The sequence below is a fragment of the Pituophis catenifer genome, unplaced genomic scaffold (genome assembly GCF_029215685.1).
Source record: "Pituophis catenifer annectens isolate HBS135680 unplaced genomic scaffold, rPitCat1.0.hap2 SCAF_5, whole genome shotgun sequence".
Classification (NCBI taxonomy): Eukaryota; Metazoa; Chordata; class Lepidosauria; order Squamata; family Colubridae; genus Pituophis; species Pituophis catenifer.
The window spans coordinates 92,279,905-92,351,993 of NW_027256885.1; the positions used below are offsets into that span (position 1 = coordinate 92,279,905).

At 46.0% G+C, this 72,089-nt stretch overlaps 1 protein-coding gene and 1 long non-coding RNA gene across 3 annotated transcripts; one reads left to right on the plus strand and one right to left on the minus strand.

Moving 5' to 3' along the window:
- Window positions 1–21,673: 21,673 nt before the first annotated feature.
- On the minus strand, window positions 21,674–30,363 carry YPEL3 (yippee like 3). 2 transcript variants are annotated; one of them, XM_070944413.1, is made up of 5 exons: window positions 30,261–30,363; window positions 25,982–26,193; window positions 24,511–24,554; window positions 22,410–22,518; window positions 21,674–22,178 (listed from the first exon to the last, which is right to left on the minus strand). In XM_070944413.1, exons 2-5 carry the CDS (start codon window positions 26,096–26,098, stop codon window positions 22,089–22,091), a joined length of 360 nt encoding a protein of 119 aa, XP_070800514.1. In that variant the 5' UTR covers window positions 26,099–26,193; window positions 30,261–30,363; the 3' UTR covers window positions 21,674–22,088. The 2 variants fall into 2 exon arrangements, with proteins under 2 accessions (XP_070800514.1, XP_070800513.1); XM_070944412.1 differs by lacking the exon at window positions 30,261–30,363 and having other exon boundaries at window positions 21,674–22,172; window positions 25,982–26,182.
- Window positions 30,364–30,679: 316 nt separating this feature from the next.
- On the plus strand, window positions 30,680–44,445 carry LOC139317505 (uncharacterized). Its single transcript, XR_011600460.1, has 3 exons — window positions 30,680–30,748; window positions 31,037–31,100; window positions 44,002–44,445. It is a non-coding gene; the product is annotated as an uncharacterized lncRNA (long non-coding RNA).
- The last annotated feature ends 27,644 nt before the right edge of the window (window positions 44,446–72,089 follow it).

Below are 72,089 nucleotides of genomic sequence, written 5' to 3' on the forward strand. Positions count from 1 at the left end.
GAACCCCCGGGGAGTGACTACTTCCAGACCCCGTAAGAAAGAGGCAGTGTGGATGCAGGAGCAAAAGGAACGTCTCATGATGGAACAAGCCTTGCAGCTTATCCGTGATGTGGAAGAAAGCAGAAAAAACCATGAGTCTTTTGGGATTCCTGTGGAAAAGGGGGGAGAAGGCCCCAGGGGGGAGCCAGAAGAGACAGCCTGTGGGGGAGAGGAAGGTTTTGAGGAAGAAACATCTCAGGCTTCGGCAGCTCAAGGGAGAGATGCAGCCGGCCAGAGAACCCCAGCCTTGCAGCCCCCCCCCTCGCAGACGTAAAAAGCCAAAAATCCCCCCCCCTTCCTGGGAAGTATGATGGAAATCCGAAAACCTTGGGATTTTTCCTGATCCAAGTGTGGAACCACATGCAGGATTGGGGGGAGGACTACGTATCAGATGCTGCCAGAGTGAGAAGTGTCATGAACGCCTTAGAGGGAGTAGCCGCTGAGTGGATGGTGGTTCTCCACAATAACAACTCCCTCTTGCTGAGAAATTACAACCAGTTCATGGGGGCCCATAGGAGGCGTTTTGAAGACCACTTAGCTGAACAAAAGGCGAGACTCAGGATGAAGAGCATCCAGCAGGGCCGGAGACCGGTGGCAGAGTATATCCAAGAGTTTCGTGAGCTGGCACCCTATATGACAGGCTGGTCAGAAATGGCTCTTTTGGAGAGTTTCAAGGATGGGTTGAATGAAGAGATATATCGAGACTGTAGAAGTATGGGGGTCCCCGAAGATTTGCAGAGATGGTACATAGTAGCTAAGGATGTGGAGATCGAACTGAGACGGAGCCAACTCCGAGGAGGGCGTATGGGGGACCAGTCATCTTCCTTCCACCGTAAGGGGGCACCAAAGATGGCTGGGGGGAAGGCCGAATTCAAACCCAAGTCAAAGCCCTTCACCTGTTTCAAATGTGGGAAGGAAGGACACCGGGCTGCCGAATGCTTCTCCAAGCCACTGCCAAAAGCTGCCGGGGCCGGGCCGAAGAAAGGCGACAAAATACCCGCCAAAACCCGCGGCACCGCCCTGAAAGGAGAAGTCGTTGAGTTCGCTCCCCGACACCAGGGTGAGTTGGGAACTCCGACCCACGATGAAGACAGCGAGACAGACTCCGACTCCGACACCGACGATCGGGTGAGTCACACGGAAGAACCCTTGCTCATCCCCGTAGAAGTAAGGGTGCCATCCACGGGGGCCCATGCGCAAATGTTAGCCCTACTGGACTCGGGGTGCACTAGGTGCATAATTAGCTCCAAGGTGGTGGAGGAAATGGGTCTAAGACTAAAAACCTTAAAAAGACCCATTGCATTCTGTTAATTAGACGGGTCGATTGCAGGAGGGGGCCCAGCTAGTTTTATGACCGAACCCCTTGAATTGCAGTTGGTGAATCATGTAGAGAATCTCAGATTTATTGTGGCCCCTGGTATGGAGAGACCCCTCATTCTAGGACTGCCCTGGCTTCGAAAATGGAACCCACGGGTGAATTGGAAGACGGGGGTCCTGCGCATCCGCACGGCAGAACCGAATCCGGGGAAGGAAGGCCCCCCCTTGAGGGACGACATAAAACCAGAAAGGGCGGCAGTAGCCATTGACTATATTGAGGGAGAAGAGAAGATTCCAAAGGAATATTGGGATCTCAAGGAAGTCTTTAGCGAAAAGGCATTGGATGCTCTGCCTCCCCACAGGGCTACCGACTGCACCATTGAAATACTCCCTGGGGTGAAGCTTCCCAAACCAAAAATTTACCCCATGACGCCTCGAGAATTGGGGGAATTGTGAAATTTTATTGACAAGAACCTAGAACGGGGATTCATCGAACGAGCCAAACCCAAGGTGGCGGCGCCAGTAATGTTCCGCGAAAAGAAAGATGGATCCTTTTGTTTGGTGGTCGATTATAGAAATATCAACGCGATTCGCGTAGAAAATGTCTACCCCCTCCCACTTATGAAGGACATGTTAGCCCATTTAGGGAAGGGGAAAATTTTCACCAAACTTGATTTAAGAGAGGCATACTACCGAGTGAGAATAAAAGAGGGGGATGAATGGAAAACAGCATTTAATTGCCCACTGGGATGCTTCCAGTTCAGAGTGCTCCCTTTTGGACTACAGGGAGCCCCTGCGGTATTCATGCAGTTGATCAACGAAGTGTTGCATGAGCACCTGTATAAGGGGGTGTTGGTCTACTTGGATGACATTCTGATCTATTCTGACAACATGGCCGACCATGTAAAATTGGTGCAGACGGTCTTGAAGAAACTCAGAGCGGCTGAACTCTATGCCAAACTTTCTAAATGTGAATTCCACCAAGACAAAATTGACTATCTTGGATATCGTATATCGCATGAGGGAATAGAGATGGACCCTGAAAAGGTTCGGGCAGTGTTGGAATGGGCCGCACCACGCACCCGTAAACAATTACAGAGCTTCTTGGGGTTTGCTAACTTTTATAGACAATTTATCCCCTCGTTCACGAAAATCGCACTACCAATTACAGACTTGCTAAAAACGAAAGGGGAAGTAAAGCCCAAACCCTCGAAACCACTAGAATGGACTATGGACTGTCAAGCCACTTTCGAAAAATTGAAACGGCTGTTTGCGGCTGAACCAGTGCTCAAACACCCAGACATGGAACAACCTTTTGTAGTACAAGCTGACGCCAGTGACGTAGCTGTAGGAGCAATACTCTTGCAAAAGAATGAAAACGGGGTATTACAACCCTGTGCCTACACGTCCCGTAAACTGTCAGAAACGGAAAGGAGATGGGCCATATGGGAGAAGGAGGCTTTTGCAGTTAGATGGGCTCTGTTAACATGGAGACAATTTTTAGAAGGAGCGAAGCACCCTTTCGAAGTTTGGACTGATCACAAGAATTTAGAGGCGTTAAAAACACCACGCAAACTGTCACCAAAACAGGCACGTTGGGCCCAACATTTCAATCCTTTCAATTTCACCCTACGTTACCTTCCTGGTGGAAAGAACTTCATGGCGGACGCACTTTCCAGATTGCCTCAGTACAACAGCATCAAGAAGGAGGTGGTTCAACCTATGATCCCCTCGACACAATTGGCAACACCTACTACTACCAGAGCGCAGGCAAAAACCGAGCCAGAACTCTCGGGGGATTTACTCAAAAAATTGCGAGAAGCGCTAGAAACTGACGAGTGGTTTAAGAACCACTTGAATGAATGCACACTTCGTGACGGACTATCTTGGATTGGATCGAAATTGTATGTTCCGACCACATTAAGAATAACTGTATTGAAATATGCCCATGATGCCAAGGCCGCAGGACACTTTGCATTTGTTAAGACTCTACATCTTGTTAAGAGGCAATTTTGGTGGACTGCACTCAAAAAGGACATAGAGGCATATGTGGCTAGCTGTCCAGTATGTGCCTCGGCTAAAAGACCTCCAGGAAAACCCCCTGGATTACTGCAAGGTGTGGCTAGACCAAATGCCCCATGGAAAGAAATATCTATGGATTTTATTGTGGACTTACCAAAGAGTGAAGGCTGCACTGTCATTTGGGTAGTAACAGATTTGTTTTCCAAACAAGTACATTTCATCCCTTGCTCAAAGATCCCTTCAGCAAAAACCCTTGCAAAACTATTTATTCGGCAGATTTACCGACTACATGGAGCTCCAAAAAGAATAATTTCTGACAGGGGTGTGCAGTTTACTTCCAGTTTCTGGAGGGAGTTTTTGAAGTTGATAGGCTCCGCCCAGGGGCTGAGTTCCAGTCACCACCCTCAAACAAATGGGGCCTGTGAAAGAACCAATGGGGTTCTAGAACAATACCTGAGGTGTTACGTAAATTACCAGCAAGACAATTGGGTAGACTTGTTGCCATTTGCAGAAGTGGCATATAATAATTCCATACACAGTAGCACCGGGTTCACTCCTTTTAAGGTCGCATCGGGCCAAGATTTCGTACCCATTCCCGAGCTACCACAAGATGATCCCCAGAATCCCTCTTTGATGGATTGAACAATTAAAGAGCACATGGGCAGTAACTCGGAAGGCATTAGATGAGGCACACCGGGCCCATAAGGCGCAAGCCGATAAGAAAAGGTCCCCAGCTCACATTTATAAAGTGGGTGATAAAGTCTATTTGTCTACTAAATACTTACAGACTACCCAGAAGTCAAAAAAGCTGGGCCCTAAGTATTTGGGACCATTTTGTGTGATTAGACTGATTAATCCAGTAACAGTTGAGTTGGATTTACCAAAAACGTATACATCCTGTATTTCATGTTAGTTTATTAAAACCTGAACACTCGTCTCCCCTAAGGGCTGACCAAAGCACCCCTCCAGTTCCCATTCTCATAGAGGGGGAGCAACATTTTGAAGTTAAGGAAATCTTGGACTCTAGGAAACACCATGGTAAAGTCCAATATCTGATAGCCTGGAAACATTTCCCTTTGTCTCAGGCTGAATGGGTAAATAAACGGGATGTCCGAGCTCCCAAGAAAGTACAGCAATTCTATACCAAATACCCAGATAAACCATAATTCTTGTATATATTCTGTTTCTCTCTCTTTTCCATCCTCTTATCTAGGAATAATGTCTCTTCTGCAAGAGGGGCCGAATGTCAGCCTCAGCTTTGCCTGCTTCAGCTGCCATAAGAAACGGGGGGAGGGACCAGTTAAGGGGGCGAAGGGGGGGAAGATTGCAGGAGGTGTCTTTCCAATGCAGGAGGTGTCTTTCCAAGAAACGAAACTGAATCTCCAAAGGGGCCGGCTGACCAACTGCCCTACATTCCTGATGAATGACGTTGCCAGACGTGATGCCACCTGACCTTTGGGAGACCTTTGGATTGGATGATGGCCAATGGACATGGGGGGGGGGAGAAGCTTACTAGATGCTATTTCGTGCGTTTTGCTCACTTCCAGCTTTACCTGGGTTGCGATCATTTCATATTCAGTAAAAGTACTAATCTCTTTTAAAATATTGAGTTTGGGTTTTTCTTTCCTGGATATTGAAGGAAGCACACCTGACAGTTCCTTTCATTATATTAAACTTTTCTGTCATATCTCCGTTCATCATTACCTTTGCTGACTGTTTATTATAAATTGTTTTTATCATATTTATAAATCTCCCCCAAAGTCCATAATTTGTAATTGTTTTATCATAAATTGCCAATTCACATTGTCAAACGCTTTTTGCGCATCCAAGAATATCATTGCCATTTGCTTTTCTGAATGCACTTCGTAATATTCCAGAGTATTCAAAATTGTTCTCATATTATCTCTAATCTGTCTTTTAGGTAAAAAACCATTTTGATCCATGTGTATAAATTTGTTTAACAACTTTTTAAATCTGTTTGCCATTATTGATGCAAATATTTTATAGTCAGCGTTCAACAATGAAATTGGTCTGTAGTTTTTAATTTGTTGTAAATCTGTATCTTCTTTAGGTATAAGAATAATGTATGCCTCCATCCATGACTTTGGTATCTTTGCATTTACTAAGAGTTCATTAAATACTTCCAACATTACATTGCTTAGTACATCTTGCAGTGTCTTGTATAGTTCTGCTGGTAATCCATCCGGGCCCGGTGTTTTCCCATTCTTTTGTGTTTTGATTGCTTCAGTTAATTCCATCATCGTTATTCTTTCTTCTAGTGCTGTTTTATGATTTTCAGGTATTTTAGGTAGGTCAGATTTTCTTAAATATTGTTCTATCTTTTCTCCAATTATTATCTCTTGTTTATATAGTCTCTCGTAATACTTTTGAACTATTTTTTTCTTTTCTTCGTTTCTATAACATACCATTCCTTTTTCATCAGTTAGTTGGTTGATTAGTTTTTTGTCCTTCTCTTTTTTTTCAGTTTATATGCCAACCATCTACCTGGCTTATTTGCATTTTCAAAAAAAATTTGTTTAGAAGCTCTTAATATATTTGCCAAATCCTCTTGTTCAATTAAGTTCATTTCATGTTTTTTTCAAGTCCATTTGTTTTTTAATTTTCTTATTTTGTGTATCTTTTTGCAATTCCTTCTCCAACTTTTTATATTCCTCTTCTAACTTTTTCTGTTTTTGTCTTTTCTTTTTGTTCTTTTTTCCCCAAGTATGTCATTGCCAGTCCTCTAATATATGCTTTCACTGTATCCCATACATTTTGGAGTGATGTATCCTCTTTTTTGTTTATTTTAAAGAAAAAAAAAGCTCTTTTTCCAGAAATTGTTGAAATTCAGTTTCCTGTAAAATTATTGAATTCAAAGTCCATATCGGCCTTTTCTTCTAGCCTTTCCATATAATTATAATCAGATTATGATCTGCCCATGTACTTGTTTCAATATTCACTTCTTGTATATTAACTAGTAAATCTGTTGACATCCACATCATGTCTATTCTAGACCATGACATATGCCTGTTTGAATAAAAAATACAGTGTTTTTCTTTCAAATGTCTTTTTCTCCATACATTTTGTATACTTAATTCCTCAACCATTGTAAAAAAAAAGTCTTTGGAAGTATTTTCCTAGGTTTCTTTTTTATCTTTGTTGTTTTATAGTCCAAATCTGCGTCTACCACCGCATTAAAATCACCCATTATGCAAATATTTTCATACTCAAATTCTAATATTTTTCTGTGTAGTTTCTCATAAAATTCTTCTTGGTTCTCATTTGGTGCATATATCGCTATCAACAGCATTTGTTTATTGTTCAATGTTACCTCAACCATAAGTATCCTCCCTTCTTCATCCGCAAAAAATTGCTTAGGTTCTAGTTTTTCCCTTATATATAACACTACACCTCTCTTACTTTGGTCTATCAATGAAATAAATAATATTCCCAATTTTGAATGTTCTAGTAGTTTTTTATGTTGTTTCCTGATGTGAACTTCTTGCAAGCATATAATACCCGTCTTTAGTCTGTTTAATTTATTTAGAGTTCTATTTCTTTTTGTCGCTGAATTTAGTCCATTTACATTTATTGATATTGCTTTTATTTCTTCTTCCATGTTTACTTATTGGTAGTCTTTGTCAATCTTGTCTCTCTTGTCTCTCTCTGTTCTTTTGCCTCTTTTGCCCTCACTCCTTCTCTTATTGCTCTCTCTTCCTGCTCTTATGTTCTTTCTCATGTTATCTCTTCTTTCTCCTTTACAGTTTCTTCTTGGTCTTTAGTCTCTCTTGCTTTTTCCAGTTTTCCATCTTCAAGTGGTCCCCAAAACTGCTCATAGAATGTTTCTGCTTTGACTATAGAATCTAATCTATGTCTTTGTTCTTGCCAGGTCACCAATATTCCTTCTGGGATTAACCACTGAAAACTCACTCCTTTTTGGATTAGCAACTTTGTCAGAAAATGATATTCTTTTCTCAGGTCTCTCACTCTTCTGGGTATTTGTCTCAGCACTACTATCTCTTTATCCTTGTATTTTATTGGAGTGTTTCTTGCTATTTGTAGTATTTCTGTTTTTATCACTTTCTTTGTAAATCTTATGTGAACTTCTCTTGGTAGTTTATTTCTCATTGCATATCTTGTATGTACCCTAAATATTTCGTCAATCCCATTTAATATCTTCTCTTTAGGTTCTTCCATCATTTCTGCCAGCATCTCTGCCATAACTTCTGCCAAATTTTCCCCCTTCTCTTCCTCTACGCTTTGAAATCTTAGATAATAATCAGATCTGTCCATTTCTAATGTAATAATTGTTCTTTCGTGATTTTTGTCCACTGATGTCATTCTTTCCTCAAATTCTCCCACTTTTTTCTCTGTCTAATCTGCTTTTTCCTCTATTTTTTGAATTCTTTCTTCAGTTTTCCCCATCATCTCCTTGACCTCTTTTAAGTCTTCTTTCAGGTCTTCATGAAACATCTGCATCATATTTTTAAGCTCCATAATTTCTGATGTTTTCTGTGACTCTGCAGAGGAAGGACTTGCTGTTGAATGCAGATGTGCAGTAAATTTCTTCATTTCTTAAATTTGATAGCCACTCGATTTGTAATCCACAAATGGTTCAATTTGTAATCCAGATATCTAATCCCACCCCCATTGGATGGATTAGAAAAAATATAGGTAAAAATAAGACCACCACAACCACCTCAAAAAGAAGGGGGGGGGAATTAAACATAAAAAAATAAAGAGCATTTATTTAAGAAGAAAACTGAGATTAATTGCCTTAATCCCAGTTCTCTGTAGTGAAACCCAGTCAAAATGCCTCTTTCTGAAGTTGCCCCCCCCCAAAAAAAAACCAGAGGGAAAAAAAAGGCAAACAAAAATAAAAGAGAAACAAAAAATCCCAGGTCCAAAAGTCTTCTATTCCCACCAATATATAGTAAATGATAAAGTCAAATCAAAAGTTCCAAAAAAGTACTTCAAAGATAGCGTATACACAAGAAAGTTGGAAAGTAAAAAAACAACAATGTAAAATAAAAATCCAAAAAGTAAAACAAAATCAACCAGCCAGTTGGTTGTTTCTATCTTTCAAAAGGTTCACTATTTACCTTGCATTAAAAACATCACTCCCAGTGTCTCTCTTTTTCTTTAACATGTTTTTTATCAGTCTAACTGTCAGCGTTCCAAATTAAGCTCTCTTCCAGCGCTGACATAACAAGATGAACTTTTACCTAGTTTTGTATGTACAGACAGTGTTTCCTGGGAGACGAGGGTGGGGGCTACATTCCTGTGAAAAGAACATGCCGGGAGGTAGAGATGGATCTTCATGATGGCCAATGGGACATTGGGGTTGGAGAGCGGAAGAGGAGGGGGTTGGAAGGAGGGGCCAGTTTGGCTGCAAAAATGAAATCAGGAATGTCGGCTTTTTATGTTCTTAAATAAAAATGATTCATTAGAGAGATTGCGCTTGAAAATGAAACTTATTTAAGATAGCACCGAAACCTGACAGACAGCCAAACTCTCCTCCAAATCCAGGCTGGCTGAGTTTAAATCATCCCGTTCCCTCCCAGACATCTGGTCGGACGGACTATGGCTGAAGCCAAGCTCTCGGAGGAAAGCCTGCTTCAAGAAACGGGAGGAGCAGAAGCGGTTGTGATTCCAGCCAACTTGGAAAATGTTAAGAGGGTGCTGGCAAAGGCGGCTCAATCTTATAAGGACCAAGCAGACAAGCACCGAACTCCCCAAAGACCATTTCAGCTGGGAGAGAAAGTTTACCTCTCCACCAAGTACTTGAGACTTAGACTCCCGAGCAGGAAATTGGGCCCAAAATTTATAGGACCATTTCCTATAATAAAAATAATCAACCCCGTTACAGTGCAATTGCAGTTGCCACGGCTTTTGGGGAAAATTCACCCCGTTTTTCACAGTAGCCTTCTAAAACCTGTAGTGGGGTCTACTTTAAGGCCAACTCCACGTGAACCCCCTGGGCCCCTGGTTGTTGGGGGCCAAACGCACTACGAGGTGCAGCGGATTCTTGATTCAAGATGGCACAGGGAGCGCCTCCAGTACTTAATTAAATGGAAGGGTTACCCATTGTCAGAGGCTTCTTGGGTGAAGAGCGCAAACATCCAAGCTGATCGCCTTATAGCAAAATTCCATGCAGACCACCCGGGAAAGCCGTGAGGGGGGGGGTGCACAGCCGGGGAGGGGCTGATGAGACTAATCTTGTTGTGTTTTCCCTATGGGATAGGTGATGTCGCAGAAGTGAAGGGAGAGGGGCCGGATGTCAGCGTTCCAAATTAGGCTCTCTTCCAGCGCTGACATAACAAGATGAACTTTTACCTAGTTTTGTATGTACAGATAGTGTTTCCTGGGAGACGAGGGTGGGGGCTACATTCCTGTGAAAAGAACGTGCCGGGAGGTAGAGATGGATCTGCATGATGGCCAATGGGACATTGGGGTTGGAGAGCGGAAGAGGAGGGGGTTGGAAGGAGGGGCCAGTTTGGCTGCAAAAATGAAATCAGGAATGTCGGCTTTTTATGTTCTTAAATAAAAATGATTCATTAGAGAGATTGCGCTTGAAAATGAAACTTATTTAAGATAGCACCGAAACCTGACACTAACACTGTCAAGGTCAGCTGTTGTGGCCCCGCCCTCTGAGCCTGTCCCATCGGAGGAAGAAAGCTCCGAGCATGAGGAAGAGGAGTCAGCCAGGCCTCCCTCTCCAGGCCCCTCCCCTCTGGCATTGTCTCAAGTGCCGGCCGAGGGAGAGGAGACAGCTGATTCGAGTCAAAGTGATAATGACACATCATTCCTGGACGCACGCCTCCGAAGGCGTGATAAACGTTTGCAGCAGCTTGGGAGGCGTGCTAGGGATTAGAACTGAGTCACTGGACCACACCCCAGAGACCACACCCCAGAGACTATATAATAGAGAGTGGTGGTCAAGGATCTTTTGTGACGAACAAAGCAAAACCTTGGACAGTCACTAAAGCCTCGTCCGGAACTGCTGGGAGGAATATTATTTCTGTTTGGACTTTCTTGAACGTTCGTATCTTATCTGTCTGTTTGTGAAAATAAAGTAACTTGGCAGACGGTGTGTCTATCGCTGCCAAGTCGGAGATAAGAACTGGGTGCGTTCCAAAGTGTTTCCTTAACCCTCGACTGGCTGTGTGTGTGTGTGTGGGGACGGGGACAGATCATCTTGTTCGTCACCCCATACTCCATCGTTAACCCACGATGGACCAACAGCTGCAGCAGCAGATACAGCAGATGCTGGAGGCCAATCAGCTTCTGCAACAGCAAGTAGCACAGCTAACTGCCCAACTTGCTTTGGGAAATGCTCCTGCAGCTCCACCTCCTCCCCCTCCCCGTCCGAGATGCCCAGTGAACGTGCCAGATAGGTTTTCTGGGCAGCAGGAGATGTTTCCGGCCTTCTTGGGACAATGCCAACTGTTTATGGCAATGAGGCCGGAGGATTTTCCGGATGACCGGGCTCGGGTGGCATTTGTTATCAGCTCCCTCTCGGGCACTGCCGCCCGATGGGCCACGCCCCTGTTGTTGCAAGATAGCCCCTTGCTCCTGGACTTTCAGGGCTTTTTACAACACCTGCGCACCATGTTTGAGGACCCCCTCCGGGTGCAGACGGCAGCGAGGCGCATCAAGGACCTCCGCCAAGGCAAGCGCCCCCTGCAGGACTATATTGCAGAGTTCCGACTGCTAGGCCAGGATTCGGCTTGGAATGAGGTGGCGCTGATGGACGCCTTCCAGGACGGCCTTTCCGACGAGATGCAGGACGAGCTGGTTCGTGTGGAGGCGCCACCGACCCTCGACGCGCTGGTGACCCAATGCCTGCGTATCGACGCCCGCTTGCAACGGCGACGGCCCCGTCGGGCTCTTCCGGAACCATCGACAGCGTCGGCACCCCCGCGTTTCGCACCGACAGCGCTCCGGACCGCACAGCGTTTTGTGGCGACGGCTGAGGAGCCTATGGAGCTCGGAGCAGCCAGACCTCAACTGACGGCCCAGGAGCGGATGCGGAGACGTCAAGGGGGGTTGTGCCTCTATTGCGGCGAGGCGGGACATTTTGCCGCCTCGTGTCCCCGGAAGCGGAGTGGACCGCTCAGGCCTGTTCCGGAGTCTCGGCGTGACCTGCCGGGAAACGGGCCAGGCCTGGCCTAGGGGAAACTCTGGGTCAGGCACGTGACCATGCCCCGCCGGAGTCGGCGGCTGTGGACTGTGAGCCCCCTCGGCACCTGATTTTGAACACCCGGGTGTTGTTGGCTAACCGGTCGGAGGGGCTCCAAGCGCACGCGCTGGTGGACTCGGGGGCCACCACGAACTTTATGGACCAGGCCTTTGTGGCCCATTACAAAGTCCCCTTGGTTCCAGTGGACCCTCCGTTGAGGGTTGAAACTATAGATGGGCGGGAACTCGTGGCGGGGCCCATCAAAACCGCTACCCAGCCCTTGCGCCTCGCCATTGGAAACCACGAGGAGGCGATCCAGTTTTACGTAACGGCGGATCTGCACTTTCCCTTGGTCCTGGGGATGGCCTGGCTTCGGGCGCACGACCCTCAGGTGGCGTGGTCGAGAAACGCCATCTCGTTCCCAAGCCTGCAGTGTGTCGACCACCTTCGCCACACCTGCGCCGGCCAGGACGTCTCTGCCCCAAACGTCTCCTTGCCTCCGGAGCTGACGCCCTTCGCCGACGTGTTCAGCGAGAAGGAGGCGGACCGCTTGCCCCCGCACTGACCCTACGACTGTGCGGTGGACCTAATGCCCAACGCGCCCCTGCCATCGGGACGCCTGTACTCCATGTCGGAGCCCGAGCTGGCCGCCTTGCGGGACTTCCTGGAAAAGAACCTGGCCCGTGGGTTCATCCGGCCTTCGACCTCCCCGCTCTCGGCCCCGGTCCTCTTCGTTAAAAAGAAGACGGGGGACTTGCGCCTGTGTTGCGACTACCGGCGCTTGAATGCCATCACAGTGCGAAATCGCTACCCCCTGCCGCTGATCCCGGAGCTGATGGAGAGGTTGCGGGAGGCCTCGATCTTCACTAAGCTCGATCTCCGAGGGGCTTACAACCTGGTGCGCGTGAGAGAGGGGGACGAGTGGAAGACGGCGTTCGGCACGCGGTACGGACACTTCGAGTATACCGTCATGTCGTTCGGGTTGACCAACGCCCCCGCGGTCTTCCAGCACTTGATGAACGATGTGTTCCGGGACATGCTGGATCGGTTCGTGGTGATCTACTTGGATGACATTTTGATCTATTCCCGGACCCCGGAAAGTCACCTCCAGCATGTCCGCCAGGTCCTGCAGCGCCTGCGGGAGCACCAGCTCTATGCGAAGTTGGAGAAATGCTACTTCTTCCAGACTTCCATAGAGTTCCTTGGGCACATCATCACCCCCGAGGGCATCGCGATGGACCCGCACAAGGTGGAGGCCTTGCGCAGTTGGGAACCCCCGCGTCGGGTGAAGGACGTCCAGCGTCTGTTGGGATTCGCCAACTACTATCGGACCTTCATCCCGGGCTTCGCCACCCTGACCTTGCCGTTGACCCAGCTCCTTCGGAAGAAGGTCCCGTTCCAGTGGGGGCCCCCGCAGCAGCAGGCCTTTGAGGTCCTCAAGCAGGCCTTCCTCACGGAGCCAGTCCTGAGGCACCCCAATCCACACCGTCCGTTCGTGGTGGAGACGGACGCGTCCAACGTGGCGATTGGGGCGGTGCTGCTACAGGCTCCGGTGGATGGCGGCACTCTTTTTCCCTGCGCATACTACTCCCGGAAACTCAACCCTTCCGAGCGCAACTACACCATCTGGGAAAAGGAGTTGCTGGCCATCAAGGCCGCGTTCGAGGCTTGGCGACATCACCTCGAGGGGGCCCGACACCAGGTGGAGGTGCGGACGGACCATCGGAACCTGGAGCACCTCACCACGGCACGGAAGTTGAACCAGCGGCAGATCCGGTGGTCGTTGTTTTTCGCCCGGTTCAACTTCCACGTCACCTACATTCCGAGCAACCTCAACCAGAGGGCGGACGCGCTATCCCGTAAGCCGGAATACTTTTGCCCCAAGGACTCCCTTCCCCCCCGGACGGTGCTGCCAGCGGACTCCTTGGCCGCGGTCCAGGAACCGGTGGACCTGCGGGCTCAGGTGCTGGAAGCGCAGTGACGGGACGACTGGTCGCAGCAGCGGAGAGCGGACGTCGGCCCCGCGTCCCCATGGACTGTGGAGGACGGCTTGCTCAGACATCGGGGTCGGCTGTACGTGCCCACGAGTCCGCTCCGAGCCCTCGTCATGAACCAGTGTCATGACAACCCCGCGGCGGGGCACTTCGGCTTCTTTAAGACTTTGAACCTGGTGACACGGACTTTTTGGTGGCCTCGGGTACGGCACGACGTGCACGCCTACGTGACGTCCTGTGTGACGTGCCGACAGGCCAAAGCCGCGTCCGGCCCCCCTCCTGGACTCCTCCAGCCGCTGCCGACACCGGAGAGACCGTGGGGAGCCATCTCCATGGACTTCCTGACAGACCTGCCCCTGTCCGCTACGTACACGACCGTCCTCGTGGTGGTGGATGCACTCACGAAGATGGCACATTTCATCCCGTGCCGCGGCCTGCCCTCGGCCCGCACCACGGCTCGCCTGTTCCTGCAACATATCTTCCGCCTCCACGGCCTGCCGGACCGGGTGGTTTCGGACCGCGGGGCCCAGTTCACGGCCCGCTTCTGGAAAAGCCTGATGGCCGCGCTGGAGGTGCAGGTGTGCCTGTCGTCGTCGCACCATCCGGAGACTGACGGGGGCACGGAGAAGGTCATCGGCATACTGGAGCAGTACCTCCGCTGTTTTGTCAACCAGCAGCAGGACAACTGGGCCGAGTACCTTCCCCTGGCGGAGTTCGCCTTTAATAACTCCCAACACACCTCCACCCAGATGACCCCGTTCCATGCCAACGTCGGATACCATCCACGGCTTTTCCCGTTGACCATCATGGACTCCCCTGTTCCCGAGACCCGGGACTTCCTCTCAGAGCTGCAGGCGGTGCAGCAACTGGTGCGGCGGCAGCTGATCCGGGCGAAAGAGGATTATAAACGGTTCGCCGATCGCGCCCGCCGGGCGACGCCACCGCTGGAAGTAGGAGATCGGGTGTGGTTGTCCACGAAACACCTCCCCACGGACCAGCCGGTACGGAAACTGGCCCAACGCTTTATCGGTCCCTTCCCTATCGAGGCGGTCATCAATCCGGTGGCCTACCGGTTGACTCTACCCCGCTCCATGCGGCTCCACCCTGTTTTTCATCGGTCCCTCCTGGTCCCTGAGGCCCCCGCGAGCCATCTCCGCCGCCCGCCGACGCCTGCCCCCCCAGCCGCAGCCGACGAGGACGACGCCTCGACGTACGAGGTGGACAGTATCCGGGACTCCCGTTGGCTGAAGGGGCGCTTCCAATACCTCATCGCCTGGAAGGGGTACGGGCCCGAGGATTTCACCTGGGTGGACGCGTCTGCCGTTCAGGCCCCTGACCTGGTGCGGGCTTTCCACGAACAGTTCCCGTCCCGACCCCATCCCGACCGTCAGACCCGGGGGAAGGGCCCTGCGGTGGGGGATAGTGTTGTGGCCCCGCCCTCTGAGCCTGTCCCATCGGAGGAAGAAAGCTCCGAGCATGAGGAAGAGGAGTCAGCCAGGCCTCCCTCTCCAGGCCCCTCCCCTCTGGCATTGTCTCAAGTGCCGGCCGTGGGAGAGGAGACAGCTGATTCGAGTCAAAGTGATAATGACACATCATTCCTGGACGCACGCCTCCGAAGGCGTGATAAACGTTTGCAGCAGCTTGGGAGGCGTGCTAGGGATTAGAACTGAGTCACTGGACCACACCCCAGAGACCACACCCCAGAGACTATATAATAGAGAGTGGTGGTCAAGGATCTTTTGTGACGAACAAAGCAAAACCTTGGACAGTCACTAAAGCCTCGTCCGGAACTGCTGGGAGGAATATTATTTCTGTTTGGACTTTCTTGAACGTTCGTATCTTATCTGTCTGTTTGTGAAAATAAAGTAACTTGGCAGACGGTGTGTCTATCGCTGCCAAGTCGGAGATAAGAACTGGGTGCGTTCCAAAGTGTTTCCTTAACCCTCGACTGGCTGTGTGTGTGTGTGTGGGGACGGGGACAGATCAGTCAGCCTTATTTTTTTCTTCAATTTAAAGTCTTTTCTCTTATGCCACCAGATGGCGCTGCAGTTTTAGTTTCAGTTAGCAAAAGTAGATAAAGTTAAAGTTTTCAAAATACTCCATTCAGTTCCAATTCATTTAAAATCATTTGGCCATACAAAAAAAATACTGTCAGGTTCTCTATCTTCTCTTATTTTCAAATCAGATCCTTTCTTTCAGTTCATTCTGTCTTTTCTTTAGATTTAATTGCTTTCCTCGCAGCTCTAATACAGGAAGTGGAGAGCTGTCATAGACCCGCTCTCCCTCCCCTCTTTGCTCTGTTTCACTTTTTCACTTTCTATTTATTCAAAGCGAGTATGAAAAGAAACTTTAGTATAAAAAGCCAGTTTCTCATCCAGATGATGCACTTTGTCTTTAGCTCCTTGCTCCAGTTGCAGCCACCCCAGCTTCTTAGCAGCACATATGGCTGCTTTTTCAGTCACTTGGTATGAGAGGCTATATCCGACTAACCAGGGATTTTGCGGAATCCCTGTGTGTTGTGACCCAGGCCCAAGTAAGTAATAGGAAAATCAGTCAGTGAAAAAGAAAACAAACTTTATTCGAACAGCTGAGAATTACTTCATTCCCAGCGTCTTTCAACTAAATTAAAGCAAATTCCTCCCAACACAAATTCCTCAGTCCTATCGCAAACCTAGTCCAATCAGGCAAACTGCCAAAGGCCTTTCTTGGCAAATGTTCAGAAGTCACAGATACAAAAATAAATACAAGACGTAGACAAAGAAGATGACGAAGCTACCAACGTTGTTTTCCGGCAAAGCCCAAACGTCATTGCTGGTCTGTTTTAAGCCTTATAGGAGGGGCCAATCATCTCTTGGCCCTACTCCCGAGTTGTCCTCTTTGCTTGAGCTGCTCTTGCCTTCTGGCAGCTCTTCTCATGCGTGCATTAGGAACAGGCTCCTCCTGTTCCTCTGCCTCACTCCTATCAGGCTCTGGAGGCTCTGGAGTCCACACCTCACTCCCCGATGGCCCTGGCCCCATCTCTGCCTCTGACGCAGAGCCCTCATCCGGGCCTTCCCCAGCCTCCAGGACTGGCCCATGTTCTTCCTCAGCCTCATTGCTGTCCGACTCCGCTGCCAGCTCCGCAGGCTGCTGGCGGACCACAACACTGTGTTAGTCCGTCCGTGCCTCTCTTGTTTGCCGACCCTACAAGTCGGCTTAGGTCAATGAAGACCCCCAAACAGGTGAGATATCAACGGTTCCCCCAGGAGCGGAGGAACTCGTCTCACTGCGACGCTGGCCACACCCCCTTCCCACCTTTAGTAAGTCTTGAAAATTGTAAAGCAGGTCACCCATGTGGCCAATCTGATTTTATGACTTTTCCTTGCAGCAGGCGTTAAGTGAATACCACAGTCATGAAGCAAATCTATTGTTTGCTATGGGGCATTTTTGCCAAAACCAGAAGTAAATGCCGGGTTTTGGCAAAAACGGCATAAATCACAGTCATGGAACTGCAGGGTGTTACAAATGGTAATAAATGTGTATTGTTGCCACACACCAAAGTGTGGTTATGTGACCATGGGAAGGGGTGGCTGGCAGAACTTTGGAAGTGGTTGTAAGTACCTTTTGAGGGTTCTGTCCTAACTTTGAATGGTCACCAAGTGAACAGTCGTAAGTCAAGGACTATCTGTGATAATGCACGTAACATCATTTGTGTCAACCTGAGATAGACCAGACTCAGACACCAAAGTCATGGATGCTAAAAGTACTTTTATTTTTACAGGGTTTCAGTAACAGAATCTTGCAATGTGCTTCCACCTTTCCTGCCTTTATCCTTCTGCCTTTATCCTAAAGAGACTTTCAGAGGATCAACTCTGAAATGCTTTCTCAAATTACATTTCTGCTTTGGGCTCGGATGTCTTTTTTCTGACCATTGTCGTGACTGTAGCCCTTCCTCACAGCCCACTTTCTCCATCCACTCTCATCAGCCATTTCCTTATGCTCTGGTGAAACAGATGAGAAATGGGCAGTGGCCATCAGAATGGTCCTCTTTGAGCATCCAAGCCCTTAAAACAAGGAATTTATACTCCCTTTCCTCTTAAGCAATTGCAGGAGACTTATCCTTATTAATTCAGAGTTAGCTGAAACCTTATTTACTTGCATCTGATTCAGACAGTCATGGTTTTCTGGATTGCTGTAAAATCAAGAGCATGGTAGAATATCTTATTCTTCATACATGCATTCTTTTTAAGAATGGATCTGTCTGCCACTCATCTCCTTCAAAATAATTATTTGTTGGTGTGTGTGTGTATTTCTTCCTCTAGATTAGGACAGTGCTTGCGTCTTTCCTAAATCTTGAAGGATGACATAGAGCCACCAATGAGAACATAATTAAGGAGAACTTCCATATTCTGCACCACTTTACTTTTGATTACAAGATTTCAATCAATCAGAATAGAGCTGGAAGAGACCTTGGAGGTCTTCTAGTCCAACTCCCTGCTCAAACAGGAGACCCTATACAATTTGAGACAAGTGCCTGTCCAGTCTCTTCTTAAAAACCTCCAGTGATGGAGCATCCACAATTTCTGGAGGCAAGCTATTCCACTGGTTAATTGTTCTCACTGTTAGGAAGTTTCTCCTTAATTCTAGGTAGCTTCTCTCCTTGATCAGTTTACATCCATTGTTTCTTGTCTTGCCTTCTGGTGCTTTGGAAAATAAGTTGACCCCCTCTTCATTTGAGGCAGCCCTTCAAATACTGGAATACTGCTATCATGTCACCTCTAGTTCTCCTTTTCTCTAGACTAGCCATACCCAATTCCTGCAAGCGTTCTTCATGTTTTTGTCTCCAGGCCCTTAATCATCTTAGTTGTTCTTCTTTGCACTTTTTCCAAAGTCTCAACATTTTTCTTGTAATGTGACCAAAACTGGATGCAGTATTCCAGGTATGCTCTTACCAAGGATTTATAAAGTGGTACTAATGCTTCATGTGATTTTGAGTCTACGCCTCTATTTATACAACCAAGGATTGTATTAGCCTTTTGGGCTGCTGCCACACAATTTTCAGAACAGGTGAAATATAAAATTATGCCCATCATTGTTGAAGGAGAGAATGTTGGGCTATATAAAGCGGTATTTTAATAGTTCTTTGTGTTGTGTAATGGGATGGTGTAATTATAAGAAGTAGTCCAACAGGATTTACAAATGACAACTGTAGGTTAATCTTTAACTAGAGCAAGGTTATTCTTTGACCAGCAGAGGGAGACATTGAGAAATACAGTTTTGAGGAAAGAGCTGTAAGTGGCTGAAATAGGTCATCAGGCCTTTATGCAGCTTCTATTGCATGCCTCAAAAACAAATCCTTTTGCTGACCACACAAAGTGTAGAAAGCTACTTACCCCACTCTCTGTTTCTCCTCCATATTACTCTACTTATATTGTACAGCAGCTTAATTTTCTGGGATACTGGATTGGGGTTAAAATTGGAATGAACCAATAAAATTCTAGAACCGGGTGTCAAACTGGATTTCTTCGAGGGCCTGATCAGCATTGTAGTTCTCCTCTGCAGGCTGGTGGGGGGGTGGGATGGGATGGGATGGATGCCTCCTGCAGCACTTTGCCAGCCAAAAACGGGCTGTGTGGAGGCCCTGCAAGGCCCCTGCGTGGCCCGTTTTTGGCCAGCAGAGTGCTGCTGGAGGCCAGGGAGACCGAAAACGCCCCCCCCCAATGGCCCATTTTGGCCAGCAGAGGCACCGTGGGCCAGTCCTTTGATATTTCCAGGCTGGTACCGCGGGCCAGATTTAAGCCTTGAGTTTGACACCCCTGTTCTAGAAAATGCATAGACAAATCATGGTGTACTGCACTGAGTTCCAGGTTAATTTGGTAGTGTAGGAAGCCCCACCCCCACCCGATTAAAATATTCTTTATTCTTAATATTAAAAAGAGGCAGGATAGAATATTTCCCCCAAAGGAGAAAAATCTTAACAAAGGCAGAAAGTAGCCCTAGTTTTCCTGCCATAGGAAAACAGCCTCAAGCATAAGCTTGAAGAGGCTGGTCTTTAGGAATGGAGATTTTGTATCCTTTCAGAAAGACTGGGGCAATCTACCCAAGTTTCCCCAAAAATAAGACCGTCTTATATTTTTTTTTGCCACCAAAAAAGGCACAAGGTCTTGTTTTTTTTGAGGGGGATGTCATCCACTGACTCGCCTCACTTGCTTGCATCGCCCCCGGCCTCCTTTTCGCTGTCAGAGGCCTTCAGGAACTTCTTCGGCTTCGGATAGTTGCGGCCAGGCCTCACACACATCGGCCCATTTCTTCTGCAGCCAGCAAGTCTTTCCTGAAGGCCTCTATAGCTGTTATCGGCTACAGAGGCCTTCAGGAAAGACTTCCTGGCTGCAGCAAAAGAAATGGGCCGAAGTGTGCAAGGCCTGGCCGCAACTATCTGAAGGTAAGTAGTAGGGCAGCTCCACTCCCCCATCCCAGCTTAATTTTTACCCATGCACCCTCGAGTGGGCGGGGTCTTAATTAGGGCTTATTTTGGGGGTAGGGTTTATATTGGGTGCACATGTAAAAATCAAGCTACGACTTACTTTCTGAGTAGGTCGTATTTTCGGGGAAACATGGTATTCATAAGCAAAGAGACTCCAAATAAGCAACACAATAGGCAAGCCAAAACTGACAAGATTAGCACCTAGGATTTGCAATCCTAGGATATTGTACCTTTATATCTGTAACACAAATATGCCTTTGTATTTGTATCACATATATTTATGCCTTTATATTTGTATCTCCTGTAACAAACATATTCTGTTATTAGGCCTCTGTAATGTATCTGGTATTTGTCAAACATATATTCCTGCCATTTGATCTGAACCCATATCAATCTTCTTCCTGTTTTTCTTGTGCCATCTAAGAGCATGGTTGGAACTGCAGACATCACCCGAGGGTTAATTTACACTTCAGCCCTAACTTACACCTTTGATCTGTATAAGCTCATTCCTTGCAGAACCAGGGGGCCAAATGAGCAATTGGGAGAACAAAGGAAGAGATAAGGCTAATTGGGAGGCTTCGATTCCTTTGCAGGGCAACAAGGAATACACAAACCTAAACTAGGAGGCCAGAATTGGGTACTAAGCTGATGCCTCTGAGGGTATAAAAAGGACACCATACCTTCCCCAAGGGGTGGCTATCTCCTCATATGCATTGTATCTGTATGTTCTGGATATAGTCCCACCCAGTATTTTGTTTTTGGCCATAAATAAAATCTGCTTCTTTTTGCAAGCCTCGTCTTGAGTCTCTCTCTTTGGCATTCTGGTGACTCAAGTATATTTTGGGACCTTACATTTCGAATCAGGAGATCATGAGTTCTAGTCCTGCCTTAGGCATGAAAGCCGGCTGGGTGACTTTGGGCCAATCACCAGGGGACCATGAGTTTGAGTCCTGCATTAGGTATGAAAGCCAGCTGGGTGACTCTGGGCCAGCCACTCTCTCAACCCAACCCATCTCACAGGGTTGTTGTTGTGGGGAAAATAGGAGGAAGGATCATAAGGTATGTTCACTGCCTTATTTATAAAAAATAATAAAAGATAAAAATCTAATAAATTAGAAAAAAACAACGTACGGCTAGTGAAACAGCTGACAAATCCTGATTTGCTGGTTTTGTACAACTGCTCACAGAATGTCTTGAGTTTCGGAATGATTGGATAGAAATAAAACATCCAAGCCTTAGCTTTAATTAGCTAAGCTGGGAACAGCCCAAGGAATTTATACTGCTCAAAAAAATAAAGGGAACACAAGCAGAAGACATCCGAGATCTGAATGAATGAAATAGCCTTATTAAATACTTTGTTCTTTACATACAGTAGTTTATACACTGCTCAGACAACTAAAGGGAACACAAAACTACTGTCTTCTGCTTGTGTTCCCTTTAGGTTTAGGTTTAGGTTTATTTGGATTTATATACCGCCCTTCTCCCGAAGGACTCAGGGTGGTGAACAGCCAAAGATAAAACACATACAATATAACATTTAAAAACAATTTAAAACATATTAAACAAATATGTTATTTTTTTGAGCACTGTATATTGTCTCCCTTGCTCTAATCTACCAACTACTAGAAGGAAGAAAAAAAACACCTCCATCACTTCAATACTTTTATTTATATCATACACACACACACACACAAGTACTGTACATGCCTAACATTTCCCTTCCCCCTTGCACTGTACATTTCACCTCCGTATTTCTCTTAATACAGACTCTCTCTGGACAACAGAGCCAGCCGTAGTCCTCCCCCCACCCCCCCAGTCCCTGCTTGCACACAGTCCCTGGCCTAACGGTGTCCCAGAGCTTCCACCTTTTGCCACAAGAAGTTAACATGTCTGAGCTGTGGGTATGTGTCTCTGACAGGAGCACCACCTCCTCCTTCACAAGTCAGGTGCCCCTGGAGGTGCCTGGGATGGGAATCCAATGGCTGAGAAGGTAGAGGCAGGTTTGGTGGAAATTTGACATTTCTTAGGCTCCACCCCCTACATACAGTTGTCCAAAGATGCTGGTTGGCTTTCAATCCCAGCCATTGTCCTTAATCATGTGGTTCAGTTCAATTATGAATTTGCCCTCCTTGTATTTCTGGCTAGTCTCAAAGGCCTGTTCCTGTAGAAGAAGAAGAAGGAGAAGGAGAAGGAGGAGGAGGAGAAGGATGAGGAGAAGGAGAAGGATGAGAAGAAGAAGAGGAGGAGGAGGAGGAGGAGGAGGAGGAGGAGGAGGAGGAGGAGGAGGAGGAGGAGGAGAAAGGAATGATACGGGTGGAAGCCAGCTATTAGTGGTGCAATTGTTTTAGGGAGGGAGGGAGAGGAAGAGGAGGGCACAAAGCAGGAGACTCACATATTTCCATCCAAGGGTGGTCTTGCAGTTTTCACAGTATATATCAGCTACAGCATGCAGGCCTGTCAGCAGAACACGTTCCTCTGCTGGGCCACATCCAACATTCACTCTGTATGGAGCCAAAAGAAAACACAATGTCACCTTAGTTTTAACAGGGCACATCTGTCCCAATCATTTTCCTAGTATGAGTTCTACTTTGCCTTGAAATCATTGACAAGAAATCAATCAAGGGATGAAATGAAATGAATGGAATTGTTCTTAGGAGCTTGACCCATTGCTGCCAGAACAATGGTTCTATTCCCTTTGTGGGTGCTTGACAAAGCCCAGGGTTGGTTTGGTCTTCAAGTGGGGAAAAAGGTGGGATTTGATTTGATTTCCCCAGTTCTGTTAGGTTGGTTTGGAAACACACCAGGATAAGAACAAGCCCAAAACTTTCTCACAAACTGGATATGAAGATGGAGATTATTCTAGGATTTGGATTGTGTCCAGCTTCAGAGTCACTCAGTGGCTTCAGAAGCACAACTCCCAATGAGGGAGGACAGCCCACAACCCCCATGTGAAAAGGAGGGCCAGGGTTTCTGTTTTGGGGTCTACCAAGGTCTTTTGAAGTACAGTGCCACAGAGACAGGCTGGAGCTGGGGAGAAATGAGACCAAAAATAGTTTCTAACCTTATGGTGAAAGTCAATTGTGCAGTGCAGTCACAAACAAGGGCCTGCCTATTAGGAGAGGGTCTGGTTAACCTCCAGGCTGTGGCTCTGCTATCAAAATAGCAAAAACTTATGAATACCTAGTTGTTCCTGCAACTCACTTGCAGAATTCATTCATTCCTATGTGATCACTGGGAAATAACCTTCTTAAATCTGGTGTGAGTTTCAGTTTGGAATGATGTGCCAATCAATACTAGTACTGAAGTATTTTAAGTTTGCTTTGAAGGTCTCTTATTGTCTTCGAATTTTATCTAAATAACCCCCCATTCCTGCTGGGTTGACTGTTTTGGAAAAAGATTAGCCTATTAGGTTATCTTTTACTGAAACCTATTCCCCACCTTCTCTCATTCTACTATCTTAATAGCTTAATTGCTTCTGCTTTCCTCTGTTTCAGCTAAGGTCCAATGAAAAGGAGAGATTGTCTTTTCTGCTGGTCCTTCAAGCCCCAAAAAGCTATGGACGCTCCAAAGGAACCGTAGTAGAGGAAGGACTTCAGTGTGAGATCTTTTCTTTCAGGTAACTAGATTTTCCTCAATAGAGGATTATTTGGTTGAATGAAGTCCTCTCTGCTGTGGATACGAGTACTGACTAAATACTACCTCAATCAATCTTTATTACTGTCACAGACCAACAAATAAAAGCATTGAAACAATAATAATAGTAAAAAATAAAAGACAGACAGAATAATATATTGCAATTGGTAGTGGATTAACAGTGGGCAGCTAAAGTTTGCCTAATTTTACATACAGCATAGCAGGATTTGGCCACGTTCAGAGAAACTACTTCATACCGATCTGATAACAGTAGTTGCACATAAAAAAGATGGGTATTTCTCCAATACTTTATTGGCTAAGGTGTTATGAATTGAGTCTGTGAGTAATTACAGAAGATGCAGTATAGCAGGACAAGAGGAGTTACCAACTCAGTGGGCAGTCAGACATAGAATTAGGATACAGCAGGGACTTGCTGCTCTTCTGATGGTAAACTAAAACTCCCATCTCATCTGTCCTGGCCTCAGATGATGCCACTTAACACAGGGGTCCCCAACCCCTGGGGCCATGGTCTACTACCGGGCCATGGCCTATTTGGAATTGGGGCGTGCGAGTGGCTGGCTGGAGTGTGCATGTGCAGCTCAACTTTTGTAAGCGGCGGGCTGGTGAACATTCACACTCATGTGTGCCAGCCTGCTACTCATGCAAAGGCTGCGTGCATGCACATGCCTGGCCCACCACTCATGTGGCCTAGTTCCCTTCTTCCCCTCCAGATGGGCGGCCAAGTCGCAAAGGTTGGGGGCAGCCGACTTAACATAACTAAAGGTCCTATGAGAGGGAAAACCTGAGTGCAGCATATTTAATTTTTCTTCCAAAATATGCTCCTCTTTTGTGATACTCACACAGAGTTGAACAGGTACGCCCGTCCTTGGCTTCCTTGAAAAGACTGTAACAAAAAAGAGAACAGGGCATAGATCAAAAACAAAATACTTTCCTGCCCTATTAAACAAATGCCTCCAACCAACCCTGAATACTTCCCACAGTTATTTCTCCTCCTTGCCACTCTGTCTCCCTGGTTGCTCCCCCCCACCCCACCTTGGGAACACAAATCTCAGCCTTCAGCCTGTCTCAGCTAATTATCATCTTCTGGAGACTTTGGTTCTAAACCAGCTGCTTATCTTCGCCTCCAGCTTGGCTGATGGCAAGCAGCCAGAAGCAATGGCTCTCTTCCCTGTTTCCTTGTTTATTCTCTAGTTTGCTTTCAAACCCATGAAATTGAATTTAATGATTAATCAGCCACAGCTGAGACCTGTTACCCTTGTAAGCTCTTGAGAACTAGGGTGCAGGTGGCAGACAAGTCTAGGCAGGCCTCTCTGAAAGAACTCAATGCCCTCTATTGCCCCCATGCCCTTCTCCTCATCCCTTTCCTTCTTCTAGTCCCAAACAATGTCCCATCTTATACTGCTCAGAAATTCTGCAGCATCAGTAAGGTGGCTCTGGAAAGAGACATGACATTGCAGTTGGTTGCTGCTGCTTGGAGACACCCCCCACCCCCTTTCTTTGCCTGTTTTTAACTGCATTATTCCCAGAGGAGAAGCTTCCAGATTTAAATTGTGGTTTGCTTAGGAGGTGGTGATTTCTCCAATAAACCATGCCTGCCAGAGTTTGTCTTGCTTAATCTATATTAATCTATAATCCACACTCCCAGGCCTCTGTATTTAATTTACAACATTTATATTGCTATGTTAGGGTAAAAATGTTTAAGACATTCTTTGACCCTGACCCTGAAATGACTTACAGGTAGCCCTTGTTTTATGACCACAATTGGGACTAGTGAATCACTGAGGCTGTTAGGTGAATCATGTGGCTATTAAACGAATCTGGCTTCCCCCATTGACATTGCTTGCCAGAAGCCAGCTGGGAAGGCTGCAAATGATGATCACATGACCTGGGATGCTGCAACCATCATAAATACATGCTAATTGTCAAGCACTCAAATTTTGATCACGTGACCATGGGGATGCCACAGCAAGTCACTTTTTCAGTGCTGTTGTAACTTCAAATGGTCACTAAATGAATGGTTGTTAAATTGAGGACTACCTGTACTTACTTGTGGCAGGACTGACAAATTTTAAAAGAACACAGAAAATTCATAGTAGTAATCTTACAGTGGGGTATAAGATAAGGAAATATGGCTGTCCTTTCTTTGTTGCCTTTCTGTATTATGTTCTCCTTTGGTAATAAACCACTTTATATTTTTCTTTCTTTTTTTAAAAAAAATGAGCTAACCAAGGCACAGCAGCCCCTTTTCCTTGGATGCTGTCATCTTCTCTAGAGGAGTGTAGCAGGGCTATCTCATTCCCTTTTTTGTACCTTGGAGATGAGGTCATCATGATTAGCCAGGTGGGCCCGGCAATGCACACAACTGTAGCGACGGTGACAGTTGTCCAGATAGGCCTGAAAGGTTTTGGGTTTGGACAGCCTCACCATTGTGGTGGGAGTCACACCTGGAGAAAAGCTGCAGGAGAGTTGTGGAGAACCAAACAGCTCCTGGAGGAGGTGCTGCAGTGGGGCAGATAAAAGCCCTAAAAAAGAGGAAGAGGTGAGAGGTGGATCACCAACCTATAGAGAACCTGCCAGAAGAGATCATTTACAGACCTAGAGTCAGAATGCCAAGATTTTGTTTCTTAGCTCTGGGAACTGGCCAGGTTCTGTGTAACCAGTCTGGTATCTAAATAAAAACAATACCACGTGCTTTCCCTCCCTCCCTTCGCAGCTTCTTGGAGACTCAGGTCACAGTTGATCATCCTGTGATGAAAGAAAACTACCACAGACTAACGCTCAAACACCTTAACTTTCCAAGCCACCCTTCCAATTAATTCAGGTTAGGTTTTCCTAGTACCTCTCCAACCGTGAATACCCCTTGCTGTAAACCCTAGACTTTTCTTATAAAACCAGACATTTAGCTTTTTGTTTTCTCTATTCTACCAGATTGTGGACATAACTGTCAAGTATTATAACCACCAACATATCCCAAACCTATGTCCAGTTTTCACTTTTGCACCATGGGCCTTTGCTCAGAGATATATTTTAATCCCACCTTTACTGTTTTTATAAATAGCTCAATGTCTCAAGGTATGTCTGGACTCAGGTCATTTTTTTTGCATCCCACTATTACAAATAACTCAAGGCAGCAAACATATCCAACACACCTTCCTCCTCCTATTTTCTCCACAACAACAACCCTGTGAGGTGAGCTGGGTTAAGAAAGAGGGACTGGCCCAGCTGGTTTTCATGCCTAAAGTGGGACTAGAATTCACAATCTTCTGGTTTCTAGCCCGGTTCCTTTACCACTAGACCAAACTGGCAACTGCCGTCTGCTTGGTTGAGATGTAAGGAGATCAAGCCAAAAGCAGCAAAGACTAGAAAGCATACTTGGTGGTGACAGACATCAACAGCTTGTCACAGAATAGCAGGCAGTATTCAGAGTTGTGAAATGATGAAGGGATCTTCACTAAATCAGGAAGAGGGCAGAAGGAATCTAGAGGAATTATGTTACATGATGCCCAGTGATGGGGGAGGAAGGAAGGGCTTCAGAGAAACACAACAAAGAGCTTTAAGAATTGTGTGGCACTAATGGTGACCACTTAAGTGCAGCCAAACCAGAGGAAGTAGAGACATACCTGTAGTTTAAGGCACAACTTGAGACAGACAGCTGGCTGCAGAAGAATGGGGTAGACACAAAGCAGCCATGAGGATGAGAGAAGAAGAGGGAGGAGCAGAGCGATGGAATTGCTAGAAAATACAGTGGGCTAGACCAATCAGCTGGAAAGGTATTTTGAGGGGCGGTGAACAAGAGGAGACTCTTTGCAAGGAAGGATGGAGGTTTGGTTTTCAAAGGGGGTGGGTGGAGTGGTTGCCTGGAACCTCATGGTGGAGGAGGAGAAAGGTGCTTCCTTGAAAGGGAAGCAAACCAGCCAGTTGGGCAGGCAAGGAAATGCTGATCAGGGAAAATGTTGGCCAATTAACTGGAAACTGGATTTGTGTTTTGGCTTTTTTTTTTTTTTTTTTGAGAAGAAGGTCTTAGCATTTGGGAGAACTTAAAAATTTCCCCCTTTTTTTCTCTTCCTCCTAAGGCAAGCTTTAAAGCAAGCTATGGCTACAATATCCACCTTACGTCACTGTGGCATAGGGAGTTGCCCCCCCATCTTTTTAAATTTCTCCCTAATTTCTCTAAGGATCTACAGTAAACGCAGAAATTATTGGTAGGATAATGAGAGAGAGGGATGAATATAACAAGGGATGAACAGGAACACAGGGCTGGACAGGAGAAATAAAGGAAGAAGTAAAAGGAAGGAAACAAAGTTTTTTTTAAAAAAAACACAGTTCTTTTAAAAAAAAGTTTATACTCTTGAAAAAGATTTTTTTAAAAAATAATATTGCATTATTTGCTCTCAACCTATGTACCTTATAAAAATGCCAACAAAGTTCCCAAGGAACTAACAAAAATATTGTTCTTCTTAATAAATGGCATAATATTTATTGGTAGGATAATAACAGAGAGGAATATACCGTGTTTCCCTGAAAATAAGACCCTGTCTTATATTTTTTTTGAACCCTGAAATAAGCGCTTGGCCTTATTGCCATGCGTTCAAAAGCCTGATTGGGTTTATTATCAGGGGATGTCTTATTTTGGGGGTAACAAGGGATGAACATGGGGAATAACTAGACAGGAGAAATAAAGGAAGAAGTAAAAGGAAGGAAACAAAGTTTTTAATAAAAATAATGCACCTCTTTTTTTAAAAAAAAAGATTTGTTTATAATCTTGAAAAATATTTTTTTAAAAAAATGTCATTGCATTATTCACTCTCAGTCCATATACCTTATAAAAATGCCATCAAAGTTCCCAAGGAACTGTAACAAAAATATTGTTCTTCTTAATAAATGGCATATTTGCCAGTAACAATTGCAACTGAGATTCTCTTCTAAACAATATCCAACACAGTCTTAAGAGACAACAGAAACATACTAGCCATAACTAATAGGGAGGCATCTTGTTTACCAAGCAATTTATTAATTATTTTTCTATTGGATGTGGGCAGGAAATATGTATATGTTTTTGTCAGAACACCAAATGAACCAGAGCATATAATTCAAATACTACCTTTTGCACATTTATTTCAGAAGACAATAGGGCTTTCCTTTATTATGATGAGGAAAATATATACCAGATATGAGGAGGGATTTTCTTAAGCTGATTTGTTTTATATGTCAGCTTATCTCTTGTTTTGATAATAGAAAAGATGACTATTGCCATGTTATATGGTGCACTAAGAACAATACACTTATTTGTTTATATATAGAAATTTGACTCTGGTATAGCAAGTAAGAAGTAAACATGGGCATGATATGATATTGGAATGATATGAACCTCACAGAAATATAGTGGATCTGATATATCAAATACAGGGTGTCTATAGAAACACACTCAAAAATAAGGCTATTGGGGACCCTTTAATGAGAGAGAAATGAGAATAGAGAAAAAGATGAGACAAGCTGAAGTATCTTGGTTTCCTTTTATTATAACAATTGTGCACTTTATATTTACTTATTTTTATAACTATTGAACAGGAAGCTTGAAATATACATGTAGAAGAAGATGAGGTGGATATAGAGGGTGGAAGAGTTGATGATAGGGCTGGGATGATAGTCATAAACTGAAAATTTGTGTCTGTGTTCTGTGTCAGAAGTAAATGGCAAGATTTTTACTTCAAGTCCAGAAAGGGACAGCTGTTGAGTAATAGACCAAATTTCATATTTCCATATAAATTGTAGGGCCACTCATGCAAACATTTTCCTGTTTTTTTTAAAAAAAAATTCTTAAAATGTGAACTTTAGAATAAGAATAAAGGATATGGAAATAAAAGTTGGAGGTGCAAATCACCCGCCCCCCCTCTACTAAAACTTTTGAAATAGCAGCATCGCAAGCTGGAAAAAGCCATTTGACTGATGGACAGAGAAAAGAGAGAACTCTACTTGCTCAGAAAGACTAAGGGAGGGTTAAAACCAGCTTTGATAAACAGTGGCGTGACTCGTTTGCCTACCAATCGATATTGTGCTGGAAACTATCCTCCAGGGACAAAATGCAACCCCGCCTGCTCAATACATAAAGGATGCCACCTGATCCCGAATTAGTGACTCTTGAAAACGGATCCCTCTCTATAGCATTTCCTGTGGGATTAGAGGATTAGAGGGCCATCGCGAAGGGAGGAGATAAATCCCCTGCTGAAATAACAAAAGGAACATGAGGTTATCCTAGGAAATGCCCTCTTTGCGTGGTCAGGAGGAGTACAATAGTTGGTATCCTCTGAAAAGGATCCGCCGGAATCCTTTTCATCCCTCTCCAGCTATTCAGAATTTCAGATCCGTTCACCATTCGAGAGGGTCAGTGGGTCACTCACTGGAAATCGGCGCCCACATGCATCCACTGCATTCCCCCCGCCCTCCATTCTTGCAGGAGGATATATCCACAAGACCGTGCGTGTTTTTATACACAGAGGGACAGACAGACACGCACCGCCAGCCTTTCGTGGGGAAGAGGCGTCCACGGACGCCGCCGTTTCCCTGAAGCCCTCCCCCCACCCCGTCTCACCTGTCCGAAGAGCAACAGCTGAAGCGCCCCCGCGTCGGATGGTGCCTCGATGCGGCTTTTGGGGATGGGAATCGTCCCGCCGACAGACCCAGCGCCCCCCCCCACCCCACCAAGAGCCCCAGCTGGGGGTCTATACTTCCTCTTGTTTACAAACCCAGGATGTGAAACAAAGGTGTCTCCTCCACTCCCCACTTTTTTCCCCTCCCCTCCCCTCTCCCTCCCTTCTTTCTGCGGGCTTCCCCCTCCGCTCCTTCCTCTTTCCGCCCAGCCAATCGGGGCGACTATGCAAATAAACTGCAGAGCTGATAAAAGGGGAGGGGACATGCGCGCGCAGGGAGTACGCGCTTTGTTCGGCACGACGTGGGGGCGGGGGCGGGAGGCGCGGCTGGGTGGCGCGCCGCGGGTGGGCCGGCCCTGAAGCCGACGGGCCTTGGGCCGGTGCAAGAGCGCCTTTGGCTACGCTGTTGCCTGCAGAGGACCGGGCTGTGGTGGGGCACCTTTTTTTCCTTTGGAAACGGGGTCTAGAGGGATAGTTGGGGTGGTAAATCTTTTGACAGCGAAAGTGGCATCTTGTAGATGGCACCAATAAACTTTGATCAAAGTAGCCTGGGTTAAAAGTGTTATGGTCGAGCAGAATCTGAACCTGCATGTAATGAGTTCGGTACAACAAGTTGGTTACTGCCAGAAAAATAAACCATGTTGCAGTGAAACCAAGTCCAATGTTGCTGATTAGATGAATATATGCATTTAATGTGATAGCCTTCTGTGTTTGGCAGATTTTGAACTGATGAAACAGAGGATCCTGCAAACAGGACACTGCTGAAATTGACTTTTCGGCTGGTAAATATTGCTTTTTTAAATTCCAGATATTAAAATGTAAATAATGTAAGCACCATCGTCATTGCTATAGTAGGAACTTCTTCCCCTAAAACATCTTTATCTTATGGAGGTGTCTTATTGAATTCTGGAGTTGCAAACGCTTATTGTTGTTAGTTGCAAAGTCGTGTCTGACCCATCGTGACCCCATGAACAATGTTCCTCCAGGCCTTCCTGGCCTCTACCATCCCCCGGAGTCCATTTACGCTCATGCCGACTGCTTCAATGACTCCATCCAGCCACCTCATTCCAGTGGTGGGTTTCAACCGGTGTTACAACTGGTTCGCTTCGCGCACGCCAAACTTGCGTTCTGCGCAAGCGCATTGCATTTCAGAACAGCTGAGGCACAGCAATCCACTCTGCAGTGCCTATCAGCTGGGCTAAACGAACGAATATAGGTAGTTATAGTGCACGGGCGGGAGGGCCCAGTTGAAGGTAGGAGCAAACCAGGGGACTTCCGGTTTGGCGTCGTGGTGATGCAGTCGGGGAAATAGCGGGCTCTGATGAGCCCCGCGAAAACCCCGACTGACGAACTGCCGCCGATGGGTCTTCGGACCAAACCCATCTTGCAGGGACGGGGGAAGAAGAGGGGCGGCTCGGACAGCTGAGAGGAACAGGCAAGTTCCTCAGAGGCCAGAGGGAACCCTCTGAGTTGGCGGCAGGGGGCGGCAGCCATGGCGGCTGCCATGAAGCCGCAACAAACCGGGAAAAGAATTGTGCAGGAGGAAAGAAGAAAGAACAAGGTACTTCGAAGCCGGGTGAGTGACACCAACCCTGGCGGGAAGCAACATTTGAGTATGGACTTTTATCAATAAGACCCCCAGCTTTAAATAGCGGCTGTAGATTTGTGGGGCATGAAGATCTGACAAAGTAATAAGAGGAGACAAAGACCCATTAAGAAATTTGCCTTGGTACAGGCTGACTTGGTAGAATTGATTATTAATATATTAGAAAATTGGGTTTTTCTTTAAATTGGAATTGATTTGATCCTTGGAAAAAGCAAAAAGCAATAACTATGGATTTAACACCTTTAAAAGTTAAAAGAAGAGAGACAAACGGATGGTTACGTAATGGATACAAAATGGAGATTGCTGTGACTAAGTGAAAGTGTGGATTGTAGAGACTCGCCTTCTGCTTGAAAAAGAAATATTTTGACTTGCTACTTGGTTTGGATTATTTTGAAAATAACTATGGACTTTTGGATTTTGGAGATTCCTATTCTGTCTATGGGTGATTTGATGAAGAAAGAAGAAATATAATGGAACTATTAAAATCGAAATTAACTGGCGCAGGAACAAAAGATGTGGCGCAGGAACAAAAGAAGGGAAACTGATGGATTTTATATGGAACAGATGTTACAAAAGAATTAAAGTGACATAGAGTTTCAAACATGGAAACACGGATTTTGAAGTGGAATGCTTATGGACAGATAGGGAAATGAAGAAATAAAATAGATAAAATTAAAAAGTAACGTTTAAATGTTCAAATGTTTAAATGACTTTTAAATACAAACAGGTGCTAATAGAATAAAGATGAAGAATAAAAGAAGGTAATTAAAATAGAAAATTGATGCAAAGGTTAAAAATGAGATCTTTATAAAAATACAAGAGTATATACTAATATGAGATAAACCTAAGAAAACTTATTAGATTATGAGAGAATAAGAAGAGAATATGCCTGATATAATATGTTTTAATTTTAAATTGTAAACAAAGTTGAGAATGGTAAATATAATTAAATTTGAATGATTAATGTATTATTGGATGACAAAACAAGATATACAATTGTGATTGAACTTAATGTATGCTGGAAATGATTAATATTAAGAAATATGTTGGGAGTCACCCTGGAAGAGTATGTTAGGAAATAGTTAAATAACAGATCAAATATATTGAAAAGAAAACAGTTAAAATAAGATATGTTGAATATCAGCCAAACAAGAGTTGGAGAGGTGGAGGAGAATATGTTGGAAATCAGCCAAATAATAGTTGGAGGTATGGAGGAGAATATGCTGGAAATCAGCCAAAACAAAATATGCTGGAAATCAGCCAAACAATAGTTGGAGGTATGGAGGAGAATATGCTGGAAATCAGCCAAAACAAAATATGCTGGAAGTCAGCCAAACAAATAGTTGGAGATATAGAGGAGAATATGTTGGAAAATACCTAAAATAATACGGGGTGAAAAAAAATATGTTGGAAGACAACTAAAATGAAGCAAAATGAGTATGAGATGAATCTGAGTAAATTGAAATCTGTATTAGATGACAAATTTTAAAAAATTAAGTGTAATTGTTAAAGTTTAAGACTTAAAGATTTGATTATTATTATTATTATTAATCAAATTTCTATACCGCCCTACTCCCGAAGGACTCAGGGCGGTGAACAGCCAAGATAAAATACAGATAATACAAATATTAAAAATCCCTTAAAATTATTAAGTATTTTGGCCGAAACACAGATTAAAACACCCAATTTATAAAATCACGAATTAAAAAATTTAAAAGAGGAGAGTTAGGCCAGGCTGAAATGGGTCTAGAGATTAAGGAATATAGCTAAAATGTTGATTTATAAATTGAAATAAAAATAGAGTTGTACATATTTGGGAACTAAGATTTGTGGTGATAAAATAGTAAGGTAAACACTTAGATCAAGATGTTAGAATATTTTTTAAAATTTGTGTTTTTGATTTTAATGTTAAAAGATGTAAGGGAGGGAATTAAGCTAGATAGAATTTTGATTGATAATTGGATATAAAAAATGAGTAGAGTTTATTTGGAAATTAAGGTTTTGGTGACACAATAGACTGGTTTAGAATAAGATGTTAGAATTTGTGTTAAAAACTTTTGTTTTTTAATTTTAAAAGATGTAATGGGGAAATTGGGAATAGACCTTGTTAAAGGAATGTAAGCGATTGTACCTATCTATGACCGGATCAAGACTTCGTTCTTAAAAGATATATTTTATGTTTATGTTTGGAAAAAAATAAAAAAAATATTTTTCAAAAAAAAAAAAAAGGTTGGAGCGAACCAGTTCGCTCTCAGCTCACCATCGCCACTACCGGCTCGCCCAAACGGGGGTGAACTTGTAGAAACCCACCACTGCCTCATTCTCTGTCGTCCCCTTCTTCTTTTGCCCTCAGTCGTTCCCAGCATTAGGCTCTTCTCCAGTGCAAACGCTACATTACAGTAAAAAGGAGGTGGGGATGGATTGCATATCTTGGGATCTGAACAATTATTCTGTGCTTGGGTATTTTGGAAAACCACTGCAAGCCAAAGGAGACAATATTGGCCTGGGAGGGGAAGGCAGCCATTTTTCACTTTCTCATTGTGAGTCAGGGTTAGATGTCACAAGGAAAGAAATTGTCTGGCGTACTGCAACAAAATAGCCTAGATTAAAAGTTTTATGGTTGAGCAGGATTTCAATCTGCACATAATGAGTTCAGCTCCATAAGTTGGCTAATGCCAAAAGAAAAATAACCATGTTGCAGTGAAACCAAGTCCAATGTTGCTGATTAGATTAATATATGCATTTGGGCATCAATTGTAATGGTCACAAACCGTTTTATCAACTGCATAAAATGACTTCTTAAAAAGTGGATAGGCAGCTTATGACCAGAGCCAGTTTGGTCTAGTGGTTAAGACTCTAAGCTAGAAACCAGCAGATCCTCAGGTCTAGTCCCACCTTAGACATAAAAGCCAGTTGGGTGATCTTGGGCCAGTCACTCAGCCCAGCCCACCTTGCAGGGTTGTTGTGGGAAAAATAGGAGGAGGAAAGTGTGTGGAATATGTTTGCTGCCTGTTGTAGTTCGCCAGCAGCCTGCGGAGCTGGCAGCGGAGTCAGACAGTGATGAGGTTGAGGAAGAACATGGGCCAGTCCTGGAGGCTGGGGAAAGCCTGGATGAGGGCTCTGCGTCAGAGGCAGAGATGGGGCCAGAGCCATCGGGGAGTGACGTGCAGACTCTGGAGCCTCCAGAAGCTGACAGTAGAGAGGCAGAGGAGTAGGAGGAGCCTGTTCCTAGTGCACGTATGACGAGCTGCCAGAAGGCAAGAGCAGCTAAAGCAAAGAGGACGACTCAGGAGTAGGGCCAAGAGATGATTGGCCCCTCCCATAAGGCTTAAAAGACCAGCAACGGCTCTTGGGCTCTTTGTCAGAAAACAACGTTGATAGTATTGCAGCACTTATCTCTTGTTGGCGTCTTCTGCTTTTGAACTTTTGCCAAGAGAAGCCTTTGGCAGTTTGCCTAATTATACCAAGGTTGGTGTGTCAGGGCGTTGATTAATCCCATGTTTGGCTCTGGGACAAATCACCCTGGTTAATTAGAGGATGGATCGTGGCTCCTCCTTGTTGCAATATTCTGAAAAAGAAACGCGAAGAAAAGTTTCTAATAAAACTCATTTATTTGTTATAAAGAAAATAAAACACCTCACTAACTAAGAAAAGTTAATTGCTACATTTTGGCAAGCGAGGTCTCCTGCCGGTCCAGACGGACCTTTCTGGCAAGAGAACAAAGGAAAAGAGTGTGAAGCAAGTGAAGGAATGTGGGTGGATGCAGACATGCGTAGTAACTTTTGATAACAATTCTTGGCAAGGTACGGAAAGTCTGATAGTCCAGAAATATGAAGCTCAGCTGGTAAATAAAATAACGCAGTGACATGGTGATTAGACTGAAGAATTTGTGTTATGAAGAGTTTGTTTTAATTTAGTTTGGACTACGCTGAGAATGAGTTAATTCTCAGCAGTTCTAATAAAGTCTGTTTGTTTTGGAACTGTTTGCGTCAATTACTACCTACTTGGGCCTGGGTCACAACACTGCCTTGAGTTATTTGTAAAAGTAATAAAGGTGGGATGCAAATAAACAAAAATGACCTGAGTCCAGACAGAGAAACGTGCATTTTACCCATGTCCAGCTTGTAAGAGGTAGAACACAGCACATCATAATACTATGCAAAACATGAATCTTATCAAGAGACAACATGATCTAATCAGTATGACTGTAACCCTTTTCTAAGCAGCAACTGCTGATTCTTGCACAGAGGAAGATAGATATTGTACATTCAGCAATTATTTTGTCCTTGGATTTGATAAGATCGACTTCGGTTAAGGAAATCCAGTAGTTTCCTTTCACTTCTAATAAAAGTTTTTGTTAATGTGGTTCATTTTAATTTGCTTCCACACAAACCTAAAAATCCTGCAGTCTTTTTGCTAGAGATTTTATATATGAGACCCAGGGGTGGGTTCTACTTACCTTTACTACTGGTTCGCAACGGGATCGCACGCGCAGTAGGATCGCATGCGCAGATCGCCGATGACAACATCCGGGGTGGTGGGGCCTCCCACCAGTTTTACTACTGGTTCTTGCGAACCGGTCCGAACCAGGGGCAACCCACCACTGATGAGACCCCACTTTGTCAGCTGGATGCTATGGGCTACATTGATATGCTTGGAATGAAGTAGAATGGGAGACAGAAATGAATTTACTTGCTAAGATAGCTACAGAACTGAAAATATGCAGCCTGTATGATTGTGGGTGTTTTCCAAATGGTTTGCCTTTGCCTGCCTTTGTATTGTTTACTTGACTTGACTGCAGCCAGTTCTAGCAAATATTTATTTGAAAGGGAGTGTCCCCTAGCGGTTAGGAGTGGGAAGACCTGGGTACCAATTCCCACTCAGCTATGCAGCTTCTTGAGAAACCTTTGCCTGATTTTTACTTCTCTTTCTAAAACACATCCAGAGTGGGTTTGTTCAGAAGAGACTGGACAGCCATCTGTCTGGAATAGTATAGTGTCTCTTGCTTGAGCAAGGGGTTAGACTAGAAGACACCCAAAATTCCTTCCAATTTTGTTATTCTGTATTCTGGTTGTGAGAATATATGACAGGAAAGAGACCCAAGTCTTCAAACTAAGTGGAAAAGGACTTGATAAAACTATGTAAGACATCTGACTCTATTTATTGTCCAAATTGTATGATGTGATCTATTATTCATATCTATGTGATTTCTGAGAGTCAATGCCAACTTGATAACACAAGATTAAATCTCTATGCAGATTCTCAGTCATCCAGGTCATGGTTGTCCCAAAGGTGCTTTTTCAAGAGGCAACTGGACTATGTTTTTCTTTGAAAAAGTTTGTTTGGGACATGATTAAATCATAGTCAGATTGGAAGAGATGATGTAGAGCAGAGGTTCCCAATCTTGGCAATTTTTAATCTTACGTTCTTCAATTCCCAGAATTCCGCAGCCAGCCATGCTGGCTGGGGAATTCTGGGAGTTCCTAACAGATTAACAGAGTTGGAAGGGACCTTATATGTCATCTAGTCCAACCCCTATACCATTTCTGACAAATGGCAGTCCAATCTTTTCTTGAAAGTCTCAAGTGATGAAGCTCCCACAACTTCCGAAGGCAAGACTTGGATGGAGTATTGGTACCGGGTGAGTGATTGGCTAACTCACAGGTAATAAAGGAAAAAATTGGAAACTCTTAAAGTTACTCTGGTGTGGAAACAGCAGCTAAATAGCGTCGGGGGAGATAATTGAAAGGAGAAAGCGAAAGTGAAAAACATTAAAGCCCAAAACGGAATCTGATGCTTAAACTTTAAATGTGGATATTGAATTTGGAGAGACTAAATTGATTATAAGAAAAAGAAACCCAAAAGAAAATACCTTTGGAACAGAACAGGATATAAACTGTTTAGAAAATTTTGAATTTTAAAGGAAGATTAAAGAATGAAGAAAAGCTCGCAATAGAAAAGCCCGGCTAAAGATTTTAAATTGAACTTGAATTGGAATATAAAGTTGGAATTTGGACTTTGTAAATTTGGATTGGACTATAAACTGATCTGGTGTATATAAAGGTAAAAAAAAGAAGAGGGGGAAAAAACTAAATTAGTAAAGAGTGTTAAAGTGGATTGTAAACAAAATGGATACTTTTTTAGGCTGCTGATTGGAATTGTGGATTGTAGAGAGACATCTTCAGGAGAAACAAGATCATTACAACACTGAATTTTTGTTTTGGAAAAAAACTTTGAACTTTGAAAGAGATAACAGCTGTGAGAACTAAGGAGGGTTTGTTTGTCTGCAAGCAACTTGACTTTGATGATTAAAAGAGGATTACAACGCAACTTTAAATTGAAATAATACTAACTTAGAAAGAACAAAATGGTGCAGGAACTTAAGGAAATGATGAAAATGATGTACTTATCACTGAAAATGGAAATAAGGGAAATGACTACAATGTTGCATGGAAAACCGAAATCTGATGATTCAAAAATTGTGTTAGAGCACATTCAAGTTGACAAGGAAATAACCAATGAGAAGCAAGAAAGATAGATAATGAAGAAGACAAAGACAAAGAGATTAACCATGGAAAATTAAATGATTATGTGGGTAGTAACTGTCGCGCCCGCCATCACGCTCAACACGAATGGACTCACCGCCGCCCCTCGGTCCTTCTCGGCGGCGGATGGCCAGTGGCGCGAACGGCGGCCGGGCACTGTGTTACTTCCGCGCCAGTGATCGTGCACATAGGGGGTGGGGGATTAGTACACAGGGATAGGCGGACGGGTGTGGTGAAGGGTGCGTCGGGTGTAGGGCTTCCGTTGTTTCTGTGATGCGGATGACGCCCCACTCACAGCTGATCGGTATTGGACGTGCTGCTTCGAGAAGGATGCGGATCCCACGCTGGCTAATCCACCATCGCCGCCGATTCGTCGATCCGGGGGCGCGGTTGGGCGTGGCGCGGACTACGCCCCATAGTTGTTAGGTGGGGGGTATAAAGGGGCTGCGGGCTACGTGTCCGTAGCGCCGTTTTTACATCGCTACGACTGCAGTGTTTTTGGAGCTACAGAATTAAACCAGCATCCCATATCAAAGCATCGTCTGTGAGTAATTTGTTGTGTTTGAATTCCTGTGTTGCCCGAAGATCCTGAGAGGAAAACGGCGCTTTTCTTTCAACTTACAGCAAGCAAGGAAACTGACGGATGGCAGAGGGTTTGGATCCTGATATCTTTGTGGCGGACGCAGCCGGTGAGGAGCAGGTGGAGGCCAGCTCAGGGGCCCCGGATGACGCCCCCACCCCTGTCGTTCGGCCAAAAGAACGGGCAGACAGCCAAGGTGAGGGGGTAGGCGAGCCGGAGGGGAAACCAGACGGGATACCTGCTACCTCCGGGGAATGGTGGAATAGTTCAGCCCTTACCGGTCCTGGAGGCAGTGGGAGAGTGCCGACCCCACCCCCTACGGATGAGAGGTTTCTCAAGTGGAGAGAACGACGGTGGATTGATGATGAGGAAGGGGGGGAGTGGAGCTATTCCACCGGTCTGGGTCCCTTGACCCTGGATGTCCTGAGGGAGAAGTTTGGGGAGGCCAGCTTTCGGGACGCACAGTCCTGGCAACCATGGGCTGGGGGGGTGGAGTCCTCTGCTACCTGGCAAGGGGGAGCGAGGCCTTCTACAGCAGATACCCATTTCTGTCTAGCCAGCCCTAAGTTGAGGGTGGATCGGGGGACAGCTAGACAGAGATGTGAGGGTCTCCCGCCTACAGATGCCCAGGATAGGTCGGGCTCGCCCTGATGACAGGGGTCGGCCCGCACAGGATGGGCGTCGGACTGACCCAGGGCGGAGGTTGCCCTCACAGGGCCCCAGGGGCATACCAGCCAGTCAGCCCGGGTCCGTACCATCCTGGACATCGGGTCCCTGGGGGGCCGAGCCTATGTGGGGCTCACCCCCGTTTCAAGCAACGTTCGATGGGAGTTTGGACCAGGTGGCACTTTTTCTAAGCCAGGCCATTAGCTATATGGACCTCTATGGCCGTTTCTACCCGACCCAGTGGTCAATGGTGGTTGCCATCACTACCGTCATGACGGGGGAAGCTGAATGATTCCTACACAGTGACCACGCCCGTGAACTAAGTGATGTTGGCCTTTTCCTGGAGGGCCTTCGGGTTCGGTTCGAGGATGATTCCAGAACGCAACAGGCCGAAGGAGAGCTAGTGTCCTTAAGACAAAGGGGCCGGCCTGCCAAAGACTACGTTAAGGAATTCCGGACCATCGCTGGGCGGTTACGGGCCTGGCCCGAACGCATGCTTGTGCATCAGTTTCATTTGGGACTAGACCGGGACTTGAGACAGGCATGCGTATATCGAGGGCTGCCGCCACGTCTGCCAGAATGGTTTCGGGCGGCCATAGAATTGGATGTGGGGTTGAAAGAATTCCGCATCAGGAGCAGTATAGGACCACCATCCCAGTTGAGGAAGGTTCCAGAGCGGTCTGCGCCCAGCCGAGGAAGCATTCCTACAGCACCCGGAGACTCCGCTCATCGGCCGATGTTTCGTTGTTTCCGTTGCAATCAAGTGGGCCACAGGGCTCTGGACTGTCCCCTCCCACCTCCTCAACAACCTGCAAGCCAGACACCTGCGACCGGGGGGAAGGGTCGTGAATGCCAACGGGCGATGTTGGAGCGATCCAAGGTTGTGGCCCAGGCTCAACAGTCCAGCAACGACACGTCACCACTCGAGCCGGCGGAGCATTCCAGCACTGGCGATGTGTTTGTGGTGGAAGGGGATAGTGACGAGGAGGACAGCAACAAAGATCCGATGGTGAGTGCTCCTGTTCATCCTTTCCTGATCCCAATTACGTTAGAGAATACACATCGGGGTCTGGAGGTTCAGCAGGGAGCGCTAATCGACTCTGGCTGTACTCGTTGCTTGATGAGACGAGCGTTAGCCACACAGTTAGGTTTATGGTTACATCCATTGCGGTCCCCTATTAGGTTTGAACAGGTGGACGGGACGACATTGGGGGGGACTCCTGCTACACATGTTACAGAACCAGTGCAACTGAAGATAGGGGAGCATAGAGAGTGTCTCAGGTTCGTGGTGGTGGACGTCATGATTGAGCCCATCATCTTGGGGTTAGCATGGTTGGACAAATGGAAACCGACTATCTGGTGGGAAGGAGGGTACCGCAAACTCTGCCTTGAACTAGGCCCTGAGCCAAGCGCTCTAGAACCATCCGGTCAGGTGGCCGACGGGGATAAACGTGAGATGAAGCCCCTGACGTCTGGGGTGTCTGATGTGTATGCGGACCTGGCAGGTGTGTTTGACGAGGAGGAATGTGATGTATTGCCACCCCACCGTAGAACAGATTGTGCTATAGAACTTGTACCTGGTGCTAAGTTACCTAAACCACGAATGTATGCAATGACACCACGAGAGGTAGATGAACTGCGGAAATATATAGATAAAAACCTAGCCCGGGGTTTTATCCAGCCCAGCAGAGCCCATATGGCTGCCCCAGTCCTGTTTCGAGAGAAAAAGGATGGGGGCCTTCGCTTATGTGTCCATTTCCGTGGTTTAAACGCTGTGAGCGTGGAGCCGCTATATCCCCTCCCGCTGATAAAAGACCTTCTGGCCACATTGGCAACGGGGCGGTACTTCACTAAGTTAGATCTGCGGGAGGCGTATTACTGGGTTCGGATTAAACAGATTAAACGGATTAAATTGTCCCCTAGGGAGTTATAAATTTCGGGTTATGCCTTTTGGACTGCAAGGCGCCCCGGTGGTGTTTATGCAGTTAATTAACGAGGTACTCCATGAACACTTATATCGTGGTGTATTGGTATATCTGGACGATATCCTGATTTACACTAGAACGATGGATGAACACATACAGCTAGTCCGCCAGGTACTGCGCCAACTACTGGACGCCAAGTTATATGTTAAGGTGTCGAAATGTGAATTCCACCGTACCCAGTTGGATTACCTTGGTTACAGGATTTCTACAGACAGTCTAACAATGGATCCGAAAAAGGTCAGCACAGTCTTGGAATGGCAAACCCCAGAAACAAGGAAGCAATTACAAAGTTTCCTCGGGTTTGCAAATTTTTACCGGCAATTCATTCCCTCTTTTGCCCAAATAGCATTACCACTCACCGACCTCTTGCAAACCCGGGGACAGGAAGGTAAGCCATGGCCAGGTCAGAAACTGAACTGGTCGCCGAACTGTCAAATGGCTTTCGACGCTCTGAAAGCTCAGTTTGCGCAGACTCCAGTGCTACGACATCTCAATCAGGAAATCCCTTTTATAGTGCAAGTGGATGCAAGTGATGTGGCCGTGGGGGCTGTATTGTTACAACCCAATAACCAGGGACAATTGCAGCCATGCATGTATACGTCAAAAAAGTTCAGTGCTACAGAACGGGGGTGGGCTATATGGGAGAAGGAGGCTTTCGCTGTCCGATGGGCTCTCCTTAGTTGGCAGCACATCCTGGAGGGGGCGCGTACCCCGTTTGAGGTCTGGACAGACCACAAGAACTTGATAGCCCTACAAACTCCCAGAAGATTGTCCCCCAAACAGGTGCGGTGGGCCCAATACTTTCAGCGTTTCAACTTTGTGTTGAAATACGTACCAGCAGGGAAGAATTTCCTAGCTGACGCTCTATCACGGTTGCCCCAGTTCCATAGCAAGCGGGATGACGTTGTTCAAGCCATCCTCCCTGGTAGCACCCAAGTAGGGAGGGCGGCATCCAGCGCAGAGGTCCAACGATGTTGGGAGGAGTCGGTACGGGAGGCCACGGCGCAGGATAAATGGGTGGCGGATAACACACATCTACTCACATACAACAACGGGATAGCATGGAAAGGAGATAAGATGTATATCCCTAGCGCACTGCGACAGGCTGTTCTACAGAGATGCCATGATGCCAAACCCGCCGGCCACTTTGGGTTCCTCAAAACACTACATCTGACCCGGCGCCAATTCTGGTGGCCACGTATGCGGGCTGATGTGGAGGCATATGTCACGAGCTGTACTGTCTGTGCCAAATCAAAACCCCGGCCAGGGAAGCCCCTCGGTTTACTACAGCCAGTAGCCAGTCCCATTAGGCTGTGGGATGAGATTGGTATGGATTTTGTGGTCGAGTTACCAGAAAGCAATGGAAACACGGTTATATGGACTGTGATAGACCTGTTCTCAAAACAGGCTCATTTCATCCCATGTAGCGGACTGCCGTCGGCCAGGAAGTTAGCAAAGCTTTTCATTCAACATATTTATCGGTTACATGGGGTACCCCGGCGTATCATTTCAGATAGAGGGGTGCAATTCACAGCTAGATTCTGGAGAAACTTTACACAGGCCATAGGCTCAGCGCAAGGACTTAGCTCGGCGTTCCATCCCAGCACCAACGGCGCAGCTGAAAGAGCCAACGCCATGGTGGAATGGTACCTTCGGTGTTACATCTCATACCAACAAACCGAGTGGTCTAGTCTCCTGCCATTCGCCGAGGTTGCATATAACAACGCGGTACATAGCAGCACCGGGTTCACGCCTTTCCGTGTTGTCTCGGGTCGTGATTTCATTGCAATACCTGAGTTAGAGGACCCACCTGAAGGCGAGCAAAATCCAAAGGAATGGGCGGATAAAATACGCACACTATGGCCACAGATTAGAGAAGCGTTAGATGAGGCAGCTACCGTGTATAAAACCCAGGTGGATAAAAAGCGGGCACATGTTGATCCACTCAAGGTGGGAGACTTAGTCTATCTTTCCACGAAATATATTAAACTGAAAGTACCAAACCGGAAACGGGGGCCGAAATACCTAGGCCCGTGACACAGGTCAGAGATAAACCTCCATGCCCCGGGCCTGTAAGGGATGGTCATTATGAAATTGATGATATATTGGACTCGAAGTTGAGCAGAGGGCGGCTTAAGTATTTGGTCCGATGGAAGGGATACCCTGAAGAGGAGGCGTCCTGGGTTCCCGGGGAGGATGTCCGCGATAACAAATTACAGAAACGGTTTCATCGCAGATTCCCTATGAAACCGGGGCCACCGGAGTTAACAGGCGTTAACGACTCTACTTTATGTCTTGCAGAACACACCTTGGTGAAGGGGTGCCGCATGTCGCACCTGCCATCACGCTCAACACGAATGGACTCACCGCCGCCCCTCGGTCCTTCTCCTCGGCGGCGGATGGCCAGCGGCGCGAACGGCGGCCGGGCGCTGTGTTACTTCCGCGCCAGCGATCGTGCACATAGGGGGTGGGGGATTAGTACACAGGGATAGGCGGACGGGTGTGGTGAAAGGTGCGTCGGGTGTAGGGCTTCCGTTGTTTCTGTGATGCGGATGACGCCCCACTCACAGCTGATTGGTATCGGACGTGCTGCTTCGAGAAGGACGCGGATCCCACGCTGGCTAATCCACCATCGCCGCCGATTCGTCGATCCAGGGGCGCGGTTGGGCGTGGCACGGACTACGTCCCATAGCTGTTAGGTGGGGGGTATAAAGGGGCTGCGGGCTACGTGTCCGTAGCGCCGTTTTTACATCGCTATGACTGCAGTGTTTTTGGAGCTACAGAATTAAACCAGCATCCCATATCAAAGCATCGTCTGTGGGTAATTTGTTGTGTTTGAATTCCTGTGTTGCCCGAAGATCCTGAGAGTAACAATAAAAATGAGAACTTTAAAGATTACATTGGGATTAACAATGGAAAAAATATAAAAGGGGGAAAGAGACTGTAGGAAGTTAGCACCCACCCCTTTCCTTGAAAAGTGAAATATTTTAGGAAATATGAAAAAGGCAGAATATTATATTTCCCTGGATGAGAAATGGAGAAGCATATTTTACAGACAAAGCAGCTCCCACCTTCCTGCCCCCCACCCTTTGTCAATGGGCCTGTCAGTGCTTCGACGCTGGCATAGAGAGCAGAGGAGAGAGATAGATAAGCTCTGAACGTTTGCCTGCTAAATCCCTTTGAAGTCGCATTGTCGTGGAAATGAAGGGGGGAGACATTCCTGGGAAATGACGAGACAAGAAGTCTGAAGAATGACTTGGAAGAGACCCAATGAGAAGCAGAGATTTGGGGATCGGAAAGGGAGGGATTGGGGGGCAAAAGGTCAGTCTTGTCCGCATCGAGTCATGATCCGGTGGCTGTGCTCAATTAAAGAAAAGATTTCCTTAAAGATTGGCAGTTTGGAAATTCATTTATTTTGAGATAGCATCGAAGTCTGACAGACGGACAAGACTCAACTTTCCAAGCCAAACTGGCAAACCTCCAGCCCTCCAGCTCCCTACCAGATGTTTGGACAGATTGGAGGCAAGGTTCTGAAACCATGGCAGCAAGCCAGCTCTCTACTGAAAGTCTACTCCAAACGGCTGTGAACCAGCCACCCCTCCCTACTCCAGCCAGCTTGGATGCAATGGGGCCACCCCCTCCCCCAGCAAAGCTGCAACCCCCCCTTCCCCCCCCCCACTGCCACAGGATTACCAAGGACAGACGATCGTGCTCCAGCCCAAGAGAAGAAAAAATGATGAACCTTGGTGGACTTTGCCAAAATCTGCAGAAGCTGAATTCCCCTTTCCGGACGCTAAAGGTAAGGGGAAGCCCCTGAGTGAATTGGGAAGGGCGGATTGGTTATGGGATTGGCAGAAGGCCAGACAGAAAGAAATTTCAACCCTGCCACTCGAAAGCCCCATGGAGGAGTTAAAGCAAGTTTTTGAACGTGCCATCAGCCTGGAAGACGGTCCATCCTGCAGGCCCAAAGATAGAAGGAGGCCAGCTGACCCTGTTGAACTAAGTCACCGTAGAAGGGGGCCCAGCCCTTCCCCCTCCCACACCAGAAGGAAGGAAAGTCCCAGTTTGCATCCATGGGTTCCTCCTCTGCCCAGCAAGCATACCAGCCTACGCAAGGCATCACCCCCCCACCCCCGAATGAGAGATGAGGAAGAAACCCAACGATAACCCAGACAGGCACACAGAGCCCGGCCATGGGAGGATGGGCCACCGAGGGCAGAGCCACCCTGGTTCAGAGGGAAATTTGATGGGGATCCAGACCAGGTGGCGCAGTTCCTCGACGCAGCTGAGGTCTATATCGAGAGCTATGGGCACCTTTACCCATTCCCCAGAGCCCTGGTCAATGCCATTTCAGAAGGGCTGGAGGGAGAAGCAAAGACTTGGTCATCAGCCCTCTACAAGAATAGAGCCCCCCAACTGCAAGACGCAGATGATTTCTTGCAACTACTGCGGGCGAGGTATGAGGAAGTAGGGGAGGACCCATATGTAGAAGACAAACTCAGAAGCCTAATCCAGAGAGGGAAGCCCATCAAGGAACACATTCGTGAATTCCGAAGAGTCGTGGGCACCTTGCCTCCCCTACCTGAGCGACTGCTAGTGTATTTTTTCAGAACAAACCTAGATAAGCGGATCGCTCAAGTGACCGCTTATCGGGACATCCCGAACCGACTCTCTGAATGGTTCCGCGTGGCGATGCAAGTTGAAAAGGGACTGCGTGCCAACAACATGCTAAAGCAACCAGAGGCCAGGAAGAGATACCAATCGGACCCGAGGCCACAACCCAGACGAAGAACCATGGCACCACGGCCTACCCAAAGGCCTTTCATTCCGCGGAGCCCAATGAGATGCTACAGATGTGGAGGAATGGGCCATCTAGCAGCAGCCTGTGGAACCCCGGGCCCGAGGCCAAACCCTCAGCCAAAGGCACGACGAGAACGGGGCCCCAAGCGAGCCACCGATGCGCCATGAAGGCTCCTCCCCAGCACAGAGGTCTTCGCCCACCTGACCGAGACAAAGGGAGTCCCGGATGATGGAGACCAATTCCCCAACTCGTATGACAGCGAGGACAAGGGTGAAGACCCAATGGTGAGCGGACCCATCCACCCTTTCCTCTTCCCCATACGCCTAACAGCCCCAAAGACAGGTACCCAAGAGACTTTCCAAGCCCTGATAGATTCGGGCTGCACTAGGTGTCTGATTAATCTACCCACAGTCCTAAAATTGGGGATCCAAGCTAAAAAGCTCAACCACCCAATTCGATTTGAGTAAGTTGATGGGACCCTAGTAGGCGGAACTTGCGCCACACACCTGACCGAACCAGTGAAGCTAGAACTAGGGGATCACTGGGAGACGATACGGTTCATAATAGCCCCCAAGATGGCCGATCCAGTCATACTGGGACTTTCCTGGCTAGACAAATGGGGTCCAATTATCTGGTGGCAAGAGGGGACCCGCAGATTGAGGATAGCCAAAGGGCCCCAACCTCTGCTGTTCCAACCAGAACAAACACCCCTCACACTCGAGCCCCAATGTCTCCCGCCTGAACAAAAGAAAATGGCACCGACGCAAGAGCCCCTCCCAAAGGGCACCGCGAAGCAGCTGGGGCCCACATCCAACAGCACCCATGAAACTGTCGAGATCTGCTCGACACCTCGACCCGCTCCCGGGATCGTGGGCCCGACCGCTGTGCCGAACTACGGGAGCCAGACGAGGGAGGGGTATCGACGATAGACGCTTTGGGGCTTTGGGGCTTTGGGGTCTGTTAGCACTGGTGGTGGGGGTGTTAGGGTAACGGTAGGCGGCCGGACACAATTGCGGACGAGTAAGGGTTAACTTTTTGCTGCTCACCGCTCTGGCAACGCATGCGCAATAGCACCCGGAAGGGCGGTGGTTATACATTGTTAGCGCATTGTTTAAATTGCGTTGGGAGGCAGCCGCTCCCAATGCCGACTTTGTGTATCCTGCATACCCGTCAACCTAGCTGTGTATCCCGTGGAGGAAGGTGCAATCAATAAACTGTTACAGCAAGTCGTGGTTAGGCGTTTTCCTTCCTCACACACGGAGTCCGCAACGCAGCTTGACAGAAAGTCGGCGTTTCTTCGCGCAGCGGCGGTGGTCAGAGGCATGGCGGAGGGCGCAGCAACTGATTCCCCGGCGACCGAGGAGGTGCTCGACGAGGATGCGGAGGCGTTATCAGACAACGTAGCGTCTGAGGATTTGGACCTAACGGTCGTACGCCCAAAGGCTCGGCAGAGCAGTACGACCCCTGACAAGGAGGACTGTAGCTCCCGGGGCGAGAGGCTCCCGCCGGGTGAGTGGCTGCCGTCCCCTCTAGACGGGACATCGTTCCAGGGGTGGAGGGAACGGTGGTGGACGGAGGAGGACGACTATGAGCTGAGTTGTTCCACCGGGTTGGGAGCATCCACTCTGGATATTTTACGAGAGAAGTTCGGCGAGGCGAGCTTCCGGGACGCCCCCTCGTGGCAGCCATGGATACCAGAGTCACGCGCTTGGCAGGGACAGCGGACGTCACAGAGCACATCGGGGTCACGTTTTCACCTGGCGAGTCCGAAGTTGCGTATCGAGAAGGGCGAACAACCTCTGACCGGCACTGCCCCGTTCACGTCCCGGGGGGGCCCACGAGGCCAGGCCCAGGTGGGCCTGTGAGAGAGAGGGTCGCACCGTCCCGACCAGCAGGGGCTGCAGGGATATATGGGCCAGCAGAGGGGCGCCCAAAGACGAGGCGGAGATAGAGACGCCCAGGATGCTCGGCCGGCGGCGCCGGGGCCCATGTGGGGCCCCGGGCCAGGGCAAAACCTACAGCAACAATGGGGGCCTCCCCCCATTCAGGCCACCTTTGATGGCAGTGCAGACAGGGTCTCCCTCTTCTTAAGTCAAATACTGAGTTACATGGATTTATATGGTCACCTCTTCCCATCCCAATGGGCTATGGTGGTGGCCATTACCACCGTCCTAACGGGCGAGGCAGCAGATTGGGTCGCTGATTTGCACAGCGACCATGCCAAGGAATTGGCTGATGTTGGCCTGTTCCTGGAAGCTTTGCGCTGCCGCTTCGAGGATCAGTCACGTACTCAGTTATTGGAGGCCGAACTGGTGGCGTTAAAACAAGGGGGCCGACCAGCTAGGCAGTATGTTAAGGAATTCCGAGCTGTGGCAGGCCGACTCCGTGCATGGCCGGAACGCCTGCTCATACATCAATTCCGTCTCGGATTAGATCGAGAGTTACGACAGGCGTGTGTGTACAGAGGCCTACCACCAAAGATATCAGAGTGGTTTAAAGCTGCGGTGGACCTGGACGTTGGTTTGCGGGAGTTCCGGCCCTGTGGGGTGGCCAGTTTGCCTCCTGCTACACGACGCAGCAGTGAGAAGCCCGTGGGGTCACGGGGCCCGGGGTTTCCCCCCCTCGCTCCCTCCTCCCAGTTGGGAGGGGTACGCTTCGATGTTTCAGGTGTAATCAGCTGGGTCATCGGGCTGCTGAGTGTCCCATACCTCCTGTGACAGCTGCTGCATCCAAACCGTCATCGTCCGCTGGGAAAGGACGAGAACGAGTCCGATCGTCGTCGGAATGGTCCAAAGGCGCCACACCCATGTCGACATCGGTGTCTGCTCATGAGTCAACAATAACTTTGAGGCCCTCTCCGCTTCAGCGGAGCACTCCGATGCCCTCGGACAGCAGTGAGGACGAAGCCACCGGAGACCCTATGGTGAGTGGTCCGATACGGCCTTTCGTAATACCAGTGGTCTTACGTCACCTACGCACATCAGCGGTGGCGCAACAGGACGCCCTCATCGACTCTGGTTGTACTCGATGCCTCCTTCGAAAGTCTGTAGCCATAGAGCTTGGGTTACAGATGGTGGCGTTGCATACTCCCATACGTTTTGAACAAATGGATGGGTCATTATTGGGGGGTAGGCCAGCAACACAGGTAACCGAGTTGGTCCGGTTGGAAATAGGGGACCATTGGGAACAGGTCCGTTTTATAGTTGTTGACACTATGGTCGAACCCCTTATCCTCGGCCTGGCTTGGTTGGACAAGTGGAGGCCTACCATATGGTGGGAAGGCGGGTACCGAAAACTGCGTTTAAGTCTTGGCCCTGAGCCAGAACCAGAAGAGTCGACCAGTAGGGTTAAGGAGAAAGGGGAAATCAGGGAAGGACAGCCATCGGTAGGGTACCCCGAGGAGTACAGTGACCTAGCAGCTGTATTCAACGAAGAGGAATGTGAGGTGTTGCCCCCTCATAGGGCGACTGATTGTGCTATTGAACTGAAGCCAGGGGTCCGTCTGCCAAAGCCTCGCATGTATGCGATGACTAAACCGGAACTGGAGGAATTGAGGCGGTATATAGACAAAAACTTAGCCAGGGGCTTCATTCAGCTGAGTAGGTCCCATATGGCCGCACCCGTTCTATTCCGGGAGAAGAAGGATGGCGGGTTGAGGTTATGTGTGGACTTCCGGGGCCTTAACGCTGTCTGTGTTGAACACCTATACCCCCTGCCTCTCATGAAAGATCTATTGGCTACTCTGTCAACAGGAAAAGTGTTTACAAAACTGGACTTGCGGGAGGCATATTATCGAGTAAGAATCAAACCTGGCGATGAGTGGAAAACCACTTTTAACTGTCCTTTGGGTAGTTATAAGTTCAGGGTGATGCCATTCGGCCTGCAAGGGGCACCGGCCGTTTTCATGCAAGTAATTAATGAAATCCTGCACGATCACCTTTATAGAGGTGTTCTCGTCTATTTGGACGATATTTTGATATACACCAAGACAATGGAGGAGCATGTACAGCTAGTGAGACAGGTACTCCGAAAGCTCTTACAGGCAAAGATGTTTGTTAAACTCTCGAAGTGTGACTTCCATTGCAAGCAGCTGGATTACCTGGGGTATAGAATATCAGGGGAGGGGGTTGGAATGGACCCGAAAAAGGTACGCGCAGTGCTGGACTGGCAAGCACCCAAAACACGACGGCAATTACAAAGTTTCCTTGGCTTCGCCAATTTTTATCGCCAGTTTATACCTTCCTTTGCGCAGATAGCCCTACCGTTAACAAACCTGCTTCGCACTAAGGACACAGGCCTAAAAGCACGTCCAGGGCAGGCGTTGATGTGGTCCCCTGAATGTCAGACCGCTTTTGAGGGGTTAAAGACTCTGTTCTCACAGGCTCCAATCCTCCAGCATCCAGATCCAGCCTTGCCGTTTGTTGTGCAGGCAGACGCCAGTGATGTGGCTGTGGGGGCAATCCTGATGCAAAGAACCGCCTTGGATAAATTAGTCCCCTGTGCCTACACGTCTTGTAAGTTAACCCCCACAGAAAGGCGGTGGGCCATATGGGAAAAAGAAGCATTTGCGGTAAGGTGGGCTTTGCTCACCTGGCGGCACTTGTTAGAAGGTAGCGGGAAAAAGTTCGAAGTATGGACAGATCATAAAAACCTGGAGGCGCTCCAGACCCCAAGACGCCTATCACCAAAACAGGTATGATGGGCACAATATTTTCAACGCTTCGACTTCGACCTTAAATATGTCCCAGGAGGGAAGAATTTCTTAGCTGATGCTCTATCACGTCTTCCCCAGTATAACAGTAAAAGAGAACAGATTGTACAGGCTGTAATACCAGGGACTCAACAGGTGGGCCGGACGTCACATATGGCGCCATTCCGTTGGAAAAAAGAACTACAGGACGCATTAGCAACGGATACCTGGGCAATAGAAAATAAAACAATGTTAACACAGAGAAATGACTTTACCTGGATGGGAACCAAATTATACGTTCCCCTGGTTCTCCGACGAAAAGTGTTGCAAACATGTCACGATACTAAGACAGCTGGTCACTTCAGGTTCCTCAAAACATTACATTTGGTAAGGCGCCAGTTTTGGTGGCCCCGTATGAGACGAGATATTGAGACCTATGTGAAAGGATGTAGTGTTTGTGCAGGTGCGAAACCCCGGACCGGAAAACCTCTCGGTCTCCTGCAATCCGTAGCAGAACCAAATCATCCATGGGATGAGATTGCTATGGATTTCATTGTTGATCTTCCAGAAAGCAACGGGTATACTGTCATATGGACTGTAATAGATCTCTTCTCGAAGCAGGCCCACTTTATACCATGTCGAGGGATACCATCAGCCCGTAAATTGTCCAAAATGTTTTTGTTACACATTTACCGTTTACACGGTGCACCGCGCCGGATTATATCAGATAGAGGTGTGCAGTTCACCTCGAGGTTTTGGCATAACTTCATTACTATAATTGGGTCATCACAAGGGTTAAGTTCGGGGTTTCACCCGAGTACGAACGGAGCAGCGGAACGAGCAAACGCCATGATAGAACGCTATTTACGCTGCTATGTATCATACCAACAAACAGATTGGTCAGAGTTACTTCCCAAAAGACTACCAAGACCTAGCACAGGTAGTTAGCAAGACTGAGTGTGACGTCCTACCTCCCCACCGCGATTCCGACTGTGCCATTGAAATCATCCCTGGGGCGAAACTACCTAAACCTAAATTGTATGCCATGACGCCCCGTGAAATGCAAGAAATGCGGAACTACATAGACAAAAACCTACGAAGGGGTTTCATTGAGCCAGTCAAACCGCGGGTCGCGGCACCGGTCATTTTCAAAGAGAAGAAAGACGGCTCTATGCGTCTGGTAGTTGACTTTCGGGGATCAATGCGGTCTGCGTACACAACTTATACCCCCTCCCCCTCATGAAAGACATGCTAGCCCACCTGGCCAAGGGGAAGATTTTCACCAAACTAGACCTCCGCGAAGCCTACTACCAAGTGCGCATCAGGGAAGGAGACGAGTGGAAGACAGCGTTCAACTGCCCCCTGGGAAGTTACCAATTCAAGGTGATGCCATTTGGGCTACAGGGAGCCCCAGCTGTGTTCATGCAATTGATAAACGAAGTTCTGCATGACCACCTATACAAAGGGGTCCTCATCTACCTAGATGACATTCTCATTTACACGGAGACCATAGACGAACACATACCCCTCGTACGCAAAGTGCTGGAAAAACTGCTGAAAGCGAACCTCTATGTCAAACTGTCAAAATGCGAGTTCCACCGATCGCGTCTGGACTATTTAGGTTACCGAGTGTCAAACGAGGGGATAGAGATGGACCCGGCTAAAGTACAATCAGTCCTAGACTGGCGACCACCGCGCACCTGCAGGCAACTACAAAGCTTCCTGGGGTTCACGAATTTCTACAGGCAATTCATCCCCTCCTTTGCAAGAATTGCCAAACCTCTGACAGACCTCCTAAAGACAGGAAGTCCGACAACGAAACCCCGCCCGGGACAGCCTCTACAATGGGACTCGGCCTGCCAACAGGCATTCGAGACACTAAAACAAATGTTTGCAAAAGAACCGGTTTTGAAGCATCCTGACCCCAAACAACCCTTCGTCATCCAAGCAGATGCCAGCGATGTAGCAGTAGGGGCAGTCCTACTCCAAAAGAACAGCCAGGGGGACCTGCAACCTTGTGCCTACACATCCTGCAAACTCACCGACACAGAAAGACGATGGGCGGCATGGGAAAAGGAAGCGTTCGTGGTGAGATGGGCGCTGTTAACCTGGCGACACCTGCTAGAAGGAGGCCAGACACCGTTCGAGGTCTGCACTGACCACAAAAACCTAGAGGACCTCAAGACCCCACAGAAGTTATCGCCCAGGCAAGTCCGGTGGGCCCAATACTTCAATCGTTTCAACTTTGAGCTGAAGCACATCCCAGGGGGGAAGAACTTTCTGGCCGATGCCCTCTCCCAAATGCCTCAATACAACAGTGAACGTGAGCAGATAGTGAATCCCATCATCCCTTCTGCCCAAGGAGTGGACCAAGTAACCACCAGACGGCAGCATCGAGACCAGCAGGGCCAACCCGCGAGTGACCTAACGACGAGGCTCAAGGCAGAAACGTTGGCGGACCCCTGGTTCCAAGACAATCAACATCTCTTGACAAAGAGAGATGGCCTAGCATGGAGAGGTACGAAACTTTATGTCCCAGACACCTTGCGCACCTTAATCCTCAAGAGAAGTCACGATGTCAAACCAGCGGGACATTTTGGCTTCCTAAAGACTCTGTACTTAGCACGGAGACAGTTTTGGTGGCCCCACATGAGAAAAGACGTAGACAGCTATGTAAAAAGCTGTACCATCTGTGCCACGATGAAAACCCAACCAGGAAGGCCCCCGGGGCTGCTGCAGCCAGTAACTGAACTGTCAAGGCCACGGGAGGAGATTGCTATGAACTTCATAGTCGAACTGCTGAGGAACAGCGGAAGCACAGTGATCTGGACTGTAATAGACTTGTTCTCCAAACAGGCACATTTCATACCCTGCAGCGGACTACCCTCGGCCCGCCAATTGGCCAAACTGTTCGTAAAACACATCTACCGCCTGCACGGATTACCCAGAAGAATCATCTCCGATCGAGGTGTCCAGTTTACAGCAAAGTTCTGGAGGGAATTCCTTCGATCCATAGGATCATCCCAAGGCCTCAGCTCAGCGTTTCACCCGAGCACCAATGGGGGGCGGAGAGATTGAATGCCATGATAGAGCAGTACCTAAGGTGCTACGTTGACTATCAACAATCGAACTGGGCGGACCTCTTATCGTTTGCTGAGGTCGCATATAACAATGCTGTCCACAGTAGTACAGGACTAACCCCATTTAAGATAGTGAGCGGCATCGATTTCGTCCCCATGCCAGAGTACCCAAGGGAGCCTCCTTCCTCAGTTACCTTGATCGAATGGATGGCAATGCTAAGAGAAACCTGGGAGAACGTCAAGAGAGTGTTAAACAAGGCAACACGGTCTTATAAGAAACAAGCATATAAGCTCCGAGCCCCCCAGAGACCGTTCCAAGTGGGGGAAAAGGTCTACCTCTCCACCAAGTACTTGAGACTCAGACTCCCGACCAGAAAACGGGGGCCGAAATTCATAGGGCCATTTCCAATACTACAAGTAATCAACCCGGTTACAGTACAATTGCAGTTGCCCTGGTTACTAGGGAGGATACACCCCGTTTTTCACAGTAGCCTCCTGAAGCCTGTAGTAGGGTCAACTTTAAGGCCGGTGCCACGAGATCCCCCAGGGCCCTAAATTGTTGGAGGCCAGACCCACTATGAAGTACAGCGAGTTCTCGATTCGAGGTGGCACAGAGGGCGCCTCCAGTATTTAATTAAGTGTAAGGGCTACCCTTTGTCAGAAGCTTCCTGGGTGAAGAGCACAAACATCCAAGCTGACCGCCTCATAGCTAAATTCCATGCAGATCACCCGGACAAGCCGGGAGGGGGTGGGGTACCCCCTCGGAGGGGGTGAGGTACTAAACTTGTTGTCTATCTCACACAGGCCCCACTGGGAGAGTGAAGGGAGAGGGGCCGGATGTCAGCGCTTCGACGCTGGCATAGAGAGCAGAGGAGAGAGAGAGATAAGCTCTGAACTTTTGCCTGCTAAATCCCTTTGAAGTCGCGTTGTCGTGGAAATGAAGGGGGGAGACATTCCTGGGAAATGACGAGACAAGAAGTCTGAAGAATGACTTGGAAGAGACCCAATGAGAAGCAGAGATTTGGGGATCGGAAAGGGAGGGATTGGGGGGCAAAAGGTCAGTCTTGTCCGCATCGAGTCATGATCCGGTGGCTGTGCTCAATTAAAGAAAAGATTTCCTTAAAGATTGGCAGTTTGGAAATTCATTTATTTTGAGATAGCATCGAAGTCTGACAGGGCCATTAAGGCCTGGACCAGTCTATTCTACATAACAAAGATCTGCCTCCTTCAGGCAGAGCCATAGTAGGAATTGCCAAAGATCCAACAAAGATAGGATTAGCCCTCTACACAATAGCAGCAGAAACTCACCACATGTGACCTGGGAAGCACATGTGACCATCAGCCAGCAAGGCTAGCTAAGAGCCCCACCCCCTGGGAGTCTGACAACCAATCAGGATACTCTTTCGGGGCCCCAAGAAATGCAGAGCCAGAAAGAGCATAAAAACCCGTGGACTCGCTGTATTCCGCCCTTTTCTGTTCAGGAACTCAAGCCATGTGATCCTGTCCACCATTAAACCATCTTTCCAAGCAGTCTCCATGTTTCCAGTGTCTGTTTCCCCACTTGGAGCAGAACCCAGAAGGAGAGTTCTTCCAACAATTGGCGACCACGAAGGGACTCCAAGCTAACCTAACCAATGGACCAGGCCCAGGTAAGCCTCCCTTGCTAGCAGCAGACCCATTGAGTCTGTGGGTATGTTTTCGTGGACCTTGGCCATTTGGAACTAGGTTTTTGAAATGTAGTGGGTTCCAATGAGCCAGGCAACTCCAAGTGACTTCAACTCTCTTTATTCCATGTTAAAAGCAAGTAGAAAAAGTCTAGAACAAGCTTACTTAACCAGGAACAGACCAAGAATATATATTGTTAAGGCTGCTGCTACAGGCTGGCCACTGGGTGGAGTAATTGACCAACAAAGGTGATTGGACCTAAAACCCCGGCCACCTATTGGTAGGATCAAAGAGCCACCAGCTGGGGCCGCTGCAACCCGGAAGCACAGCCAAGCCAATCCCAAGACACAACAGTTTTAAAGGGGTTTTGAGTTTGAGCTCAAAGGCTGCTTGGAAAGAAGGTGAGTACCTCTAAATTTTAATTTTAAAGCATGGGGAAAAACATGGGAAATGTGTGTATGCCTGCATGTGTGAGTGAAGGCCCTTCTCCCAAGCACAGCTGGATCTTGCTTCCTCTGTGCATTTCCTAACCGCAGAAAGACTAACAGTCTGGAGAGCATGGGGGTTTTGCCAGAGCACAGGACCTTCTGTTAGGGAAGGAGGAAGTGTGTGTGTGGGATTCCACCTGGAAAACAATCGGATTTCACCTCTTTGAGCGACCTCTAGCCGCACCTCTACCTACTGCTAGCTCCACCGAGCCATGACCGGTAGGACAGAGAAAGCAAGGGGGGGAAGCCAAACGTGGAACTTTGTGTTTGAAGGGAACGAAAGCCAAACGAACGCTTAGTGCAAGTGAAAGTGGTGGTAAAAAGAAAAGGGAAAGGGAAATCTCCGGTGTTTTTCAAGAAAGCATAGCCCTGTTAGTTGCAAATAGAGTAAGGAGGTGCCGGTACCGCTGCAGGGGGCAGTTGGTCCTCACGAATTACCTTTTTGATCCGAAAATCCAGGTGAATTCCCTCAGTAGGAAGGGGCCCGTACTTCGTGAGGGAATCGAAGTCCTTCCCAGAATTTTTTTGTATTCTGAAAACTGCAGATGACCCACCCGACTGAGCCAAAGTGAACCCTACATTCCGAGGGTCATGGGAAATGGTAGCTCGTGGGTGGAGGGTAGCCCCCTGGGAGCATTGCTCGAGGCCTGGGACGCCAGGCAGGTGCCAGTTTTAGCTGGCATGAGGGAAAAAAAATTGAGAAAACTGTAAAAAAATGGGCTTTGCTAAGAGATAACACCGGGAGACAAATTTGGCTAAATAAAGGTACTTAAAAGAAAAGGGAAATATATCAATAGGAATGTTGGGGTTTTTTTGTTTGTTTTGTTTGTTTGTCTCTTTCTCTGTCTTCTATGTAACCACGTGATATGTTTCTTAAGATTTGTGCCTTCCCTAATTTAACTGAGATTTATGGCGGGAATGATCAGTGTGTGTGAAATCTCAGAGTTCTGTTTTCTTCTCTTTGTCTTCCTTGTTTTATGTGTGTATGTCTAAATCTTTGTGCGCCCTTGAGGTAATTGTAACTGTAAAATGTATCTGATCTCTAGAGACAAGAATTTTAACTGTTAAAAAAAAAGAAAGAAAAAGGTTGAAGCAATGAAAAATGGGAGAGAGAGAGAGAGAAAGAAAGAAAGAAAGAAAGAAAGAGCCTTTGCCCTATGTTTGTCTGGCCAACAAGACAGAGTAAAGAGAACTTTTCATTTCATTTCTATTTTTTTTTTCTCCTTCCCTCTCTGTATCTTAAAGTAACAACTCAAGTTTATGAGGAAACGTTTTAAGTTCATTTACAAGGAAAAAATTCAGTCTTGCATTTACTGTATGTGTTTAAATGGATTTTATCCATTTTGATGAAACTGCATTATCTGTTTAGTAACTGCAATACTGGTGTGTTGTTTCTTTTCAAACTATGCCTGTAAGCTATCTACCACCACCACCCATCTCTAATCCTGTTACAATGCCTTTCCTGGGAAGATTACCCAGAAAAGGGGGGAGGGGACCCTGTTCTAATGTCTTTCAGCCCTGCACAGATGACTCTGCAACTGTGGAAGCAGAGCACATGGATCCAGATGCTGCTTCCAGAGGAGACCATCCATCTGTTTGAACCAGGAATTGTGTTTGAATCCAGTCTCCACTGAAAGTCAGCCAGCACAGCAACCAGAGTGGAGCAGACCTTCCCAAGCCTGACTGACCAGCCTTACCACCAAGCATGCTATCCAGCAGACATGAAAGAAAAGACCCTGAGATGTATAAGTAAAGACCAAAAGACTCTTTCAATCCCCAGAAGACAGCTGGAAAGACTATGGGGAGGGTGGAAATTCATTGTAAGGTTTTCTTTCTTCTCTCATTTATATTGTAATCAGTTTATTGTAAGAATTGTATTTGGGAGTGATTGCCACAGCAAGTTATGTACACTCTAGATTTCTGTCTGGTGGGGAGGAGAAATATGTCCAAAACATTTGTATTGTCTGTATTGTAAAAGTAGCTGCATACACATGCACACACAGAGAGACACACCATTCAGAATTAGACTGAAACTATTCTTGTTGCATTCATCCTGGTGGGCTTCTCATGAGTCCAGATTAGGAAAAACACAAGGACAGGTGTTTTCTTGGGATGAGAGAGCCCAGAGCTGACTCCGTCACCCTCTTTTATTAGTTATCAAAATACAGCGTCATCAGAAGGCGTTATTATGGCTACACATCTCATATTACATACAAGAAATAGAAAAGCATCCATATATTCTCCATATAAGTTTCACATTCTTACCTATTACAGTAAATCACGTGAATTCTAGGAAAGCGATACTTAAGGTGCAAAAACAAAACTTAACTCTGGCTATTTGCTACCAGTTACTACCAGGCGAGAGGCCCATCTCCTGTTATCTGATTACTTCACTTCTCAGGAATGTAGCACAAGGAGATGTCTCTATCTTTACAAATACAGTCTATGTTAAAAACAAAGAGAGAACAAAATAGGGCCCTTCAGAGAGTATCCATATGAACCCGCTTTTCATAGTCAGATTATTTCAGTGCTAAGCTCCATACACGTGTCCAACCAGTTAAACTGGTCTATACATGTACTATGGCCACCGCATTCCCACATTTCCTCTGTTTTTGTTTTTTGCAACAGGGTTCAGCTGTGTTGTTATTATGATGTTCTCTTTATGCCTGGGAAACATGCTTATCATCATAGCAAACAAAGCAGGAATATATTGGATACATACAAAAATAAGCAAAGCAATAATCATGAGTACAGTAGACAATATGTTCTTCAGCCATCTGGTTTCTGCAAATGTTTTTAGCTCACCCATCCTTTTATTACGGTGAACAAAGTTAGTGGAAAAGTGGCCAGGAGATGTCAAGCGAGGTAGGCCATCATGTTTCTGAGGTGTATTCCAGTTATACATTTCCACAAATTGCTCACACAAATTGTAAATCCATCCGGTTTCAGGCACCCAAGAAAACCACATGTCAGGAGTTTGTAACCTCTGAGTTATCTTGGAAGCCCTATTTTGCAAGGCCCGAGCACCTTCTCTGACCACACCTGATTTGTTCCTCCAGTTCCAGAAGGGCTTTGGTTTCACTTATCAGGACGTCCTTCCTATTGGAGGGAATAAAACCTTTGCACATTTGCAGAAGGGAGGGGAGACATTGGATACAGCAACAAAGCAAAACAAGCAGTACAATTATAGATACAATAGTTGGCATAATTGATTTCAACCAAGAACCATCCGGGAGCCATGACCAAAGAGCAGCCCAGATGTCAATGGCGCCAGATCCATTGGATGATAAGGGATTGTTTTTTTATCAAGTTTTCCATATGTTCTATGGTGTGAGTGATGTTATACTGATAATCAGATACATAGGTACAACAATGTGAGTACATGAGGGCACAATCGCCTCCTTTAGCTACTAGCATAATATCTAAGGCATATCGGTTTTGTAAGACTACCTCCCTGATTTCAACCAGTTCTTTGTTCCTCAGCTTCAGCACCTTGATAGTCTCGTTGAACATATGTACTGTCCAGTTTAAATAACAAATGAAGATCCCGATAGTTTATTGCCACCCGAGATTGGGCAAGATGTCTCTGGATATCTGAGTTTTTTTTAATGAGCCACCCAGTGTCAGTGGTGGGTGTGGTTTGAGAAATAGGAGTAGTGGAGTTTGTCTGATTAGCAGCTATTTGAATGTCTTTTATTACTGTCCCATCATGATTGAATGTAGAGGTTGCTGACATGAAGGATCATGAGATGTACGGGCAATAGATGCAAGATCATGACTTAATTCCAGAATCCATGATATATAGTCTCCTTTATGCAATTGTTACAGAGGCCCATTGTCCTTATCCACTCCCCCCTCAGCTGGAAATGTCAATATGGGAACCTTAGGTGTTGGAGTAGACTTAGGTAGAAAGTAAGGACCTTGTGCATAGACAATGCGTTTTTGGCGGGAGCGTACTTGACTTGAAGTGTATGTATGTGGGGATTTGATATTCCTTACATGGTCACATGAGAGTCCCAAAGCTAACAATGTCCAAGGCCATAAACAAATCATAGTCACTTATACGTGTGAAACAAAATTACTAGCAAAATTAGAAAAACAATTACGCACAAAACCTACTCCTAAACTTCTACTAACATTAGTATGTGTAAGAAAGTGTTAAAATGTATATGTACAATGTGAAGGTAGTTTCCTCCTGATGAATTCTTCCGCTGTGCGCAGGGGACTAGCTTCCGGTGTAGTCCTGCAAAGCTGGTGGTCACCACCGTGCGTTGAGTGTCTGTTGCCAGGAGGACTCAGCAAGGCTGTTTTCTCCTTAAATCTCAGCACCAGGGGTTTCTCCTTCTTTTTGTTGTAAATGAAATGGTCTTACGTGTCTTCTGGGGATCCAAATGATGCGATCATTGTCCTGGACAGCAGCATACCCATGGCCCCAGGTAATAAGGTCAGCAGGCCCTCTCCATGCAGGATCAGGTAGTTGATGGAAATAGACCTTCGGTTTTAGGGCAGCTGATGGATAAGCAGAAAAATGACAGGTCGCAGCCGATGTGGGAGGCTGTCCAGTCAGGTTAAGGAAGTTCAAAGTATATAAGCAAAGATTGAGTTTGTTTTGCATGGCTGGGAGGCCGAGGCATTCTTCCTCTTTCAATTTTATAAGCCAAATTTGTGTGTGATGGACCACTTCTTACAAAAGTCTGCAAAGGCAGTACTGGTGTACGCAGGTCCATTGTCAGTTTTAAGTTCAATTGGGCGTCCCATCGATGCAGAAGTCCGAATACAATGATTTATTACATGTTTGGTTGCTTCCCCCCTTTTTGGGAATGCCAATAATAAATCCTGAATAAGTATCCATGGAAACATGCAAATATTTCCATGGGGCAAAGGAAAGGTATTGAGTCACATCCATTTGCCAGATTTCACAAGCTTTGAGTCCTCTAGGTTTTACACCCATAGGGATAGAATGAGCTTGTTGACTACAGATAGGACATTGTTGTATGATGGCAGTCGCTTCAGCTGCTGTGAGACCAAATTGTTTCGCTAATGCTTTTTATTTTGATGAAAATAGGCATGACTGTCCCATGGTGTGATGGAAGATATAACCATGAGCGCAGTTGCAGCTTTGTCATTTCCCTCTTCCAATCTCTGTCTCCACTACCCACAATATCTATAACCTTCCAATAAACAAATCTCCTTATAACACTAAACATTCAAGTCCTTCTCCCATTGCCATTCTGACTTCCAAGCCAGCTCAAATCTGTGCAAACCAACTTTTCTCTTAAACAATTCAACTCCTTCTCTGCACCAATATCTGATTGTCCTTCTAAATCTCCTTGTAAACAAGCATACTTCCAAAAGTCAACTTTCTGCTTTCCTTCACTAACTCTCTCTTACATTCCCTGTAACACTGGATTCTTTGCATACCAGTCTTTATTCAAAATAGCACAATTATCTATTCACAACCTACAATATCCAGTCAATCCTAAAAATTTCCTCAACTCTTCAGGTGTTATCTTCTGTCATTAATTAAATGTCCTATGTATTTTATCTCTCTGTCTACATATTGTAACTTCTAACTCATCTCTGTGATAATTCCTAAAAATGGCAGCAGTTTATGCTGCTGACAAACAAACAAACAAATAAACAACAGACAAACGAAGAACAAACGTGCCATATGCAAAATGCACACAGACATAAAAACATTAAGGAGTATTTTGAGTCAATACTCTGAAATAGAATTGGGTATGAAAGTATTTGAAACGTCAAAAATTTCCAGAAGGAAAAAGAAGGTATTGCATTCTGAGCCAAGACAGTGCTCTGCAAAGGCAGGTATCAGATATCACCCTTTCACTCCCGCCTTTCTCTGGCTGGTTCTCTGAGAGAAAAAAAAATGGTTAAAAGTAACAAACCGTAGCCCCCCCCCCCTTTCGTGCCTCTCATCTCCCAGGGAAAAAAAGGAGGGGGTGAGGGAAAGGAAAAATTTTTTTAAAAAAACAGACAAGAAAGGTGCTTATACACAAAATTACATTTCATGCAATCCAATACACACCCATTCACATCTGTACTGCAATCAGACCTTTTGTATAATACATCCTTCATGCGAATCAGTCATTCAAATTATTTCAATGAACTAGTTTATTCCCAAAACAGTGAAAAACATAGGCAGGAGTCATAATCACAAAAGGTGACATGGGCCCATAACCACTGTCCGGTTTTCCACAGTTTCAAGTTCAAGCCCAGTCAATTTTTGCTGGCCAGCCAAAATATCATAATTAAAATTATTTCAACCACATACAATTCCACACACTATCATTATAGATGCACATCAACAAAATATTTTAAACAGAAATCACTTCAAATTGATCAGTTCAAATACTGAGAGTCAGAGATTAGAGTAAAAGCTTGTTGAGAAAAAGTGTGAAAGCTAAGATAGTCGCAGACAATTAGTGTAAGATTCTTTCCAGATGTCGTCATGAGTATCCTTGTAAGCAATGGCTCCTCTGGAGAAAGACATTAAGCAAGTAAACCTAGGATCTTTAGACAAATGATATGAAATACAGCCTACATAGTCAGTTAGAGCACACTGAAGAGATGAATTATTCTGAAGAAAAAAGTAAAAGTCAGATTTTGAGATAGAAAGAATAATATTTATTAGATCAGTTCCATTTCTTCGACAGTCTGGATTACGCCCCAAGGTTATAATTTCAGCAATAGCTTAAATAAAGGGTAAAACTGTCACTGCGTTATTTTATTTACCAGCTGAGCCAATTATTTCTGGACTGTCAGACTCTCCGTAGCTTTGCCAACTTCTTATCAGTAAGCTACGTGTTTCCGCATCCACCCACATTCCTTCACTTGCTTCTCACTTTTCTTTCCTTTGTTCTCCTGCCAGCAAGGTCCGTCTTTGGACCGGCAGGAAAATTATTTTCAAAAATGTAACAATTAACTTTTCTTAGTTAGTGAGGTGTTTTATTTTCTTTATAACAAATAAATGAGTTTTATTAGAAACCTTCCTCGAGTTTCTTTTCAGATTATTGACAACTTGGATTAAGCCACGACCCATCTCCTCTAAACCAGGGTAATTAGTCCCAGAGCCAAACATGGGATTAATAAATGCCCTGACAACTGCTAGCACGAGGATGGTTGATTTATGGCTTTTTCCTTGTTTTGTTATTTCTGATAAGAGCGCATAGGCAATTAGTTTTTAGCTACTGAGGTACGCTAATTATATTGCTAAGATGCCGAAACAGAAGAAAAAAGGAAAAATGAAGCACAGAGCTTTATCCTCTTTGGAAGAAGAACAGGAGATAGTAACGCCCTCAAGATTCCAGCCTCTTGCTACGGCTACGCAATTGGAACAAGAAGGTGCCATGGGTGAAGAAGATCTGAAAATGCTTTCGGAAACACATCAAAGGACAGATGTCAGAACAGCTGCTTTTGAAGATAATGAACTGCGACTGAGGTCGGTAGCTTTTTCTTCTCAATTTGCATGCTATGAATCTATTCTACCAGAGCCCACAGATTACGATGTGCTTGGTGCCAGGCCAAGAAAGTTTCCACAAACAGCAAAGCTTTTTCACCCCCACGCAGAGAGAGAAGTAATTCATTACTCTTCTCAAAGCCCTGAGCTCACCCAGCGTGAGATGGCCATCAAATCCTATCGTGAGCATGTAAAATATTATGAAAATGAACTGTCTCGATTTAAGAGAGATTTGTTTATGCTTGAGCATAATAAGGAAGAATCCCGTGACTTAAATTTTTTAAAAAGCGCCATATTGCCTTCTTCTCCAGAGCCAAAGACACTCCCCCTGGTGGATCCTGTGTCAGGCCAATTAAGGCAAAGAGCACTGCACACGTCACATGAAAGTCTCCCTGATCAAGTTACATATAAACATGCCACGTCTGCAAAGCTGCCCAAAGGTGCAGCACCATCTGCTGGCGAAAGTAATTTACTACAGGAAGCTGAAAGAGAAAAGAGCTTAGATGAACATTTTAAATTACTACAGCAGACCCTGGCAAACCTGTCTCTAACTCACTCAGAGATTCAAGCTGAAATGCCACAAGTGTCTCCACGGGCTCAAACTCCAACACCCCCTGGTGGTGATGGTGCCTTTTTAGATGGAACACAGGCAAACTTTATGCAGCAAAGGCAAATGATTGCATCTCCAGCAGGTCATGCCAATATTGCAGCTCAAGCACAAATGGCAACTGGAATACAGCAGATTCCAGTGCATCAGCCACAGCAGCTACAAATGCCTGCATATGTGCCCCAGCCACAAGTGCAAATAGGGCCACCTCCTGGCCCGCCTCCAATGGCACAACCAAGACCATTTTTAGGTCCACAACAGGCACAGCAAATACCACAGGCATTTCTGCCAGCACAGCCAGCATACCAAGTGCAGGCTCCTCACCAGGCATTTTCTGTCTCTCCACTAACTGGTGAGTCAAAACTAAAAATGTCAGGACACAATTACAAAGCCTGGGTCAGTGAGATTACACTATTGCTTCTTAGAGAAGGCACGCATTTTATGGTTTTTAACCCTCCTGCACAACCATGGGACTATGCAATAAGAGATTTAGAGATAAGGGCTCGCACAACATTATTGATGTCCATGGATACTGAACTGCAGGTCACTTTTCCACCAAATACAACAGCCCGACAAATTTGGGCTGAATTGGAAAATTGCTACAGGCCTATCTCAATTGAATCTTCATGTTTACTCATGTCTGAACTCCACGGTTCGAGATTGAAACCTGGTGAACAAATTGGAGGACATTTGACCAAACTGAAAGGTCTGAGAACAGAATTGAGAGAAAGAGGCCATAACATTGAAGATATTCAAATGATCAGCATCATTATTAACTCTTTGAATTATGAATGGAAAGATGCTGTTACAAAAATTAACCAAGTCCCTATTGCTCAACGCACAGTGGACAATGTTTGTAGACTTTTAATTGAAGAAGAGGCATTCATGCTAGCTACTCCACACTTGAGAGGACCACCCGCATCAAGAGCTCCAGCTAGGCGCCCCTTCCGAGGAAGGACCTACGCTCCAAGGATGCCAAGATGCAACACCTGCAATCGTGTGGGACATGCCACCCGGGATTGTCCCCAACGAGTTCCAGCTCCCGTCACATACCAGCCCAGAGGAACAGATTCCAGAGGCAGAGGCAGAGGCGGAAGACAAGGTCGTCGTGGTCCCCAGCGTGATCCACAAACTCCACTCGCCACACTGGCTTTAACCAATGATCCACAACCTCAACCAGAGTACGACAGACGACTCCTGTGGACTTTGGACAGTGGTGCAGCATTGCATGTTACCTACAGAAAGGAACTTTTCACAGAAATGCACGAGCCTGAACCAGAACTACGTGAACTTTATTCTTTTTCAAATCATCCTTGTCAGGTCAAAGGAAAAGGAACTGTTTATGTTGAAGAGCTTGATGCATTCATTCCTGATGTTTATTACATACCAACAGCAACCAGTAATTTGCTTAGTCAGTACCACTTGTCTAGAATGTTAAAGTTCCAAGTTCACCACCTTGAAAAAGCAAGTTACATAGTTAAAGATGGAGATATTGTTGCTGAAACCATATTAATTGGTGGTGTTTATTACTTAAAGCCAAAGCCTAAAACACAAACACAGGCAAGTATGCAAACTCCAAAAAGGGAGAGTACAGGCCCAGAGAGAGATGCTCCAGTGAGAGATCCTGTTGCTATTCCAAAGGCTCCTAAAGCCAACAAAAATAGAATTGGTAAACAGGTTGCTCAGAGCAAGCCTGAGGTTCCGCATAAAAATGTTAATGTTGAGAATTCACTAACTGGTAAACCTTTGCATTCCAGGTGTATCCACAAATGGCATAGAAGATTGGGGCATGCCAGTTTCCGTGTTCTTAGGAAGATGCCGGAGTTCGCAAAAGGTTTGGATCTAAAGGGGTGTAAGGTGTTTTTGGATTGTGCTGTATGCAAGAAGGCCAAATCCAAAGCAGCAGCCATTCCCAAACGCGCTACACGCCTGTCAACACGCATTTTTGATTTGGTTCACATTGACATAGTTGGTCCATTCCCGCCATCATTTGGTGGTAGAAAATATTTTCTAACAATTGTTGATAATTACTCTAGATATGGATATGTATATCCTATGAAAGAAAAATCAGAGACCTTTCAGATCTTTAAAGACTTTGCAACCCTTGTTTCTACCCAACACCAAGTTCGCATCGCCAGAATCCAGAGTGATCGTGGTGCCGAGTTCATGTCTCAGCGTTTCCAGGACTGGATGCGTAAGAATGGAATTATTCATCAGACTTCGGTTCCTTACACACCAGCTCATAATGGAGTCGCAGAACGAAGACAAGGGGTACTGCAAACCATGATGCGTTGTCTCCTAGAAGACGCCAACCTTGGTAAGATATACTGGGGTGAAGCTATCAAGTATGCAAATTACATTGTAAACCGTACTTGGAGCAGTGTAACAAATCAGACTCCTTTCTTCATGTTGTATGGCTACAAGCCTGATCTTAAAAACATTCATATTTTTGGTTCATACGCTATGGTGAACATTCCCTTAGCTCAAAGAAGAAAAGGAGGTCCAGCAGCAAAGAGACTGAGATTTATGGGTATTGATGATAATTCAAAGTGGAGCAAATTTATTGACTCTAAACATGTAATTGTGATTTCCCAATCTGCTAATTTTGAAGAAGATATTGACTGGTCCAGGATTCATTCCAATGATCCTGGAGTTTATTTTCCCAGAGATGATACTGCTGATGCCACGCAGATTGATGATCAAGATTCCACTGATTCTTCTCAACCCGATGTTCCGTCTTCGCAAGCCGCGGATGCTGACGCTAGCGACGAAAGTGAGGACGAGGACGAAGCAGAAGAAGACTGGACAGTTGTTCCGAGACGTTCCAAGAGGGTCACAAAAGGGATCCCTCCACAACGATATTCTTGGCAACTGACAAAAGCACCCTTGCCTTTGATTTGCAATGTCACACTTCCACCTGATAATTTCACACAAATCAAGCAGCTCCCTGATTCAGAGCAAGACAAATGGTATGAAGCAATGCAGGTTGAAATGGACAGTCTAAAGAAACTTAAGGTATTTACACCTGCAAAACCTCCAGCAAACAAAAAGGTCATTGGCACTCGATGGGTCTACAGAATCAAAAAGAAACCAAATGGTGAGTCACTGTACAAAGCCAGACTCGTAGCTCAGGGTTTCGCTCAACGTTATCCTGAGGACTACACAAATACTTACTCATCGACAGTCAGAACTGAGAGTGTAAAAATTGCTTTAGCAACTGCAACTATCCTTGGTTTAGAAGTTTTCCAGTTTGATATTGACACGGCTTATCTACATGCAGACCTAGACGAAGAGATCTATGTGAAAAGTCCTCCAGGATTCCGACAGCAAGAAGGGGATACCTGGTTCCTAAACAAAAGTCTCTATGGTCTGAAACAATCTGGTTTAATGTGGTATTTATGTCTTACTGACAAACTAAATTCAATGGGCTTTATTAAGTCCGAAACTGATGAGTGCGTGTTCACAAAAAGATCTAACAATGCATATGAGATAGTTCTTGTTTATGTTGATGATATTGTTTATATTGGTCCAAATAAGCAAATGAGTGAAATTTTTGCCAAAGCTTTGCAGAGATACGTCACATTGAAATCATTAGGTCACATTAGCACTTATTTAGGTGTTCAGATTGAAAAAACACAGAAGGGGTTTAGTCTTTCACAAGAAGATAAAATTGAACAAGTTTTGCATCATTGCAACATGAAGGATGCTAACACAACAAAGACACCCATGCAAACAGATTTTCACAACTTGACACAAGAAGGAAGTCCTGAGTTCGAGGATCAAACACTTTACCGTTCAGTCATTGGGTCACTATTGTACATTAGTAGTTGGACCAGACCCGACATTGCACTTAGTGTTAATCTCTTATCTCGACACGTAGGTAAGGCAAAACAGTTTCATTGGACATGTATTAAGAAATTATTGAGATACCTAAAATACACCAAACACATGAAATTATTGTTAGAACCAACACATACTGATTATGCAGAATTATATTGTTATGCAGATTCTGATTGGGCAAGTGATAAGAAATCACGTAAAAGTACTTCAGGTTATATGATGTTCTTAAATGGATGTCCTGTTTATTGGCAAGTACGTAAACAGAATTTTGTTTCTTGTTCATCTACTGAAGCTGAATATGCTTGTGTTTCAGATGCATGTAATTCCCTAACTTGGTTTGATGCTTTAGTCACAGATATCTGGACACACCCGATCCGACCAATCACCGTGATGGAAGACAATGAATCGGTGGTTTATATTTCTGAATCTCATTTTACAGGTTCTAGGTCCAGACACATTGACATCCGTTATCAAAACATAAAACATTTAGTGAAAAAAGGTTTTGCCAAAATGCAATATGTATCTACACATGATCAAATTGCTGATATGCTCAACAAACCACTTCCAGCAGCTCAACACGAGTATCTGCGTGAGAAGATGTGCCTTATTTGATGATGAACTGATATTCGCTCAACTGGCAAAAGAAGGGGAATGTCACTGCGTTATTTTATTTACCAGCTGAGCCAATTATTTCTGGACTGTCAGACTCTCCGTAGCTTTGCCAACTTCTTATCAGTAAGCTACGTGTTTCCGCATCCACCCACATTCCTTCACTTGCTTCTCACTTTTCTTTCCTTTGTTCTCCTGCCAGCAAGGTCCGTCTTTGGACCGGCAGGAAAATTATTTTCAAAAATGTAACAATTAACTTTTCTTAGTTAGTGAGGTGTTTTATTTTCTTTATAACAAATAAATGAGTTTTATTAGAAACCTTCCTCGAGTTTCTTTTCAGATTATTGACAACTTGGATTAAGCCACGACCCATCTCCTCTAAACCAGGGTAATTAGTCCCAGAGCCAAACATGGGATTAATAAATGCCCTGGCATTTTTAGATGGTAATGAGACAAATAAAGCAATGTACTTTTTGCTGTTCTAAAACAGAATTAAATCTCCTGGCTTTTTCTTTTAGTCAACTCAAATAATGGGCTAAGTAAATGCATAGGTAAAGAAAAATATGAGCAGTCCCAATTAATAGTACCCAGTAATTGTTGCAAATTTAACTTTGGGTAACTTTAAAAGCCGGAGCAGAAAGAGATTGCACATACAGATAAGGAGTGTACAGCTGTATTTTCTCTGGGGCAATGTGCAATTCATTTACACATAAATCATTTTGTATTTTCAAAAAGCCAATTAGGTTGTATTTTTTGTGCTCCAATTAAAATGTCATCTATACGATGATAACCAGGGTTTTGAGGGCTAGATGTTACAGACATGCCCCCACTTTTTGGATTTTTACACTTTTCCTTGAGGTTTTGCTGCCTGATGATAAGGCAGTGCTAACAAATTAGTTTTATACGATGTTCCTATATCCTGACACACTTTAATCATATCTGCCAAATAAACATGCAAAGTTGCAGCCGGTAGACAGACTGAAAGCAATTCAAGAATTTATTCTATATTCCATCCCCCTTTTTTGTCTAACTGTTTCTTTAAATTCTGCTTAGTGGGGGTGTAACTGACTCCATCAGAATGAGCTGATGTTTAATTTCATGCCGTGCGTCTGCGTGGGTGATTTAACGCGAGATCGCAACTTGAAGTCTCTCAAAAAAGTCTGAAAAGGAACCATTAACAGTGTCCTGAAGGCTTTTTCTTTTTCTTTTTTGCATCATTAAACACTCTATAACTAATCTCCAGAGTGCAAAAATTTTTTCAGGGCTGGGGAGGTTCGTGGAAGCATGTTCCCATCTGCTTCCACATATTCACTTTTAAAGAGCCCTTTTCCGGATAAACCGGATAATATTGCCAATTGTATTTTAGAAGGTAAATCAAATTCTTTCACGGGCAGGACTTTCCCGTTATCTTTTTAAAACAATGATTGAGGACTTGGCCAATTCTTTAAGTTTGTGGAGGAGTTAACCTGGGGCTTAGAGAATTCTGCCCTCATACTCACGATTTATGGGAGGGTGCTTCGTTCGCAGACGACCGGCCCTGGTTTGCAGAGGCTTTTTTCTTCCAGCCGAATGAGTATGAGGGTGCCAAGAGATGTGCTCGATCCACGAATCACGTCGGGGTCACCATATGTTGCATTCATCCTGGTGGGCTTCTCATGAGTCCAGATTAGGAAAAACACAAGGACAGGTGTTTTCTCGGGATGAGAGAGCCCAGAGCTGACTCCGTCACCCTCTTTTATTAGTTATCAAAATACAGCGTCATCAGAAGGCGTTATTATGGCTACACATCTCATATTACATACAAGAAATAGAAAAGCATCCATATATTCTCTATATAAGTTTCACATTCTTACCTATTACAGTAAATCACGTGAATTCTAGGAAAGCGATACTTAAGGTGCAAAAACAAAACTTAACTCTGGCTATTTGCTACCAGTTACTACCAGGCGAGAGGCCCATCTCCTGTTATCTGATTACTTCACTTCTCAGGAATGTAGCACAAGGAGATGTCTCTATCTTTACAAATACAGTCTATGTTAAAAACAAAGAGAGAACAAAATAGGGCCCTTCAGAGAGTATCCATATGAACCCGCTTTTCATAGTCAGATTATTTCGGTGCTAAACTCCATACACGTGTCCAACCAGTTAAACTGGTCTATACATGTACTATGGCCACCGCATTCCCACATATTCTCTTCACTTACCTCCACACAAAGCTTCTCCTAGGTTGATTTTTGCTCTGTGGCACTAAAAGCCCAAGGAGCCATATCTCCCTGATAATTCCATGGGGGAGGAAGCAATCTCCCTCAGGCAATTCCCTCACTTGAAGAGATAGCAGGAAAAGTGATATCCAAAAACCCAAGCCCTGACTGTGACTTACAAATGATGCTGCCCAGTTGCCCAGTAAAGCATGATATGTTGCGCTGGTGGTCTCATGAGTAGAAGTCCCAGGGCTCATTGTGTGTAACACCCAAAAAAAAAAAAAAAGGCCTGGATATTGTACAATGGCTAACCTCAATTTGGACTCACAAATCCTGGATGCACTAAACTAAGAGCTAGGGCAGGTTCAGTAACCAACCCTTGGAAATGGGCAGCCTGTAATTTAAAGGAAAACTATGGCTGTGAAAAATGTTGGGACATGTGCTTGCTTGAAACCTGACTGGAAGCTCACAGAAAGTAAAATTGGATACTGTAAAATTCTTACCAGAACTTTTCTCCTGGCTGCTAGACCTTCATGGTTGAAAGCTTTCAAGAGCCACTGAAGGAATCCTTTTCTGTTGCCTCTATCAATGCCTTCCCCTTTGCATTAGAACAATTAAAAGCACCCATTAAGGCTCCCTGATCTGATCAATTTTAATCTTTTGCCAAGAACTTGTTTCAAAACTCACGTTTTGAAAAAAAAAAAGTAGGGATTGTAGGAAGTTAGCACCCACCCCTTTCCTGGAAAAGTGAAATATTTTAGGAAATATGAAAAAGGCAGAATATTATATTTCCCTGGATGAGAAATGGAGAAGCATATTTTACAGACAAAGCAGCTCCCACCTTCCTGCCCCCCACCCTTTGTCAATGGGCCATTAAGGCCTGGGCCAGTCTATTCTACATAACAAAGATCTGCCTCCTTCAGGCAGAGCC

Excerpts from the sequence above, each read along its gene's own strand:
- YPEL3 (XM_070944413.1), bottom strand. The coding sequence starts at position 26,098 with ATGGTGAGGCTGTCCAAACCCAAAACCTTTCAGGCCTATCTGGACAAC. Across the intron at positions 24,555-25,981 it reads ATGATGACCTCATCTCCAAG|TCTTTTCAAGGAAGCCAAGG; the intron begins GTACAAAAAAGG and ends TTTTTGTTACAG. Across the intron at positions 22,519-24,510 it reads GCGTACCTGTTCAACTCTGT|AGTGAATGTTGGATGTGGCC; the intron begins GTGAGTATCACA and ends GGCTCCATACAG.